Raw genomic sequence first — 64,771 nt, 5'->3', positions numbered from 1 at the left:
CAACACTGTCTAATATATCAATTCAAAGTTCGTTGGTCACGTACACACTTTAGCAGATGTTATAGGGGATGCAGTGAAATGCTTATGTTACTAGCTCCTAACAATGAAGTAAAATGTCAAACACAAATAGTCAACAACAAAAAAGTGAGTGCACACAGTTCATCATGCAAATACAACAGAAAGGTGCTTTCCTCTCGTATCCCTTTATCAACTCTCACTTATAATCCCATGAGTCTGCAATCCTCTCAGCTTTTAATGCATTCTTTGTTTGTTGTTTCAGTGGTACTTCTTTACCACAGTTCTCCCAAAGTGACTCCATTAAACTCAATGAAAGATAGACTCTAGAGTACTAGGAAGTGCTAAAATCACTGAGTGACTAGTATGTCTTAACTGCCTGTGAAATTCAGAGAATTTTCCAATCCGTAGGAGTAGGAATTACAGCTATTCATTAACTTATCAAATATTTAAGTCCTCACACCCTCTGAGAAAGCCTCTTAGATCTAAAAGCACTATCGGGTAAATGTTTGGTTCTCTAGAGGGGGTTTAAAGACCTGAGAATTTTCTCTGTTGCAGGCACAGACTATTCACATTTTTCAGGGAAGGATATTTCTAATAAAAAGGAGGTATTGAGTAAATTTGCTGTACAAAAATCTCTTTGTAATGGCGATTTAAAGTCCTCCACCAAAGTTAACAACGACGTGCAGAACTGTAGCTGGAAAAACATCATCAAGGCTGGAACCATCCAATTTTATATTTTTGAAGTACGGTCACGACTTTGCCCTGAGCAATTTATAAGCACACACCTTATTGAAACCTCTTGGTGGGAATGTTAAGCACAGTTATGTGAACCAAATAACTTTGTCAGACACTTTATGAAAATTGCCTGAGGTGTTTGTCTCAATGGGGTTATTCTGTGTCTTGTCAAAGAGAGTGGTGTTGTCTTACAGACAGTTACCCAGCGGCTATGGGGATGTGTATCTGAACAGGATGAGAGCGGTGTTGTCTTACAGACAGTTACCCAGCGGCTATGGGGATGTGTATCTGAACAGGGGATGAGAGTGGTGTTGTCTTACAGACAGTTACCCAGCGGCTATGGGGATGTGTATCTGAACAGGATGAGAGCGGTGTTGTCTTACAGACAGTTACCCAGCGGCTATGGGGATGTGTATCTGAACAGGGGATGAGAGTGGTGTTGTCTTACAGACAGTTACGCAGCGGCTATGGGGATGTGTATCTGAACAGGATGAGAGAGGTGTTGTCTTACAGACAGTTACCCAGCGGCTATGGGGATGTGTATCTGAACAGGATGAGAGCGGTGTTGTCTTACAGACAGTTACCCAGCGGCTATGGGGATGTGTATCTGAACAGGGGATGAGAGAGGTGTTGTCTTACAGACAGTTACCCAGCGGCTATGGGGATGTGTATCTGAACAGGATGAGAGCGGTGTTGTCTTACAGACAGTTACCCAGCGGCTATGGGGATGTGTATCTGAACAGGGGATGAGAGAGGTGTTGTCTTACAGACAGTTACCCAGCGGCTATGGGGATGTGTATCTGAACAGGATGAGAGCGGTGTTGTCTTACAGACAGTTACCCAGCGGCTATGGGGATGTGTATCTGAACAGGGGATAAGAGTGGTGTTGTCTTACAGACAGTTACCCAGCGGCTATGGGGATGTGTATCTGAACAGGGGATAAGAGTGGTGTTGTCTTACAGACAGTTACCCAGCGGCTATGGGGATGTGTATCTGAACAGGGGATGAGAGAGGTGTTGTCTTACAGACAGTTACCCAGCGGCTATGGGGATGTGTATCTGAACAGGATGAGAGTGGTGTTGTCTTACAGACAGTTACCCAGCGGCTATAGGGATGTGTATCTGAACAGGATGAGAGAGGTGTTGTCTTACAGACAGTTACCCAGCGGCTATGGGGATGTGTATCTGAACAGGATGAGAGAGGTGTTGTCTTACAGACAGTTACCCAGCGGCTATGGGGATGTGTATCTGAACAGGATGAGAGCGGTGTTGTCTTACAGACAGTTACCCAGCGGCTATGGGGATGTGTATCTGAACAGGGGATGAGATAGGTGTTGTCTTACAGACAGTTACCCAGCGGCTATGGGGATGTGTATCTGAACAGGGGATAAGAGTGGTGTTGTCTTACAGACAGTTACCCAGCGGCTATGGGGATGTGTATCTGAACAGGGGATGAGAGAGGTGTTGTCTTACAGACAGTTACCCAGCGGCTATGGGGATGTGTATCTGAACAGGATGAGAGTGGTGTTGTCTTACAGACAGTTACCCAGCGGCTATGGGGATGTGTATCTGAGCAGGGGATGAGAGTGGTGTTGTCTTACAGACAGTTACCCAGCGGCTATGGGGATGTGTATCTGAACAGGATGAGAGAGGTGTTGTCTTACAGACAGTTACCCAGCGGCTATGGGGATGTGTATCTGAACAGGATGAGAGAGGTGTTGTCTTACAGACAGTTACCCAGCGGCTATGGGGATGTGTATCTGAACAGGATGAGAGCGGTGTTGTCTTACAGACAGTTACCCAGCGGCTTTGGGGATGTGTATCTGAACAGGATGAGAGAGGTGTTGTCTTACAGACAGTTACCCAGCGGCTATGGGGATGTGTATCTGAACAGGATGAGAGAGGTGTTGTCTTACAGACAGTTACCCAGCGGCTATAGGGATGTGTATCTGAACAGGATGAGAGCGGTGTTGTCTTACAGACAGTTACCCAGCGGCTATAGGGATGTGTATCTGAACAGGATGAGAGTGGTGTTGTCTTACAAACAGTTACCCAGCGGCTATGGGGATGTGTATCTGAGCAGGGGATGAGAGAGGTGTTGTCTTACAGACAGTTACCCAGCGGCTATGGGGATGTGTATCTGAACAGGATGAGAGAGGTGTTGTCTTACAGACAGTTACCCAGCGGCTATGGGGATGTGTATCTGAACAGGATGAGAGCGGTGTTGTCTTACAGACAGTTACCCAGCGGCTATGGGGATGTGTATCTGAACAGGATGAGAGAGGTGTTGTCTTACAGACAGTTACGCAGCGGCTATGGGGATGTGTATCTGAACAGGGGATGAGAGAGGTGTTGTCTTACAGACAGTTACCCAGCGGCTATGGGGATGTGTATCTGAACAGGGGATGAGAGCGGTGTTGTCTTACAGACAGTTACCCAGCGGCTATGGGGATGTGTATCTGAACAGGGGATGAGAGAGGTGTTGTCTTACAGACAGTTACCCAGCGGCTATGGGGATGTGTATCTGAACAGGGGATGAGAGAGGTGTTGTCTTACAGACAGTTACCCAGCGGCTATGGGGATGTGTATCTGAACAGGATGAGAGCGGTGTTGTCTTACAGACAGTTACCCAGCGGCTATGGGGATGTGTATCTGAACAGGATGAGAGCGGTGTTGTCTTATAGACAGTTACCCAGCGGCTATGGGGATGTGTATCTGAACAGGATGAGAGCGGTGTTGTCTTACAGACAGTTACCCAGCGGCTATGGGGATGTGTATCTGAACAGGATGAGAGAGGTGTTGTCTTATAGACAGTTACCCAGCGGCTATGGGGATGTGTATCTGAACAGGATGAGAGTGTTGTTGTCTTATAGACAGTTACCCAGCGGCTATGGGGATGTGTATCTGAACAGGATGAGAGCGGTGTTGTCTTACAGACAGTTACCCAGCGGCTATGGGGATGTGTATCTGAACAGGATGAGAGCGGTGTTGTCTTACAGACAGTTACCCAGCGGCTATGGGGATGTGTATCTGAACAGGATGAGAGCGGTGTTGTCTTACAGACAGTTACCCAGCGGCTATGTGGATGTGTATCTGAACAGGGGATGAGAGCGGTGTTGTCTTACAGACAGTTAGCCAGCGGCTATGGGGATGTGTATCTGAACAGGATGAGAGTGGTGTTGTCTTACAGACAGTTACCCAGCGGCTATGGGGATGTGTATCTGAACAGGATGAGAGTGGTGTTGTCTTACAGACAGTTACCCAGCGGCTATGGGGATGTGTATCTGAACAGGGGATGAGAGTGGTGTTGTCTTACAGACAGTTACCCAGCGGCTATGGGGATGTGTATCTGAACAGGATGAGAGCGGTGTTGTCTTACAGACAGTTACCCAGCGGCTATGTGGATGTGTATCTGAACAGGGGATGAGAGGGTGTTGTCTTACAGACAGTTACCCAGCGGCTATGGGGATGTGTATCTGAACAGGGGATGAGAGTGGTGTTGTCTTACAGACAGTTACCCAGCGGCTATGGGGATGTGTATCTGAACAGGGGATAAGAGTGGTGTTGTCTTACAGACAGTTACCCAGCGGCTATGGGGATGTGTATCTGATCAGGGGATAAGAGTGGTGTTGTCTTACAGACAGTTACCCAGCGGCTATGGGGATGTGTATCTGAACAGGGGATAAGAGTGGTGTTGTCTTACAGACAGTTACCCAGCGGCTATGGGGATGTGTATCTGAACAGGGGATAAGAGTGGTGTTGTCTTACAGACAGTTACCCAGCGGCTATGGGGATGTGTATCTGAACAGGGGATGAGAGTGGTGTTGTCTTACAGACAGTTACCCAGCGGCTATGGGGATGTGTATCTGAACAGGGGATAAGAGTGGTGTTGTCTTACAGACAGTTACCCAGCGGCTATGGGGATGTGTATCTGAACAGGGATAAGAGTGGTGTTGTCTTACAGACAGTTACCCAGCGGCTATGGGGATGTGTATCTGAACAGGGGATGAGAGTGGTGTTGTCTTACAGACAGTTACCCAGCGGCTATGGGGATGTGTATCTGAACAGGGGATGAGAGTGGTGTTGTCTTACAGACAGTTACCCAGCGGCTTTGGGGATGTGTATCTGAGCAGGGGATGAGAGTGGTGTTGTCTTATAGACAGTTACCCAGCGGCTATGGGGATGTGTATCTGAACAGGATGAGAGTGGTGTTGTCTTACAGACAGTTACCCAGCGGCTATGGGGATGTGTATCTGAGCAGGGGATGAGAGTGGTGTTGTCTTATAGACAGTTACCCAGCGGCTATGGGGATGTGTATCTGAACAGGATGAGAGTGGTGTTGTCTTACAGACAGTTACCCAGCGGCTATGGGGATGTGTATCTGAACAGGATGAGAGTGGTGTTGTCTTACAGACAGTTACCCAGCGGCTATGGGGATGTGTATCTGAGCAGGGGATGAGAGTGGTGTTGTCTTATAGACAGTTACCCAGCGGCTATGGGGATGTGTATCTGAACAGGATGAGAGTGGTGTTGTCTTACAGACAGTTACCCAGCGGCTATGGGGATGTGTATCTGAACAGGATGAGAGTGGTGTTGTCTTACAGACAGTTACCCAGCGGCTATGGGGATGTGTATCTGAGCAAGGGATGAGAGAGGTGTTGTCTTACAGACAGTTACCCAGCGGCTATGGGGATGTGTATCTGAACAGGATGAGAGAGGTGTTGTCTTACAGACAGTTACCCAGCGGCTATGGGGATGTGTATCTGAGCAGGGGATGAGAGCGGTGTTGTCTTACAGACAGTTACCCAGCGGCTATGGGGATGTGTATCTGAGCAGGGGATGAGAGCGGTGTTGTCTTACAGACAGTTACCCAGCGGCTATGTGGATGTGTATCTGAACAGGGGATGAGAGCGGTGTTGTCTTACAGACAGTTACCCAGCGGCTATGGGGATGTGTATCTGAACAGGATGAGAGTGGTGTTGTCTTACAGACAGTTACCCAGCGGCTATGGGGATGTGTATCTGAACAGGATGAGAGTGGTGTTGTCTTACAGACAGTTACCCAGCGGCTATGGGGATGTGTATCTGAACAGGGGATGAGAGTGGTGTTGTCTTACAGACAGTTACCCAGCGGCTATGGGGATGTGTATCTGAACAGGATGAGAGCGGTGTTGTCTTACAGACAGTTACCCAGCGGCTATGTGGATGTGTATCTGAACAGGGGATGAGAGAGGTGTTGTCTTACAGACAGTTACCCAGCGGCTATGGGGATGTGTATCTGAACAGGGGATGAGAGTGGTGTTGTCTTACAGACAGTTACCCAGCGGCTATGGGGATGTGTATCTGAACAGGGGATAAGAGTGGTGTTGTCTTACAGACAGTTACCCAGCGGCTATGGGGATGTGTATCTGATCAGGGGATAAGAGTGGTGTTGTCTTACAGACAGTTACCCAGCGGCTATGGGGATGTGTATCTGAACAGGGGATAAGAGTGGTGTTGTCTTACAGACAGTTACCCAGCGGCTATGGGGATGTGTATCTGAACAGGGGATAAGAGTGGTGTTGTCTTACAGACAGTTACCCAGCGGCTATGGGGATGTGTATCTGAACAGGGGATGAGAGTGGTGTTGTCTTACAGACAGTTACCCAGCGGCTATGGGGATGTGTATCTGAACAGGGGATAAGAGTGGTGTTGTCTTACAGACAGTTACCCAGCGGCTATGGGGATGTGTATCTGAACAGGGGATAAGAGTGGTGTTGTCTTACAGACAGTTACCCAGCGGCTATGGGGATGTGTATCTGAACAGGGGATGAGAGTGGTGTTGTCTTACAGACAGTTACCCAGCGGCTATGGGGATGTGTATCTGAACAGGGGATGAGAGTGGTGTTGTCTTACAGACAGTTACCCAGCGGCTTTGGGGATGTGTATCTGAGCAGGGGATGAGAGTGGTGTTGTCTTATAGACAGTTACCCAGCGGCTATGGGGATGTGTATCTGAACAGGATGAGAGTGGTGTTGTCTTACAGACAGTTACCCAGCGGCTATGGGGATGTGTATCTGAGCAGGGGATGAGAGTGGTGTTGTCTTATAGACAGTTACCCAGCGGCTATGGGGATGTGTATCTGAACAGGATGAGAGTGGTGTTGTCTTACAGACAGTTACCCAGCGGCTATGGGGATGTGTATCTGAACAGGATGAGAGTGGTGTTGTCTTACAGACAGTTACCCAGCGGCTATGGGGATGTGTATCTGAGCAGGGGATGAGAGTGGTGTTGTCTTATAGACAGTTACCCAGCGGCTATGGGGATGTGTATCTGAACAGGATGAGAGTGGTGTTGTCTTACAGACAGTTACCCAGCGGCTATGGGGATGTGTATCTGAACAGGATGAGAGTGGTGTTGTCTTACAGACAGTTACCCAGCGGCTATGGGGATGTGTATCTGAGCAAGGGATGAGAGAGGTGTTGTCTTACAGACAGTTACCCAGCGGCTATGGGGATGTGTATCTGAACAGGATGAGAGAGGTGTTGTCTTACAGACAGTTACCCAGCGGCTATGGGGATGTGTATCTGAGCAGGGGATGAGAGCGGTGTTGTCTTACAGACAGTTACCCAGCGGCTATGGGGATGTGTATCTGAGCAGGGGATGAGAGCGGTGTTGTCTTACAGACAGTTACCCAGCGGCTATGGGGATGTGTATCTGAACAGGATGAGAGTGGTTCCGGACGTAGACGCATAAGTTCTCTATTTTATTCTTGTCATGTTCCAGACTCTGTGTGATAGCAGCCCTCCAGAACCACCAGAGTGGGAGAGATGGAGATCCACCATGCAATGCTGGGAGACCAAGAGCAAGCTGGCTTGCATCGCAAGTGGATACAAACCTGGTGGGCTAACACACTTACACACACAACAAGATGTGCAAGACACACACACACAACTACTGGACCAAGTTACATGGAGAAACCAGCCCCTCACAGTGATCCCATTTATTTATTTAAAACATTGAACACCAAGAAATATGAGACAGCAGCCACATATATGAGACAGCAGCCACATATATGAGACAGCAGCCACATATATGAGACAGCAGCCACATATATGAGACAGCAGCCACATATATGAGACAGCAGCCACATATATGACATGGCAGCTGAATGCTGAGAACTGTGTGTGATGTCATCTTTTTATCTCAGTCTTAACTGTAAAGCTGGTTTTGAACATGCTGTTTTCAGAAAAAGAACTGTACAATTAGAACTTATACATATATTGTTCTTAATTTTAGATTCTTTATACAAAATTATAATATTTTTTATATCACTGTACAAATAAATGTGTTTTCTTTTTTTTTCTCTGTCTTGACTGGAGACACAGTTTGTGTGTACAGCATGTAGATGATTTGTTATGACCGTGGAATATCAGTCATATTGATCCTTCCTTTGAAAGCTTCTTGGCTATGCAGACCAGGCCAGGGGCATTCATCAGAGTTCATCAGCGAGAGTATGTGCTGTATCAAGGAAGGCCCCGGAGTTAACATAATCCAATAGGAAGGGCTCCGAGTCCATAATGTCAAATCGAAATGACTCTCAGTTAAAGTTGTTCAACAGGACCATGTTTCCATCTTAGAAACACAGTCTTCTTGATAAAGAATCTATACTCTAGGGTGTGACAGTGAGACATGGGGTTGTGAGGAGTTTGGAGTATCCGGTGCATCGAGAAGCATAGTTCACCATGATGTACACTAAGGTAGGAGTAGAGGGGTTAAGGGTTTAGACGGACTAATCCATGATGTTCCATCACTATTCTTTGGCACTTTGGCCGCTGGACACACACTTAGCTACAAATCCTGAGCAAAAGGTCACTATGGATTCCACTCTCATTAGAAAAGGGACCTTCAAAACCGTACAAACACACACATACTCACAGTAACACCATTCCAATGATGTCCACAAGGCCAAGGCCAGACAAGAAACAACAGTCAAGACGAACAAGGACTCCACAGTGGAGACCACTTCTTTGTTCAGCCACTTGAGGGCAGCATGGCAGCACGGTGTCCACTATTTACCTCATAGAAAAGACTCACAAAAACATTGGCAACACACTGATCCCAGTGAGTACAGTCCATACTGGCCACTGTCATTCAGGCAGTACAATCCCCATTCCCAATCCCTTCTACACAAAGTTCTTGATAACACCAACTCTGAACCTGTTGCATTAAATTGGATTTAATAACACTTGACTACTGTCAAAAGTGATTCAAATAATTATAATGAATTGACATCACACAACTTAAAACCAAAAAGGTAATCCCATCTGTTGTAAAAAATAGATGTATACTACAAATATATAATGATATGCTTAAATGAGTGCTTGACTTTTAAATAGGTACAGGTACTCAAATAGGTGCAGGTACTCATGTTGGTGTAAGAGCTCCACAATACTTTGAGCTAATATTCTATAAGAGAATCAGGAGCTCAAGCAGTAGAAAATTTGAGGTGCTGGTACTCTGCTCTGGGGAGCTCCTGCCCAAGTCAAGCACTGGATGTCTACATGAGTAGACAGTGAAGTGATCATGGTTTTGCCTGGTGGTGATGACATTATTTGCTTGCAAATTCTGTGATAATAGGAAAAGGTAGTCCCAGGATTGAGATGGAAGTAAACGTGAAACTGAACATAATGTATGATAGGTTGGTTAGAAGAGTTTAGTCCAGGTCACAGGTAAGTTCTAGTTGTTGGTGGGTGGTGAAGTTCAGAGGTCAGTGTTGAGGGGTCACCATACAGAACATTTGTCGACAGGGTGCATGGGGGAACCCTTTGGACAGTGGAACACTCGGGCAAACTCATCAAACTGGGACACGCTGCCAATCACCCTGCAGAGGTAGAGGGGATAGAGAGAGAACGGTCCAATCGGAGAGGGGAGTCATATTAGGTATGGCCTGTGATAGGCTGATGCACATCAGGGAAGTGAGGAAGTGTATGTACCTGTAATGTTCTGGTGCGTGCTTGTCAGTCAGTAGCTGCAGGTATATGGACTGAGACCGTCTCTTCATACACCAGTTCTAATAGGAGAGAGGAGACAGCAGTAAAGACCATAAAAATATTATCTTTACTCCAACTAAAAATAAAAAGATTCCCAAGACTAACAACAGTCTGTACATAGTTGTTTGTGTACCTGTGCGAAGGCGATGAAGAGTAGTTGTTCATGTGTGTATTTGAGTCCAGGGAGAGGTCTTTCTGGACCATGTTCTCTGATCCACTTCTGATATGCCTGGAGAGTGGGAGAGAGTGTAACAGAGGATTGGAGAGATGGATGGAGAGAGAGATATATGAGATTTGAGACCTGGGCTTACAAACATACTGTAGCTTGTCATTAGTCCACAGAGATAGTGATTGAGGGCTCTATTTAATCTGTAACACTGAAGAGGATTCTGCTATATAAATGCAATATATAAATGTTAAGGTCATTTCCGATCTAGCCGGCATGCAGCGTTTACCGTGAATGCAGTCTTCGCTAGAGCAGGAACATTTCTTTAAAATGTAAATCACGCTGTAAAGCTGATCTTCCGTGATGCTGATTGAATAGAGCCCTGACAGATGGTAATCAATATTGATTGACAGCTAGCACAGCCTATTGGATGATTTCACTCACAAAGTAAGACAGTTTAAGGCCTCCCATATCTGCTATATTCTCCCCCAGAGTCAGACGGCCATTCACCTACAGACACACAGGGGAAAGATACCATTGCAACTCCCATTACAGGTGTGTGTGAGTGTCTAGTAAGCAGTGTAACAAGGTATGCTATGCACCCACCCGCTGGTTGTAGACCGTGAAGTTGTCGTAGAGTTTGACGATGCACTCTGCTTTCTTCTGAAACTTCTTGTATGACTCCTCCGTCCACCACTGCTTCAGGTTGCCATAGCGATCATACTGGCCCCCTAAGAGAAAGATTACACAATTTAGCATGGTGGTCACTATTCAGCCATGCTGCAAGGTACAGTTGTTGGCTATAACCTTTTACTCTCTTAAGTCATTTGACTGATTTCATTGGTTGGGTTAAGGGGAGGCGGGACTTCCATACCTTGCAGCATGGTCTGATAGTGACGACCCACTTAGATGGGGGGCAAGAGGCTTGAGTTAGGATGACCAATGTGGACAAAAGACATGAACCCCTTATTCAGAACTGATATTACACTGACATTACAGTTTTACTACTGTTAGGCTATCACTGGTCATGCCCCATTGGATTTAACATTTTTCTAGGACACGTGTAAGACAAAGAAGCGTTCTCTCACCCCAGTCATCATATCCATGTGTCAGCTCATGACCAATGATGGCTCCTATTCCTCCATAGTTCAGAGATCTAGAGGGATAAGGGAGAGAGGGGATGAGCTACTAATCACTTAGCATATGAGGACAACAGCTTAATGTATTTATAATAACACAAACTGAAACTTTTTATCAGCCTGCAGTTCTAACCCCTGTCCTGAAGGGGACAGTAGAATGTTACATGAATCATAATCTGACCCATTGAAATCTTACCTAACTCTGTTAATAACTGAATAGAGGGAGAGTTCTGGCCACCTCTCCTTGACCTGGGTGGGTGTAGTCTGGCAGACCATGCAGATGGAGACTGATGCGATGCAGGGACTGCCAGAGGCCTGAGGCTATCCACATGACCAAGTCTGAAAATGACTTTCTGACAGGACGTCGATAACCTGCTGAGAGTTGCCCTCCAAACCTGAATAAACTAACTGGCTGAGTGAGGCTTCATTACCTGGGGCCTGATAGCAGCGCTGGACTAGCCTCAGTCTTCATGGCAGGTTAGGGCTACTGCAGTAATAACTCCAGGGAAAGGTACCACGATCACGCACACACATCTAATATCATATTCCATTCATCAGTATGCATGGGTGGATGCAGCGGTCGTTTATGTGGAGTGGTAGTGATCACTTCTAATGGAATAAGTATGTGAATAAATAATACCGTGCTGTGGGGGTTCAGGGTTGCAGTATAGCTGTGATTGTGTTGTGATCATTAAGGGAGAGGAGAATGGTTTGGAGGTAGAATACGAAAGGTAATGTAAGGGGAAAGTAATGGTGTATAGGGATTGTCCTGGACAACTACAGTACAGCGGGTGCAGACTTTTATTCCAGCGTAGTAGGCTACTAACTAACGCACTTGAAACAACCAATCAATGTCTTGATTAGCAGTTGATTAGTTGAATGACTTTGAAATGTTCAGTTGTACTCACTGTGGAAACTCGGGGTCGTACAGCGTGGGCTGAAGGATTCCAGCGGGAAATACTACAAGTAAAGAAAGAGATGAGAGCAGAAGATAAAGAGTCGGGTAGATAGAGGGAGAGAAAGGGAGGGAGGGAGAGAGGTAGGGTAAAAAATGAGCTCTTGTGGCTGATGGCTGTGTTTGTCTGGCTCTCTCTGTCCTCTGCTGCCTGCTCTGTAACTCACCATTGATTTTTCTGTGAGGTAAATTTGATCCACGAGGCAGACGCAGACACCAATAGAGGCCAACATTGGTGGACAAGTGAGGGGAGATGACAAAGTGTGTGTGGGGTGGAGGAAAGTGAGGGGGGCCGGTGTAAGTAAGTGAATGCAGAATACGTGGGTTAGGGCGTGTGGGTGCCTCATCACATGGATGGACCAGAAAGAAGAAGAGGGAGTGTGTTATCTTGAATATACTGAGAGCATTGCTGTGCATTGGGATCACACACTGACTCACCCATTTGATTCTTGTTTGGGAGATAGTAGGCATTGAGGGCCTGAGGGGGAAGGAGCCACCTGAGAGGGAAACAGTCAATCAGGGGTTTATTAATCCTACATTCACGAAACATCTTCAAACAACAAGAGACACAGACCCTTCTCAAGTGTCACAGGCAATTTATCTCAAAACGAGATATTTTAAGGTGAAATCATTCAATATTTTGTCCAATATTGAGAGTTCCTGTCTGCACAAGAAAACAGTCCCTTCATCATAATCTTTTTAAATCCAGACACATTGATTTGTGGAAATTTCCCAAATGAATAACTTTGAAATTCAGAGATGCCCCTGTTCTGGTGGGAAAGACAAATGGCCCTACGGCAGCTGAGAGATGGGGACACGGATGGAGGCACGAGGACATGTTTTCTCTGCAGAGGGAGATAAGAATCATGAAAGGAGTGTATTTGTGATAAAGGAGGAAGACATGATTTGGCAGTACAGGGTGGAGGGCTTCAGCTTGTTTGGACACAAAATCAGTTTTGAGTTCTGTCCTAGGAGCACATTTTAAACAGTCACACAAAAGACAAGCTTATGGTATCTTCAATCACTTCTATTACTCTTGTCATAAAATGTCATGTTTTGTGTCAAGAGGTACATATCATTTTGAATCTGTGTGTAGTTGTGTTTAGTTGTGTTATTGTGACACTGAACATCTGGAGCAGTTGAAAGCATCACTCACGCAGTCTTGTCCACCTGCTTGTGGATCTTCTTGACAGACATCTTGATGTTAAACTTGATGCTGTTGAGGATGTTTTTGAAATAGGTATTTTCATCCACATCAAACTGGATAACAAATAACAGGGATGGAGAGAGAGTCAATGAGAGCAATAGGGGGAGAGAGAGTACGTCTGTGAGGGAGTAAAAGTTTGACATTTTTAAACGTTTTTTTTAGGGGGTGGATCAGCTTTAATATTGCGGATAGATTGTCACTTCCATCAATGTAATTGTCTACATCATTTCCAGTCCCCCATATATTTTGGGGATAAATATATATTTATATACAGTACTGTGCAAAAGTTTTAGGCAGGTGTGAACATGCTGTAAAGTAAGAATGCTTTCAAAAATAGACATGTTAATAGATTATATTTATCAATTGAGTAAATGCAAAGTGAGTGGACAGAAGAAAAATCTAAATCAAATCCATATTTGGTGTGACCACCGTTTGCCTTCAAAACAGCATACATTCTTGTAGGTACACTTGCACAAAGTCAGGGATTTGTAGGCATATAGTCAGGTGTCTGATTAAACAATTATACCAAACAGGTGCTAATGATTATCAATTCAATATGTAGGTTGAAACAATCATTAACGTAAACAGAAACAGCTGTGTAGGAGTTATAAAACTGGGTGAGGAACAGCCAAACTCAGCTAACAAGGTGAGGATGCTGAAGACTGTTTACTGTCAAAAGTCATACACCTTGGCAAGACTGAGCACAGCAACAAGACACAAGGTAGTTATACTGCATCAGCAAGGTCTCTCCCAGGCAGAAATGTCAAGGCAGATAGGGGTTCCAGATGTGCTGTCCAAGCTCTTTTGAAGAAGCACAAAGAAACGGGCAACGTTGAGGACCGTAGACACAGTGGTCGGCCAAGGAAACTTACTGCAGCAGATGAAAGACACGTCGTGCTTACTTTCCTTTGCAATCGGGAGATGTCCAGCAGTGCCATCAGCTCAGAATTGGCAGAAAACAGTGGGACCCTGGTACACCCATCTACTGTCCAGAGAAGTCTGGTCAGAAGTGGCCTTCATGGAAGTCTTGCGGCCAAAAGGCCTTACCTCCGACGTGGAAACAAGGCCAAGTGACTCAACTATGCATGAAAACACAGGAACTGGGGTGCAGAAAATGGCAGCAGGTGCATCGGAAGGCAGTAGCAGAAGGCAGTTTGTTCGCCAAAGGGCTGGAGAGGGATACACAAATGAGTGTCTGCAGGCAACAGTGAAGCATAGTGGAAGTTCCGTGCAAGTTTGGGGCTGCATTTCTGCAAATGGAGTTGGGGATTTGGTCAGAATGAATGGTCTCCTCAATGCTGAGAAGTACAGGCAGATACTTATCCATCATGCAATACCATCAGGGAGGCATCTGATTGGCCCCTAATTTATTCTGCAGCATGACAATGACCCCAAACATACAGCGAAAGTTATTAAGAACTATCTTCAGCGTAAAGAAGAACAAGTAGTCCTGGAAGTGATGGTATGGCCCCCACAGAGCCCTGATCTCAACATCATCGAGTCTGTCTGGGATTACATGAAGAGAGAGAAGCACCTGAGGCTGCCTAAGTCCACAGAGGAAATGTGGTTAGTTCTCCAAGATGTTTGGGCCAACCTACCTGCCGAGTTCCTTCAAAAATTGTGTGCAAGTGAATATAGACGATTTGACGTTGATTTTTCTTCTGTTCAGTCACTTTGCATTTTGTTAATTGATAAATATAAACTATTAACATTTCTGTTTTTTAAAACATTCTTTCTCAGCATTTTTTCACACCTGCCTAAAACGTTTGCACAGTACTGTATATACATACATACACAAACCTACGTACATATATATATATATATAAACATGCATACATATACACATATTTTTAGAATATGCCTTCCTTTATTATTCCCCAAACCCTACCACCCCTCCCCCAACTGGAGTAAACTAATAAACAATAACACTTAGGCTTCTACTTCCTACTTACATACTATACACATTTTACAGACACAATCTATTTTACAATGGTTATATTTGGTTTGTTTATAGTTTTGGCCTTCCTCTATTTCTTATGTCCATCCAGTTTGATTTCTATTTGCCATATATTTGAAACTGTGCTATTTCACAAAAGTAAAAGTTGTCTCACCCCGTACTCCTGGTCTATGAGCTCTGGTTTGAGGAGGAAGTCTGGATAGCCTGTCATCACCATCATATGCTGCAGCTGAGAGATGGAAGGGATAAAAGGGTCAGAGAAACAAGAGGGGGAGAGAAAGAGAGAGTGAAAGAGAAGAGGGGGAGTGAAAAATAGACTGCAAATATTTAGCTGCCTTATCCTTCATAGACCACACACACATGAGCAGACTGTTATAACGGGATTATACTGGAGACGTGCTCTAAAAGGATCAAGACCTTATATTCTGAAATTATTAGACAACATTCTCAGATAGGGATTTAATAAACAGTATTAGACAACATTCTCAGATAGGGATTTAATAAACCAGTATTAGACAACATTCTCAGATAGGGATTTATTAAACAGTATCAGACAACATTCTCAGATAGGGATTTAATAAACCAGTATTAGACAACATTCTCAGATAGGGATTTAATAAACCAGTATTAGACAACATTCTCAGATAGGGATTTAATAAACAGTATCAGACAACATTCTCAGATAGGGATTTAATAAACCAGTATTAGACAACATTCTCAGATAGGGATTTAATAAACCAGTATTAGACAACATTCTCAGATAGGGATTTAATAAACCAGTATTAGACAACATTCTCAGATAGGGATTTATTAAACAGTATCAGACAACATTCTCAGATAGGGATTTAATAAAACAGTATCAGACAACATTCTCAGATAGGGATTTAATAAAACAGTATTAGACAACATTCTCAGATAGGGATTTAATAAACAGTATTAGACAACATTCTCAGATAGGGATTTAATAAACAGTATTAGACAACATTCTCAGATAGGGATTTAATAAACAGTATTAGACAACATTCTCAGATAGGGATTTAATAAACAGTATTAGACAACATTCTCAGATAGGGATTTAATAAACAGTATTAGACAACATTCTCAGATAGGGATTTAATAAACAGTATTAGACAACATTCTCAGATAGGGATTTAATAAACAGTATTAGACAACATTCTCAGATAGGGATTTAATAAACAGTATTAGACAGATAGGGATTTAATAAAACAGTATCAGACAACATTCTCAGATAGGGATTTAATAAAACAGTATTAGACAACATTCTCAGATAGGGATTTAATAAACAGTATTAGACAACATTCTCAGATAGGGATTTAATAAACCAGTATTAGACAACATTCTCAGATAGGGATTTAATAAAACAGTATCAGACAACATTCTCAGATAGGGATTTAATAAAACAGTATTAGACAACATTCTCAGATAGGGATTTAATAAACAGTATTAGACAACATTCTCAGATAGGGATTTAATAAACAGTATTAGACAACATTCTCAGATAGGGATTTAATAAATCAGTATTAGACAACATTCTCAGATAGGGATTTAATAAACCAGTATTAGACAACATTCTCAGATAGGGATTTAATAAACAGTATTAGACAACATTCTCAGATAGGGATTTAATAAACAGTATTAGACAACATTTTCAGATAGGGATTTAATAAACCAGTATTAGACAACATTCTCAGATAGGGATTTAATAAACCAGTATTAGACAACATTCTCAGATAGGGATTTAATAAACAGTATTAGACAACATTCTCAGATAGGGATTTAATAAACCAGTATTAGACAACATTCTCAGATAGGGATTTAATAAACCAGTATTAGACAACATTCTCAGATAGGGATTTAATAAACAGTATTAGACAACATTCTCATATAGGGATTTAATAAACCAGTATTAGACAACATTCTCAGATAGGGATTTAATAAACAGTATTAGACAACATTCTCAGATAGGGATTTAATAAATCAGTATTAGACAACATTCTCAGATAGGGATTTAATAAACCAGTATTAGACAACATTCTCAGATAGGGATTTAATAAACAGTATTAGACAACATTCTCAGATAGGGATTTAATAAACAGTATTAGACAACATTTTCAGATAGGGATTTAATAAACCAGTATTAGACAACATTCTCAGATAGGGATTTAATAAACCAGTATTAGACAACATTCTCAGATAGGGATTTAATAAACAGTATTAGACAACATTCTCAGATAGGGATTTAATAAACCAGTATTAGACAACATTCTCAGATAGGGATTTAATAAACCAGTATTAGACAACATTCTCAGATAGGGATTTAATAAACAGTATTAGACAACATTCTCATATAGGGATTTAATAAACCAGTATTAGACAACATTCTCAGATAGGGATTTAATAAACAGTATTAGACAACATTCTCAGATAGGGATTTAATAAACCAGTATTAGACAACATTCTCAGATAGGGATTTAATAAACAGTATTAGACAACATTCTCAGATAGGGATTTAATAAACCAGTATTAGACAACATTCTCAGATAGGGATTTAATAAACCAGTATTAGACAACATTCTCAGATAGGGATTTAATAAACAGTATTAGACAACATTCTCAGATAGGGATTTATTAAACCAGTATTAGACTGATCCAGAATAAAATAACCCCTGCTTTCATCCTAAATGGTAATACAGCAGGCCTACAGTATATTTTTGGTTATATATAAGGCAGTGTGGAATCCTGACCTTGGCCCTGGCTGCCTCCTTGGTCACCTCATCCATCCAGTCCAGCTCCTGCAGCCGGAGGTCCAGTGAGTGCTTTATGTCCTCTACCAGCTCCTGTACCTGTGGGAAGATAATATGGGTTGGAGGTTAGAGGTGAGTTGTCAAAAGGTTCCATTGGGAGTGGGCCAGAGAGATAGCTATATTGTGTACGCCCAACGCCCAACGCCAAATAGACACTTCGCCCCTAGGCACTTTTCATAGATCTGAAACTGAAAGGATGGGTTAGCTGTCATATGTAGGAAATTCCAACATAAAATGCCTATGGCTAGGTTGTGGGGTTGAGGCTAGGTTGGCATTGAACACAACAGAGGGGGAGAGAGGGGTGAGACAGAAGGAGGAATAGAGGATGAAGAGGCTTAAATAAAGAGAAAGGTCAGAGGGGTTAGAGATGCCATTGGAAACCACATCCCCTAGAATGAAGAAGACAATATATAGAGGCAGACTAGAAAAGAGAGGGTTAAGGTGTGACGATGGAGAGAGAGAGAGACATTTTCAAATCTACTTCACCAAACAATTACAGAAAGTAACAAAGAAAGAGAGACAGTCAGAGACAGAGGGACAGAGATAGAAGCCGCCCTACGTTGGCCCTGCTGTGAGGAGAGATGAATAAATAGAGAGACAGAGATAGAAGCTGCCCTACCTTGGCCCTGCTGTGAGGAGAGATGTAGAAACAGAAGGACAGAGATAGAAGCTGCCCTACGTTGGCCCTGCTGTGAGGAGAGATGTAGAAACAGAAGGACAGCGATAGAAGCTGCCCTACCTTGGCCCTGCTGTGAAGGAGAGATGTAGAAACAGAAGGACAGAGATAGAAGCTGCCCTACCTTGGCCCTGCTGTGAAGGAGAGATGAAGAAATAGAGAGACAGAGATAGAAGCTGCCCTACCTTGGCCCTGCTTTGAGGAGAGATGTAGAAACGGAAGGACAGAGATCGAACCTGCCCTACCTTGGCCCTGCTGTGAAGGAGAGATGTAGAAACAGAAGGACAGAGATAGAAGCTGTCCTACCTTGGCCCTGCTGTGAAGGAGAGATGTAGAAACAGAAGGACAGAGATAGAAGCTGCCCTACCTTGGCCCTGCTGTGAAGGAGAGATGTAGAAACAGAAGGACAGAAATAGAAGCTGCCCTACCTTGGCCCTGCTGTGAGGAGAGATGTAGAAACAGAAGGACAGAGATAGAAGCTGTCCTACCTTGGCCCTGCTGTGAAGGAGAGATGTAGAAACAGAAGGACAGAGATAGAAGCTGTCCTACCTTGGCCCTGCTGTGAAGGAGAGATGTAGAAACAGAAGGACAGAGATAGAAGCTGCCCTACCTTGGCCCTGCTGTGAGAGGAGAAGTGTTGCTTGACGAAGAGTGCTCCCAGGGCCATGCCAAAGTGTTTGTTAGCCTGGGTGAGACACAGCATCCCCAGCTCCAGCTGACGCTCCGTACCATCAATCTCCCGGGAGAACTCATGGATGGTGCTTCGGAACGCCGTGGACAGGTGTTCACTGAGAGCTGCTACAATCCGCCACAGCATGTAGTTATGGAGAACCCTGGCAAGAGAGGGAGGAGGTAGAGAGAAGGGGGAAACGATGAGTTTTAGTTTTTAACAAGCCTTTTTTGTATAATAAAGGAGTGCCCCTACAGAGATTCAATGTAGAATCCTCTGATAAAAGAGAGAAGCAAAAAATATAGAAGGGGGAAGACAGAAAAGGTGGACAGAGAGAGGGAGGGGGGGGGGAGTAAAGCAAAGGAGATACAAGCAGGTTAGAGAAGAGGAGAGAGACCGAGAGTATCGGTGGGGGGAAGAGAGGAGAGATGGACAGCAAATGAAAAGAGTCCAAGAGTGACTCAGACGAGTAGAAGTAAAAAAATAAATAAAAAAATGTGTATATCATTCATGTATTCAAATGTTATTTTCTCTTCTCAATAAAGTAAAGTTGTATTTAATGCGTTGAGGGATCTCACAGAATGAACATACCATTCTGTCCTCAGGACAACTGGCCCTGTCTCCTACTGCGAGACTCTTTGCTCCACGTGAAACGCTTTCTGTTTTCTGTTTTCTGTTTTTACACGCTGCATATTAAATACTAATGGCTTTGGCAAGGCAGCCCCAGTGTCTCGCCAACAAAGCACTTCTGAAGTGAAATTAATTGAGAAGAGAGAGGGAGAGCGAGGAGGAGGGAGGGAGGAAGGAAGAAGAAGACTCAGTGTCCTTGTTCATTTATACCTCTTATAATCAGTACAGATCAGTATGTTGTAGGTGTGGCAGCTTCGCTTGGCTTTGTGTGTGTGTGTTTGAGTTTGTTTACATGGTTGAATAAAAACACCTGTTTATTCATTTGTTGCAGATGACTTGTTTGCAAGGGGCATAGCTAGAGTATGTGTGTGTGTGTGTCAAAATCTAATCCCAGATAGAGTTGGTGCGTGGGGTGGTGGGAAGATTTAGGAGACCTGTGAGATTAGATGGAAATAGCTTTAGGAAAATGTATTCTAATGATCAAACAATAGCCCTGAATCACAATGGGATGGGAATTAAAAATCATGAGAAGCCTGGATTGTAATGGAGCCCATTATTAAGACAGAATACAATGTCCATCCAGAATACCTGCAGACATTACCTTCTGTAATAATGGTCGTACAGCTTCTACCCACAGTCTAACATCACTATTCACACAAACGCACACAACCACATTCATACACACTTCTCATTGAGGTGAGGGTGAGTGATAGAGTGACAGACGGATGAGCAGAGAGAAAGGAGGGAATGATAGGGAGAGGAGGAGAGGTTGTAAAGAGACACTGGTGTTGTCATTAATGTTTCAGCCTCATTGGACATCAGCTCATCTGGTTAATGGGATTGGAGGCAGTTGTCTGGGTCTTGTCAATAGAACCCAGCAACATGGGGGGAGAGAAGGGAGGGAGGAGGAGGGTGGGGGAGAGAAGGGAGGGAGGAGGAGGGTGGGGGAGAGAAGTGAGGGAGAAGTGAGGGTGGAGGAGAGAGAGTGAGGAAGGGAGAAGAAGGAGGGTGGAGGAGAGAAGGGAGGGAGGGTGGGGAGGGAGAAGGGAGGGTGGAGGGAGAAGGGAGGGTGGGGGAGAGAAGGAGGGAGAAGGAGGGTGGGGAGAGAAGGGAGGGAGAAGGAGGGTGGGGAGAAGGAGGGAGAAGGAGGGTGAGGGAAGTGAGGGAGGGAGGGTGGGGGAGAGAAGGGAGGGAGAAGGAGGGTGGGGGAAAGAAGGGAGGGAGAAGGAGGGAGGGGAGAGAAGGAGGGAGAAGGAGGGTGGGGAGAGAAGGGAGGGAGAAGGAGGGTGGGGGAGAGAAGGGAGGGAGAAGGAGGGTGGGGGAGAGAAGGGAGGGAGAAGGAGGGTGGGGGAAAGAAGGGAGGGAGAAGGAGGGAGGGGAGAGAAGGGAGGGAGAAGGAGGGTGGGGAGAGAAGGGAGGGAGAAGGAGGGTGGGGGAGAGAAGGGAGGGAGAAGGAGGGTGGGGGAAAGAAGGGAGGAGAAGGAGGGGGGGGGGAGAAGGGAGGGAGAAGGAGGGTGGGGAGAGAAGGGAGGGAGAAGGAGGGTGGGGGAGAGAAGGGAGGGAGAAGGAGGGGGGGGAGAGAAGGGAGGGAGAAGGAGGGTGGGAAGAGAAGGGAGGGTGGAGGAGAGAAGGGAGGGTGGAGGAGAGAAGGGAGGGAGAAGGAGGGTGGGGAGAGAAGGAGGTAGAAGGAGGGTGGGGGAGAGAAGGGAGGGAGAAGGAGGGTGGGGGAGAGGGAGAAGGAGGGAAGAGAAGGAGAGTGGGGGAGAGAAGGGAGGGTGGGGGAGAGAAGGAGGGAGAAGGAGGGTGGGGGAGAGAAGGAGGTAGAAGGGAGGGTGGGGGGGGGAGAAGGGAGGGAGAAGGAGGGTGGGGAAGAAGGGAGGGAGGGAGGGTGGGGGAGGAGAGGAGAAGGAGGGTGGGGGAGAGAAGGGAGGGAGAAGGAGGGTGGGGGAGAGAGGAGAAGAGGTAGAAGGAGGGAGGGGGGTGAGAAGGGAGGGAGAAGGAGGGTGGAGGAGAGAAGGGAGGGAGAAGGAGGGTGGGGGAGAGAAGGAGTGAGAAGGAGGGTGGGGAGAGAAGGGAGGGAAGGAGGGTGGGGGAGAGAAGGGAGGGAGAAGGAGGGTGGGGGAGAGAAGGGAGGTAGAAGGAGGGTGGGGAGAAGTGAGGTAGAAGGGAGGGTGGAGGAGAGAAGGAGGGGGGAGAAGGAGGGGGGGGAGGGGAGGGAGAAGGAGGGTGGGGAGGGAGAAGGAGGGGTGGGGGGAGAGAAGGGAGGGAGAAGGAGGGTGGGGAGAGAAGGGAGGGAGAAGGAGGGTGGGGAGAAAAGGGAGGAGAAGGAGGGTGGAGGAGAGAAGGAGGAGAAGGAGGGTGGAGGAGAGAAGAAGGAGGGTGGTGGAGAGAAGGAGGGTGGGGGAGAAAAGGGAGGGAGAAGGAGGGAAGGAGGGTGGAGGAGAGAGGGAGGGAGGGAGAAGGAGGGAAGGAGGGGAGGAGAGAAGGAGGAAAAGGAGGGTGGAGGAGAGAAGGAGGGAGAAGGAGGGTGGGGAGAGAAGGGAGGGAAAAGGAGGGTGGAGGAGAGAAGGGAGGGAGAAGGAGGGTGGAGGAGAGAAGGGAGGGAGAAGGAGGGTGGGGGAGAGAAGGGAGGGAAAAGGAGGGTGGGGAGGAGGAGAAAGGAGGGAGAATAGGGAGAAGGAGGAGAGAAGGGAGGGAGAATGAGGGTGGGGAGAGAAGGGAGGGAGAAGGAGGGTGGGGGGGAGAAGGGAGGGTGGGGGAGAGAAGGAGGGTGGGGGAGAAAAGGAGGGAGAAGGAGGGTGGAGGAGAGAAGGAGGAGAAGGAGGGTGGAGAAGGGAGAGAAGGAGGAAGAAAGGAGGGTGGAGGAGAGAAGTGAGGAGAAGGAGGGTGGAGGAGAGAAGGGAGGGAGAAGGAGGGTGGGGGAGAGAAGGGAGGGAGGGAGAATGAGGGTGGAGGAGAGAAGGGAGGAGAATAGGGAGAAGGAGGGTGGAGGAGAGAGAGGGGGTGGGGGAGGAGAAGGAGGGTGGGGAGAAGAAGGGAGGGAGAATGAGGGTGGAGAGAAGAGAGGGAGGGTGGGGAAAATGAGGTTGGAGGAGAGAGGGAGGAGGAGGAAAAGGAGGGTGGAGGAGAGAAGGGAGGGGGAAGGAGGGTGGAGGAGAGAAGGGAGGGAGAAGGAGGGTGGGGGAGAGAAGGGAGGGAGAAGGAGGGTGGGAAGAGAAGGGAGGGTGGAGGAAGGGTGGGGGAGAGAAGGGAGGGAGAAGGAGGGTGGGGAGAGAAGGGAGGGAGAAGGAGGGTGGGGAAGAGAAGGGAGGGTGGAGGAGAGAAGGGAGGGAGGAGGAGAGAAGGGAGGGAGAAGGAGGGTGGGGGAGAGAAGGGAGGGAGAAGGAGGGTGGGGGAGAGAAGGGAGGGAGAAGGAGGGTGGGGGAGAGAAGGAGGGAGAAGGAGGGTGGGGGAGAGAAGGGAGGGAGAAGGAGGGTGGGGGAGAAGAGAGGAGAAGGAGGGTGAGGGAGAAGGAGGGTGGGGAGAGAAGGGAGGGAAAAGGAGGGTAGAAGGAGGGTGGGGGAGAGAAGGGAGGGAGAAGGAGGGTGGAGAAGAGGGAAGGGAGGGTGGAGGAGAGAAGGGAGGGTGGGGGAGAGAAGGGAGGGAGAAGGAGGGTGGGGAGAGAAGGAGGGAGAAGGAGGGTGGGGGAGAGAAGGGAGGAGAAGGAGGGTGGAGGAGAGAAGGGAGGGAGAAGGAGGGTGGGGGAGAGAAGTGAGGAGAAGGAGGGTGGGGAGAGAAGGAGGGTGGGGTGGAGAGAGAAGGAGAGGGAGAAGGAGGGTGGGGAGAGAAGGAGGTAGAAGGAGGGTGGGGAGAGGGAGTGAGGGAGAAGGAGGGTGGAGGAGAGAAGGGAGGGAGAAGGAGGGTGGAGGAGAGAAGGGAGGGAGAAGGAGGGTGGGGGAGAGAAGGGAGGGAGAAGGAGGGTGGGGGGGAGAAGGGAGGGAGAAGGAGGGTGGGGGAGAAAAGGGAGGGAGAAGGAGGGTGGAGGAGAGAAGGGATGGAGAAGGAGGGTGGAGGAGAGGGAAGGAGGGGAGGAGAGAGAAGGGAGGGGGAGGGGAGAAGGGAGGGAGAAGGAGGGTGGAGGAGAGAAGGAGGGTGGGGGAGAAAAGGGAGGGAGAAGGAGGGTGGAGGAGAGAAGGGAGGGAGAAGGAGGGTGGAGGAGAGAAGGGAGGGAGAAGGAGGGTGGAGGAGAGAAGGAGGGAGAAGGAGGGTGGAGGAGGAGAGAAGGAGGGTGGGGAAGGGGGAAAAGGAGGGTGGAGGAGAGAAGGGAGGGAGAAGGAGGGTGGAGGAGAGAAGGGAGGGAGAAGGAGGGTGGAGGAGAGAAGGGAGGAAAAGGAGGGTGGAGGAGAGAAGGGAGGGAGAATAAGGGTGGAGGAGAGAAGGGAGGGAGAAGGAGGGTGGAGGAGAGAAGGGAGGGAGAATGAGGGTGGGGGAGAGAAGGGAGGGTGGGGGAGAGAAGGAGGGTGGGGGAGAAGGGAGGGAGAAGGAGGGTGGAGGAGAGAAGGGAGGGAGAAGGAGGGTGGAGGAGAGAAGGGAGGGAGAAGGAGGGTGGAGGAGAGAAGGGAGGGAGAAGGAGGGTGGAGGAGAGAAGGGAGGGAGAAGGAGGGTGGGGGAGAGAGAAGGGAGGGAGAAGGAGGGTGGAGGAGAGAAGGGAGGGAGAAGGAGGGTGGAGGAGAGAAGGGAGGGAGAAGGAGGGTGGGGAGAGAAGGGAGGGAGAATGAGGGTGGAGGAGAGAAGGGAGGGAAAATGAGGGTGGAGGAGAGAAGGGAGGGAAAAGGAGGGTGGAGGAGAGAAGGGAGGGGGAAGGAGGGTGGAGGAGAGAAGGGAGGGAGAAGGAGGGTGGGGGAGAGAAGGGAGGGAGAAGGAGGGTGGAGGAGAGAAGGGAGGGAGAAGGAGGGTGGAGGGAGAGAAGGGAGGGAAAATGGGGGGGAGGAGAGAAGGGAGGGAGAAGGAGGGTGGAGGAGAGAAGGGTGAGGAGAAGGAGGGTGGAGGAGAGAAGGGAGGGAGAAGGAGGGTGGAGGAGAGAAGGGACGAAAGGGTGAGGGTGGAGGAGAGAGAAGGAGGAAAAGGAGGGTGGAGGGAGAGAAGGGAGGGAGAAGGAGGGTGGAGGAGAGAGAGGGAGGGAGAAGGAGGGTGGAGGAGAAGGGAGGGAAGGGGTGGAGAAAAAGGAGGGTGGAGGAGAGAAGGGTGGGAGAAGGAGGGTGGAGGAGAGAAGGGAGGGAGAAGGAGGGTGGAGGAGAGAAGGGAGGGAGAAGGAGGGTGGAGGAGAGAAGGGAGGGAGAAGGAGGGTGGAGGAGAGAAGGGAGGGTGGGGAGAGAAGGGAGGGAGAAGGAGGGTGGGGGAGAGAAAGGAGTGAGAGAGAAAGCGAAAGAGAGAGAGATGGGACGGGACTACACAGGGTTTACAAATGAATATGTGCAAGCAAATAACTAGAGAATTAAACTGAGGGTGACAGAAAGAAGAAGCCCACACATAAAGGAGGCCTTGCAAAAGGTGTAAGTGTGTGTGGAATTGCTTCTCCACTCTCCCTCTGACTGTGGGGCTCTGCCACATGGATCTGAACTGTCTGAATGACAGGAGGGGAACACATTTTTTAAAAACATTTTTATTTTACCTTTACTAGGCAAGTCAATTAGAACAAATTCATATTTTCAATGACGGCCTAGGAACAGTGGGTTAATAACTGCCTTGTTCAGGGGTAGAACAACAGATTTTCACCTTGTCAGCTCAGGGATTCGATCTTGCAACCTTTCGGTTACTAGTCCAACTCTCTAACCACATACTGTTCTTGTGTTCTAGTTCTAGTGTCTGTGTGTTTTCTTTTCTTTCACTGTCTGTCACTCTTTTGCCACTCAGCAGGTTGAGAAGCTCAGTGAGTTCTCACTGCGAGAACAGACTAAGACTGTATGCATTCCTGCAAGTGTGTCTATGAGTGAGTGTGTGTGTCCGCCCGCCCCCCTCTCTCCAGGCAGTATGTGGTGTGAGTGACAGTAACCCACGGTGGAGGCCACAGCCCAGCGTGTCCAGAGCCCAGACAAAGACCTGTTTCTGGGCTGCATTAGTGGCCTCTCAGCTCTGCTGCTCCATAAAGCAGACAGATGTACGGCTGGCCTCCGTCAAACACCTCTGTCACAGCCTCACCCCCTGCCTGGCCCAAATGTGACTGTGTGTGTCCTAAAGAGGTGTGTGTGTCCTAAAGAGGTGTGTGTGTGTCCTAAAGAGGTGTGTGTGTGTGTGTCCTAAAGAGGTGTGTGTGTGTCCTAAAGAGGTGTGTGTGTGTCTGTTAGAGGAAATTATGGTTGAAATGACTAATTATGTATACATTCCAATCAGAACTGACTAGTCCAAATGCTATAATGTACTGTACATGTGAATGTGCTCTCTTGCTCCCATTCCCAATTGTATATAATGTAGTCAGGAGTTTAGTAACAATGAAGGTCTGTTCCTTAGTTCATACTTTTGTACAATCTCCAGGTGGTAGGAACGGCCCATCTCCAGGCTGTCTAGAATGTTGATTCATACTGACTGGCCTTGACTTCGTGCTGATAACGCGAAGGCTCGAGAGCGAGAGGGCCACTCTACTTGTGAAATAGATAGAAACGTTTAGAAAACGCTGATGTCATTTTCAGTTTATAACCTGTGGAAATATGTGTTTGTGGTTAGTACTCACTTGAATTAAACACTGTTTACCTGGCTTTTAAGACTGGTCTCGATCTACTTCATGCATAATTAATGAACTTACACCTCATTAATGAACTAGAAACGAGTGCGAATTTGGTTTTGGCTACAAAATACATAGGAATTTAGAATTCCTCTATCAATTGGTCCTTCGATGTCGGATCTAAATACCTCTCCCTGTTGTCTGGAGGTAGTACGCTGAAAATCGTACACGGACTCGTTTTTGACTCGTTTTACTAAAGACCTGACCTCTGAATTGAGGATAAAATTAAAACAGGCCTGCGTATTATCACGGAGTACAGGGAGGGTGACTAGAACGAACAGTGCTTATCCCAGTCGGCAGCAGGTAAAGTAGCCTTTATTCTCGAATTTGGGAGGGATTATTTAGGATATTTCTTGATTAAAATGTTATTTGATCAATAATAGGTGCTTGAATATTCTGAACAAATCAAATGGGTTTCTACTGGGGGTATTAACCAAAATCGATTGAAAGGAAGCAGGTCCGAAAGTGACCTGTGGTAAGGTGCGCTACCATCAAATAAACTAGAGCTTAATAAAGCCTGGTCTTGCAAGCCAGAAGGTTATTAAGGAGTGATATAGTTCGCATTGGAGAATTAGGACGCTTGTTCCGTACAAATAGGATGGCCAATATTTCAAAAGACATACCTAAATAAAGATACATTAGGCTTGGTGAGAAGGCTGGGTAATTCTAGGCGAACAGAATAATTGAACCTGTACAATGCTGAAAGAAATTCATATCAAATGATAAGTGATTAGTCTAGAGTAGTGAGATTTGAGAAATTAACGTTGAAAGTCCCAAAAGGAATATCCTATGGGTGAAATGTGATGTCCGATCAAAAGTCTTCTATGGACGCGGTTCACAGGCTGGAAAATACATACGGATTATTTTTAAAGGAACACACATAGTCAGACAGAATAATAACTAGAAGTAACTAAGTAACGGTAAATTACAAATTTATAGAACTGCATGCACATAGAATTTAAAAATTATATAGAAAGGCATAGATAAGTGATTAGATACCATAGCTACAAGGGAACGGCAAGGATTTAGAATGGGTGGGAATGCTTCAAAGAAAGCCCCGGAACTAACGGGAGACGAGCGTTACATGGAACAGAGAGACAGGAGAAACATCGATTTCGGTCTAAGATGGAGAAAAAAATACGATTTTGATGGCCGTCTAAATGTAGAAAAGCTGGAATCCCTTATAAAACAGATACATAAGGAATGTGGTAATAATGTGAAAAAGCAGAATAAACAGGGGTTATACACAGCAAAAAAGAGAATGGGACGCGCTGAAAAAGAGGTTAAATCTAACAAGGTTCGAGAGGCACTACCCACCGCTCCCGCAGATAGAGAAGTTAACCAATTGGGTGGGCGTGAGGGTAACAAACTATATCTTCCTCGATTATACCAACAATGCAGAGATGATCCAGTCGACGAATTGGTGATTATAAGAATACGGCTGCTGGAGCAACCTGTGAAATTACCACCCAAGTATGTGGATCCCGCTGAAGCCGAGAGAGGTATAATGGAGTTAGAGAAGGAAATAAAGTCGAGAAAAATGAATAAGGTGAGTCAAAAGAAAAATACAAGATGTTTTAATTGTAACAAAATTGGACATTTCGCCTGGGAGTGTAACACTCGTCAACAGGTTGAAAAAAATCGTCAACAGGTTGTAATTTAACTGTGGGGAAGTCAGAGGCGACAATTGAGTAAAGAAAGAGAAGGTTCAGATACAAAGGGAGCGAGATTAACGAGAATTCTAACTGAGGGAAAACTTTGGGCGTTTAAATTTGGGCTATTTTCTGTTGTCTAGATGTCAGAGTAACAAATACAGATAACTGTAAAAATGGGTATATTTGCGGAGAGTCTCAGTCCAATTCATAGCGCTGGTAGTATAGTGGCGAGCGCAACAGTCTCACCAACGGTAATCCACGGTTCGGTTCCCGGCCGAGGCGTTTAACTAAAATTGATTTTAGATCGTAATTGACCTATTTGCATGTTTTGCCTGAAGAATACGGTCGCCAGTGTTTGCAAAAGATATAACTGAACGGATATTATGTGTTCTAGATAGAATTGAAAAAATAAGTCATTAAAAATAATGGCGAGACAATTTCGATGTAAAACACTATTTCGCCCAAAATGATCTGGTGGAAGAATGTATTGAGATGGGAGTCGTATTTAAATAAATGTATCATAGAAGAGAGAGTTACCTAAAGTTAAATGGAGGGGATAACGGAGAGATACGATACAATTTCGGGCTATCCGGACGTTATAGCTATTTATGAATCGATTGACATATGAGAAGTTTAACACAAAACATGGTACGTTTAAATGTTAGGGTATATATAGTAAGTTGAGAAGTTTGGTTGGGTTTACTCTGATGATTAGAATTTAAAACTGAACTCAATCTGAATAGGGAATATATATTTTACAAAGGCAGGCAGATTTGTGGCTATAGCCAGCAACGGAATTGCTAGACACTCAATGGGGCTATATAGTGCAACGCTTTGGACTATAAATTAGGTAAGAATAGTTTAATCGTAAAAAGTTGTGATTGTTTTTCCGAGTATTGATTTTTGGTGAAGGTAACGCCAGTGAATTTGAACAAAAACTAACGTATTCTAAAAATTATCTGTTTTCCATTCTCATTGCGGGGAACAAATAAAATGTCTTATCTTAAAGGGACAGTGCACGTCAATCACAGTGGTTTGAGTGTATGACAGTGGAAAAATATTGTGGGACGACAATTCGAAGATAGAAAAATAAGTTACATGATACATCAAGAGATTTAAAACAAACGATGTGAAGGGATTATCAGAATTATTGGTTGTCGTTGTAGGAGTAAAAGTTTGGGTTATGGGGATTTCCCTGTTCCCAGAGACAAGGTATTTTAAAGGTGTACACTCACTAATGCTAGTATGAGTTTTTAATTAGACAAGTGAATAACGTATTGGAAATAGAGTTGTAATTAAAATACTAAGTCAAAGACGAGACAGTTACTTAGAGCAAAATGGATTCTAAATGATAACAAAGAGACACTTACGATTTATGCCCATCGAAAGGTTTTTATAAAATTAGCGAATTTAGAGATGTTGGTTGGGGTGGTAAATTATAATTCAGGATTTGAACAGATGTGATAAATTAGGTTTGGTTAATCGAACAAGAATTATTTACAATTCATTTGAAGTCGCTACGAATTGGCAGGTTGAGCGCTTGATGATGACACTAGCGAGGCACTTTTGTCACCAGGGACAACGGAGCAAATCGTATGTCTGTTAGTGTGTGTATCGATGTTTCGAGTAACTTTTCAGAAGTTGATATAAAAGTGTTTTGTTTATTTGTTTACTGGTTATGGTCAATTTTAGGGTTTGATTTAACTTAGTTGAACCCTGTGTTCTGGCGTGTTTAGGTAGAATTCTTTGTTCCGGGACGGATGGGAGTTACCCAAAATAAGTCAATAAAAGGAGCCATGGGAGAAAGCGAATGCATATTTATTAAATATCGGGGATTAAATTACGGATTTCTTACACTGAGAAATGTATCGGGTTAATTGTATCTAAGGGTAACATGTTCATTTAAGTAAACATATACATTGACGGTGTTGGAAACTTATGATTAATGATTTTAGTTAAAGGGGAATCATCATTAGGTTTTAGTTATAGTTCACTTATTGAGTTTCTGAATCGAAGTAGCATAGTGAATGCTAGTTATTTGTGTGGTGTCTCACTTTTAGAAACCTCCTGGGATTATAATTTTGGGGAGAGTGGGGGAGAGAGCAGCCATAAACGACCAAATTGAAAAAGGTCTGCAAATATATACACATAAAACAATTGTTAGAACTATTTGTTTTAGTGCAAAGGTATTTTAAAGAGGCACGCTCACATATGGAACCTTATGAGTTTTTATTTTTATGGGTTTTAATTACACAGGTGACTATTTCTATTGTAAGGATAAAGGGTTCTTTATGTCTAATATGGTATGACCATTTGACCTTATCGTGACTGTCTTCTGAGGTCTGATCAGCCTCGGGGGACAGTCATTTGTATAATGAATGTGGTCATATTGAGTTACTAGTTTTAAGGTAAATTCATTAGAAATTAAGCAGTTTTGGTTGAGGGGTTAGAATTACTGTTTGAACCGCAAATGAGAAAGTGGTTCAGGATTCTGTTTTTACAACATTAGCTGTGAAGTTGTTGAATGGGCTATTAGGGATTTGGATATTGTGACAGAGAGAAAGTCATATTTATCATTGAGAATAAATAGGGGAAGATAACATATTTTGAGCCAACAGGGCAGGGAAGAAATTGAGATATTTTTGTTTGGTTTTAACACCTGTGTACGGGAGTGCCAAAAGACGGGAGACATTACCTGTGTAATGGGGGAGGGTGTCTGTATGGGGATTACATGATAACCAACATGGGACAGTTCTGGGATTGGAGAAGAGGATATCCTTATAGCATAGGGGATCCCACAAAGGTGGATAGGTTTTCCATGATATGGGGGAAACCTGGGAGCACTGTTGAACTTTGTAAAGGTGATGAAATCCTACTAACCATCAAAACTATTAAGCTCTCTGATGCAGGCACTTACACCCTCGGACTACAAAGGACCGGGACAGACACGATGGGTGTGTTTTCTATTAAGGTACTGCCAAAACCAGAGGTCCCAGACGAACCAGGGCCAGACACACTCCTCTACCACCCCTGGACCAAACCTGCCACCACTGTGTTAAACATCCCATTCAGGTAATTAATGTTAGACTATTCAGCTATTGATCAATTAGGCACTGAGACTGGTTTTGATGGTAGGGACAATTTGTGGCTGTTTTATACAGAATAGACTTGCTTTGGATATGCTTCTTGCCAGTCAGGGGGGCGTCTGCAAGATGTTCGGTGAACAGTGTTGCACGTATATTCCTAATCCAGTCCCGATGGTAGTATATCTAAGGCCCTTAATGGGCTTGATGCACTATCTGCTGAGATGAGGACCATGGCGGGGGTGGAGGAGTCTGGACTGTTCTCTTGGTTGGGAGCCTGGTTAGGTAAGTACACTGGTATGGTGGTTACTGGATTTCTGACCCTAATTCTTGTATTTTTGTTATTGATGTGTTGTGCTGCTTGCATCATACCGTGTTTTAAGAAGTCTGTTACAGATGTGGTGAAGGCTTCAGGCATGATGCCTTTGCTTGATGCTCCAGTTGGAGATGCTGATACTGAATCATGCTTTCAGGGGAGGATGAGACTGACTGAGGATGACCCATGTATGTTTGTTCTCCCTGTTGTGAAGGGTGGCATGGTGCCCACCTGGTGCAGGATAGGAGTAGCTGAGAGGACCAGATGGGTTATAATAATGCTTCGCTCTGCTTTACTCTGTTTTCCATGACCAAAGTTTTATTCCACACTTTGCAACACATATTAAATCCATGTTATTGTCAGATAGAATACTGAGGGTCCCCAAGGAGAGGGCTTGGTAGTGTAGGAAGGATTTGTAATATGGTTAGCATTTATGTGAATTTGTTTGATTATTATAAGTTTTAAATAGTATTAAATTTAACAGGAATATAGGACATCTGTGATGATTTAGGATTATTGTTAGGATTAAGATAGATTGGACATGTGGAAAATGAAAGGGGCGCTCATACATGATAATGTCAGAAGAGAAGGATAATATACTAATCTTACCTAAGTCATTATTTAGAGTAGGTAAGGTTGTTACCTGGGCAGAGCCAGGTAACAAAGGGGGGATGAGTAAATAGTGTTCTCGGATAGGATGTGACCTACGGGATAATTAACTAATAATCTTATTTTTTTTAGCTAATAAACAGAACAAATGAGAAACTGTTTATTAACCAAACCGTATGTCAAAAGTGTTATGCCCAGCAGGAGAACTACAGAAGGAGGTGGCACACGAGATTCAACCAGGAGACTGGGTCTGGGTCCAATCACTAAAGAAAAAACTGGAAGCAGCCTCGGTGGGAGGGACCATTCCAAGTACTACTGGTGACTGCCTTCGCTGTGAGATTAGCCGAAAGAGCTACCTGGGTGCATATCACACATTGTAAGAGGGTAAGGCACACAAACACTGTCGAACAATCACAGGAGTAAGAGAGGAACCGTGACCCATATGGAACGGGGGTCAAACTCCTTCTGAAGATTCCCTATACCCGACCTTTCCCCAGCTGTGAGCGTTCATAGAAGTGAAGTGATGGCTTGGCCTCTGGCTGTTGATATGTTCTCGGGGAGAGGGTGGGGCTTCACGTGTGCGCTGACCGTCCTGAGCTGTTTTATTGTGGTGGCCATATTCCTGATTCCCCATGATCCCCCGGAGAATGCCAAAGAGGATAACTTGACTCAAGTGCTAGATGAGGGAAATGGGATGTTACCAAAGCTTCTCAAAAGGTCACTGAAGCAAAACAGTAAGGAAGTGAGGGTGGAATTGGGCAAGGACCTCTCAGTAGAATTTTGTGTAGACCAATTGGGGTCATTCACTCCTTGGCAGTCTAGAACCATGGGACTCTATGGGAAGTATTTGTGTAAATCACCGTGTAATTCGTGGAGCCAGGTCATAGCTCACACTGAAAGGGATGGCTACGTAAACCCATACACCCAATTTGGGACCAGAGGGAGTATAGTAAGGGTTGGTGTTTTGGACTGTGTTCCCGAGCAGAGGAAGTATTGTATAAAGGTGTGAATTAACATTAAGGCGGTCAATACTCAGGACCTCGGGTTATGGTATGTGGGCTTCGACCAGTTTTCAACTGATACTATGGTACCGTTCCAGGTGGCAGAAGTTAGAGTCGATAAGGAAAATATGATTGGCCGAAGTGGCGGAAGTGGGAAATACGTGGGGGAAGTTAGTACTTGCAATAGGACAGAGAATATGACCACTGACGAGACCATGTCTGAATTGACAGGCTGGTTGAACTCTGGGGATTTCAATAAGGTAAAGTGGGCCAGTGTTGACACCTAGTGGTTGTGTGGGGTCATGTGCGTTGGATGTCTTTTACACTCATTCAGACAGCAGGACATGAAGTTATCTAAAAGGGAAAAGAGAAGCACTCCATCTGGGTCATTTGATGACAAGGTATACATTGATAACATTGGGATTCCAGGGGAGGTGCCAGATGAGTCAAAGCAAGAAATCAGATCCTAGCAGGATTAGAGTTAAGCATTTCCGGGGCTCTACTCTCACAAGAACGTGGACTGGATTAAGTATATTTATGATAATCAACAGCGCTTTAACAGGTATACCAGAGGTGTTATTAAAGGTTTTGTAGAACAGACTGAAGCAACCAACTGGAAGGCCTGACAGAATAGAATTGCATTAGATAAAAGGGGGAAGTGGGCGTGATAATCAGGACCATGTCTTACATCCCAAGTGACACAGCTCCGGACGAATCAGTGACCGAAGCCTCAGCTGGTTTGACCACCCTGGCTCACGGGTTGGCAGAAACTCTGGGGTGGATAATTCTCTGAACTAAATTGGGTTGACAGTGTGTATGGAAAAAAAAATGTTGTCTAATTCCCTGTGTGCGAGGCCTTGTTTCCAGGACTCTGGAGAGATCAATGACACTACAGATGGTGCGTTATGGGCCGATTCCAGGTTCTGACCCATGGAGGACTGAAGGCATGTCTACAGAGGAAGTGGACGAATCTGGATCTTTCATTTGTGGGGAATTTATGTTTGATGAGAATAGTGTTGAGATGAAGGGGAATTAGATTGTAATTTGTTTCAATGATTAAACTGTTTTTTTAATGAAGGTTGTAACGAAAATCCTAACCTGAAGAGTTATGATCCTGATGTAGGTTTAAAAACAGTTGGAGTTAAGGTTAGATTTGATTAATGATGGGTGAAGAGTCGGATAAACATTTATAATAATGTTGGTTATGTGTCTATTCATATGATAATCTGATAAACCTTTATAATAAGGTTAGTATGAGTAGGTTAATATTTTTATTTTGTAGATTTGAATGTATAATACTTGATCAAAGGGAGGATTGTTAGAGGAAATTATGGTTGAAATGACTAATTATGTATACATTCCAATCAGAACTGACTAGTCCAAATGCTATAATGTACTGTACATGTGAATGTGCTCTCTTGCTCCCATTCCCAATTGTATATAATGTAGTCAGGAGTTTAGTAACAATGAAGGTCTGTTCCTTAGTTCATACTTTTGTACAATCTCCAGGTGGTAGGAACGGCCCATCTCCAGGCTGTCTAGAATGTTGATTCATACTGACTGGCCTTGACTTCGTGCTGATAACGCGAAGGCTCGAGAGCTAGAGGGTCCCTCTACTTGTGAAATAGATAGAAACGTTTAGAAAACACTGACGTCATTTTCAGTTTATAACCTGTGGAAATATGTGTATGTGGTTAGTACTCACTTGAATTAAACGCTGTTTACCTGTCTTTTAAGACTGGTCTCGATCTACTTCATGCATAATTAATGAACTTACACCTCATTAATGAACTAGAAACGAGTGCGAATTTGGTTTTGGCAACAAAATACATAGGAATTTAGAATTCCTCTATCAGTGTCCTAAAGAGGTGTGTGTGTGTGTCCTAAAGAGGTGTGTGTGTGTCCTAAAGAGGTGTGTGTGTGTCCTAAAGAGGTGTGTGTGTGTCCTAAAGAGATGTGTGTGTGTCCTAAAGAGGTGTGTCTGTGTCCTAAAGAGGTGTGTGTGTGTCCTAAAGAGGTGTAGGTGTGTGTCCTAACGAGGTGTGTGTGTGTCCTAAAGAGGTGTGTGTGTGTCCTAAAGAGGTGTATATGTGTGTCCTAACGAGGTGTGTGTGTGTCCTAAAGAGGTGTGTGTGTGTTCTAAAGAGGTGTATGTGTGTCCTAAAGAGGTGCGTGTGTGTCCTAAAGAGGTGTGTGTGTGTCCTAAAGAGGTGTGTGTGTGTCCTAAAGAGGTGTGTGTGTGTGTGTGTCCCAAAGAGGTGTATGTGTGTCCTAAAGAGGTGTGTGTGTGTCCTAAAGAGGTGTGTGTGTGTCCTAAAGAGGTGTATATGTGTGTCCTAACGAGGTGTGTGTGTGTCCTAAAGAGGTGTGTGTGTGTCCTAAAGAGGTGTATGTGTGTCCTAAAGAGGTGTGTGTGTGTCCTAAAGAGGTGTTTGTGTGTCCTAAAGAGGTGTATGTGTGTCCTAAAGAGGTGTGTGTGTGTCCTAAAGAGGTGTGTGTGTGTCCTAAAGAGGTGTGTGTGTGTGTGTCCTAAAGAGGTGTGTGTGTGTCCTAAAGAGGTATGTGTGTGTCCTAAAGAGGTGTGTGTGTCCTAAAGAGGTGTGTGTGTGTCCTAAAGAAGTGTGTGTGTGTCCTAAAGAGGTGTATATGTGTGTCCTAACGAGGTGTGTTTGTGTCCTAAAGAGGTGTGTGTGTGTCCTAAAGAGGTGTATGTGTGTCCTAAAGGGGTGTATGTGTGTCCTAAAGAGGTGTGTGTGTGTCCTAAAGAGGTGTATGTGTGTCCTAAAGAGGTGTGTGTGTGTCCTAAAGAAGTGTGTGTGTGTCCTAAAGAGGTGTGTGTGTGTCCTAAAGAGGTGTGTGTCCTAAAGAGGTGTGTGTGTGTCCTAAAGAGGTGTGTGTCCTAAAGAGGTGCATGTGTGTCCTAAAGAGGTGTGTGTCCTAAAGAGGTGTGTGTGTGTGTCCTAAAGAGGTGTGTGTGTGTCCTAAAGAGGTGTGTGTGTGTGTCCTAAAGAGGTGTGTGTGTGTCCTAAAGAGGTATGTGTGTGTCCTAAAGAGGTGTGTGTGTCCTAAAGAGGTGTGTGTGTGTCCTAAAGAAGTGTGTGTGTGTCCTAAAGAGGTGTATATGTGTGTCCTAACGAGGTGTGTTTGTGTCCTAAAGAGGTGTGTGTGTGTCCTAAAGAGGTGTATGTGTGTCCTAAAGGGGTGTATGTGTGTCCTAAAGAGGTGTGTGTGTGTCCTAAAGAGGTGTATGTGTGTCCTAAAGAGGTGTGTGTGTGTCCTAAAGAAGTGTGTGTGTGTCCTAAAGAGGTGTGTGTGTGTCCTAAAGAGGTGTGTGTCCTAAAGAGGTGTGTGTGTGTCCTAAAGAGGTGTGTGTCCTAAAGAGGTGCATGTGTGTCCTAAAGAGGTGTGTGTCCTAAAGAGGTGTGTGTGTGTGTCCTAAAGAGGTGTGTGTGTGTCCTAAAGAGGTGTGTGTGTGTGTCCTAAAGAGGTGTGTGTGTCCTAAAGAGGTGTATGTGTGTCCTAAAGAGGTGTGTGTGTGTCCTAAAGAGGTGTGTGTGTGTCCTAAAGAGGTGTGTGTGTGTCCTAAAGAGGTGTGTGTCCTAAAGAGGTATGTGTGTGTCCTAAAGAGGTGTGTGTGTCCTAAAGAGGTGTGTGTGTGTCCTAAAGAGGTGTGTGTGTGTCCTAAAGAGGTGTGTGTGTGTCCTAAAGAGGTGTGTGTGTGTCCTAAAGAGGTGTGTGTGTGTCCTAAAGAGGTGTATATGTGTGTCCTAAAGAGGTGTGTGTGTGTCCTAAATAAGTGTATGTGTGTCCTAAAGAGGTGTTGTCCTCTGTCTGTGTATGTGTTCCTCTGTCTGTGTATGTGTTCCTCTGTCTGTGTATGTGTTGCTCTGTCTGTGTGTGTTCCTCTGTCTGTGTGTGTGTCCCTCTGTCTGTGTGTGTGTTCCCAAAGAGGTGTGTGTGTGTCCTAAAGAGGTGTGTGTGTGTCCTAAAGAGGTGTGTGTGTGTCCTAAAGAGGTATGGGTGTGTCCTAAAGAGGTGTGTGTGTCCTAAAGAGGTGTGTGTGTGTCCTAAAGAGGTGTGTGTGTGTCCTAAAGAGGTGTATGTGTGTCCTAAAGAGGTGTGTGTGTGTCCTAAAGAGGTGTGTGTGTGTGTCCTAAAGAGGTGTGTGTGTGTCCTAAAGAGGTGTGTGTGTGTCCTAAAGAGGTGTGTGTGTGTGTCCTAAAGAGGTGTGTGTGTGTCCTAAAGAGGTGTGTGTGTGTCCTAAAGAGGTGTGTGTGTGTCCTAAAGAGGTGTGTGTGTGTCCTAAAGAGGTGTGTTTGTGTCCTAAAGGGGTGTGTTTGTGTCCTAAAGAGGTGTGTGTGTTCCCAAAGAGGTGTGTGTGTGTCCCTCTGTCTGTCTGTGTGTGTTTATAAGAAAGAGAAAGAGTGCTTGTGAGCGGATGTGTGTGTCTGGGCGTGAGTGTGTGGTTGTTTATATCAATGGGATCGCTCACGTGTAGGTGTGAATGTTCGATGGTATCTCTCTTTCTCCGTGTGTGTGTGTGTGTGTGTGCGTGTGTGCGTGCGTGTGTGCGTCCGTGTCTGTGTGTGTGTGTGTGTGTGTTCGTGTATGTGTGGGTAGCTGTGTAATTGGAGACTCATAAAGAGCAGTGGAGATACCCCACACTGAGAAGCACAGGGGCATTTCTCATCACTTATGCAAATGAACAAAGGGGTGCACAGTGGGTAGTGGTAGGAACAGGAGTCCGCCTGTGTGTGTGAGGAAACAGCGACGCTAACCTTTGATTAAAAACAGATAATGGAGAGAGAGAGAGAGAGAGAGAGAGAGAGAACAGATGAGCAGATGAGCTCCCGCATTTTTCAGCATTTTTTTTTAGAGTTAGATAAACTTGGATTTTTCACCAAGGACATATACAGGATACTACCCTCCACAACATAACCTTCACTCCAAATCCAAACTCCAAACCTACAACGTGATTTTGGACAAGATGACCTGGAACCATTCTTACTTCCAAAGATTCTTATTTCCAAGCTATACAGCAAATGCTCTGACAAACGAACAACAAAAACCTGAAAACACCATCCAACCTGGAACTGAGTGAGTCATGTTAAGCCTGAAGCTACTTTTAAAACCATGAAGAAAAACACATTACAATGATATATTTTACTTTATAAGGACTGAATGCTAAGTTACGGCTACCAAGCTTGCTAGGACAGAACATATCTGACTGTAACTTCAATTAGCACTGAGGTGTGAAGCGAGAGGTGTCAAATCCCTTGAGCCCAACAATGGCAGGAGAGTTGCACAGCCTACCCCACCCAAATGCAGAGGCCTTTGAAGCCCCCTCTCGCTGTTCAGAGGTCATTACAATACAGTACCCTCTGGAAGTAAAAAATGAGAAGGCACAAAAAAAGTACAAAAAGAAGCTCTTTATGGAAAATCAAGAGACACTTTTTGCTGACTGCCATAAAATGGGAACATAAGCAACTTAATCTTCCACACAGATCATCCCCTGGCATGGCACCGTGCTATATTAACACACTACCTCTCTGGTAAAGAGGGGGGTTGTTAGTGATGGGTGGAAACTCAGCATATTAGATAATGAGGACTCTGAGTCAGCCAATGTCAACCTGTACAAGTCTGGAACAGTAATGGTACAGGGCAACCCCAAACAGTTTCAGCTGGATGTTCACATAATTAAAGAGAGAGCTCAGCAGGATAAGATTTCTTTTGAGAAAGATACCCCCAACCCGAGCGTGTTCAGACCAGACCTCTTATTTATTCAACCCCACAGACAAGCAACCCCAAGCGGTAAGTCAACCTCCCAGCACAGAGTACTACTCCCTCATTGAAAGGAAGAATCATTTCACCCACCTGGAGGTAAGTTCCCCAACGCACAAGTGGTTATCTCCACCCTGCTACCACGAAAAGACTTCCCCCCTGCCACCATACAGCGGCTAAATGCAACTATTTCCTGTGACTGTGCCTCAAAACCAAATGTCTACCTGGCCCCCCACTCCACCCTGGACTTGAACAGCCTTTTTGACCAGGTCCACCTATACAAGGCAGCAGTGCCCACCTTCGCCCGGACCCTAAAGGATCTCACCCTCAACCACAGCTTCAACACTTCACACAGGAGCAACAGATCAACAGACACTCCACCCAGACCAGCGAGACAATATCCCAGACTTGCCGGACACCTCCCCCCAGACCTACACATAGAGGACCTACATCCAGACCACAGCACTACCAGAGACATCCACACCTCCACCCCAACCAATCAACACCCCAAGTCAACCATGCCCACACCCCATTTAGGTCCCATCAGATCAGACCTATGCCCCTCCTGCCCACCCCATGCCCAGGCCGTGAGCAGGCAAACAGGCCCAAACCCCACTCTTACACTAGCCCAAGCCAATGGCATGTACCAGATGCTCAGCAGGCTCTGCTCACACTTACTGGTCTGAGGCCAAACCACATGAATAACAACACTGGACACTTTATGGAACACAAAGCCTTCACTATCTCATTCTGGAATATCCAAGGCCTGAGGTCATCTGCCTTTGGCCTAAAAGAAGTACAGACATTGTCATCCTACAAGAAACATGGTATAGAGGCGATGGACCCATTGGTTTCCCTCTACTGTAGTTTACAAAGAGCTGGCAGTCCCCTGGAGGGGGAAATCAATCATTTCCAGTCCCAGGGACATGTACTAGTCTGTGGCTAAATGTCAGAACTGGACAAGAATCGGACACCTTCGGCACACAGGTGGACAACCACCTACCTGGAGGTGACAGCATTCCCTCCCTCATATGCCCCCCTAGGCACAACTAAGACAACATAACCAACAAAAACGGGTCACAACTCCTGCAGCTCTGTTGCACGCTGGGTATATACATAGTCAATGGTAGGCTTCGAGGGGACTCCTATGGTAGGTACACCTATAGCTCATCTCTTGGCAGTAGTACTGTAGACTACTTTATCACTGACCTCAACCCAGAGTCTCTCAAAGCGTTCACAGTCAGCCCACTGACACACCTATCAGACCACAGCAAAATCTCAGTCTACTTGAACAGAGCAATACTCAATCATGAGGCATCAAAGCCAAAGGAACTGAATAATATTAAGAAATGCTATAGATGGAAGGAAATTAGTGTGGAAACCTACCAAAAAACAATTAGGAAACAACAAATACAATCCCTTTTAGACAACTTCCTGGACAAAACATTTCACTGTAATAGTGAAGGTGTAAACTTGGCAGTAGAAAACCTAAACAATATATTTGACCTCTCAGCTTCCCTACCAAATCTAAAAATGTCAAATGGAAAATCGAAGAAAATTAACAGCAATGACAAATGGTTTGATGAAGAATGCAAAAACCTATGAATGAAATTGAGAAACCTATCCAACCAAAAACATAAAGTCCGGGAAAAACCTGGGCCTATGCCTTCACTATGGTGAATCACTAAAACAATACAGAAATACACTACGGAAAAAGAAGGAACAGCATGTCAGAAATCAGCTCAATGTAATTGAGGAATCCATAGAATCTAACCACTTCAGGGAAAATTAGAAAACACTAAACTAACAACAACATGAAAGGTTATCTATCCAAAACGGAGATGTATGGGTAAACCACTTCTCCAATCTTTTTTGCCCCATAACAAAGAACAAACAGCAAAAATATATACATGATCAAACAAAAATCTTAGAATCAACTATTAAAGACTACCAGAACCCACTGAATTCTCCAATTACATTGAATGAGCTACAGGACAAAATACAAACCCTCCAACCCAAAAAGGCCTGTGAAGTTGGTGGTATCCTTAAATATACAGACCACAAATTCCAATTGGCTATACTTAAACTCTTTAACATCATCCTTAGCTCTGGCATCTTCCCCAATATTGGGAAAATCATCTGCATTATCATTAACAACAGACTCATACATTTCCTCAGTGAAAACAATGTATTGAGTAAATGTTAAATTCTCTTTTTACCAAATTACAACAGACCACATATTCACCCTGCACACCCTAAATGATAAACAACCAAAACAAAGGCAAAGTCTTCTCATGCTTTGTTGATTTCAAAAAAGCTTTTGACTCAATTTGGCATGATGATCTGCTATGCAAATTGATGGAAAGTGGTGTTGGGGGGGAAGAACATACAACACTATAAAGTCAATTTACACAAACAACAAGTATGCAGTTAAAATTTAATTAGAATACAATCCCAATTTCGATAAACTCCCATATCTATTGGGTGAAATACCACAGCGTGCCATCACAGCAGCAATATTTGTGACCTGTTGCCAAAAGAGAAGAGCAAACACCATTGTAAATACAACCCATATTTATGTTTATTTATCTTCCCTTTTGTACTTTAACTATTTGCACATAATGACATTTGAAATGTCTTTATTATTTTGGAACTTTTGGGAGTGTAATGTTTACTGTACATTTTTATTGTTTATTCCACTTTTGTTTATTATCTACTTCACTTGCTTTGGCAACGTTAACATATGTTTCCCATTGAGGGAGGGAGGGAGGAGGGAGGAGGAGAGGGGAAGGGAGGGGGAGGGGGGAGAAAACAGAGAGAGGAGGGAACATGAAGTGAGGGGTTTATCACTGAAATCACCAGGATGGAGAGAAACATGGAGGAAGGGGAGAAACAAAAGAAAAGACACAACATCTCCAGAGCCTCCAGCGACTTGAGGATCAAAGTGGATTGGCTGTAATGCCGGTCGTCACCACAGTGACGGTAATAAGGGTGATTATAGTAAAGAGGATTATGATAAGATTAACATTACATTATCTGATATTAAGTGACGTGACATTTTATGAGAGCACTCACCCCACTGTGTTTCTCTTTTCTCATTTCAAAGAACATCTTACTCAAGAACTGATATAACTACGTACAAGAACTGAGAAAAAAGAGGAAAGGAGATAAGAGCAGGAATACAGCTGGAGGGAGAGAGGGAGTTGTTATGAAGGATGAGGGAGGGAAGGGGTATAAAGGATGAGGGAGGGAGGGGGTATGAATGATGAGGGAAGGAGAGAGGGAGTTGTTATGAAGGATGAGGGAGGGGAGGGGTATAAAGGATGAGGGAGGGAGGGGGTATGAATGATGAGGGAAGGAGAGAGGGAGTTGGTATGAAATATGAGGGAGGGAGTTACTATGAAGGATGAGGGAGGGGTATGAGGGATTAGGGAGGGGTATGAGGGATGGGGTATGAATGATGAGGGAGGGGGGAGGGGCTATGAAAGATGAGGGAGGGAGTTAGTATGAAGGATGAGGGAGGGGTATGAAGGATGAGGGAGGGGGGAGGGGGTATGAATGATGAGGGAGGGAGTTAGTATGAAGGATGAGGGAGGGGGAAGAGGGATTAGGGAGGGGTATGAATGATGAGGGAGGGGGTATGAAAGATGAGGGAGGGAGTTAGTATGAAGGATGAGGGAGGGGGGAGGGGGTATGAATGATGAGGGAGGGAGTTAGTATGAAGGATGAGGGAGGGAGTTAGTATGAATGATGAGGGAGGGAGTTAGTATGAATGATGAGGGAGGGGGTATGAATGATGAGGGAGGGGGGAGCGGGTATGAAAGATGAGGGAGGGAGTTAGTATGAATGATGAGGGAGGGGGGAGGGGGTATGAAAGATGAGGGAGGGAGTTAGTATGAATGATGAGGTATGAAAGATGAGGGAGGGAGTTAGTATGAATGATGAGGGAATTGGGAGGGGGTATGAAAGATGAGGGAGGGAGTTAGTATGAAGGATGAGGGAGGGGGGAGGGTGTATGAATGATGAGGGAGGGAGTTAGTATGAACGGTGAGGGAGGAGGTATGAAAGATGAGGGAGGAGGGGGTATGAATGATGAGGGAGGAGGGGGTATGAATGATGAGGGAGGGAGTTAGTATGAATGATGAGGGAGGGGGTATGAAAGATGAGGGAGGGAGTTAGTATGAATGATGAGGGAGGGGGTATGAATGATGATGGAGGGTATTTTAATTTTACCTTTATTTAACGACAGATTTGTACCTTGTCAGCTCGGGGGTTTGAACTCGCAAACTTCTGGTTACTAGTCCAACGCTCTAACCACTAGGCTACGCTGCCGCCCCAATGAAGAATGAAGAATGAGTGAGGGGGTATGAAGGATGAGGGAGGGCGAGGGGGATGGCGTATGAAGAATGAGGGGGGGTATGAAGGATGAGGGAGGGGGTATGAAGAATGAGGGAGGGGGTATGAAGGATGAGGGAGGGGGAGGGGGGGAGGGGGTATGAAGGATGAGGGGGAGAGGGGGGTATGAAGGATGAGGGAGGGAGGTTGGAGGTATAGAGTATTGAAAGATAAAAAAGCTATACAGACAGACCATCAATTGAAATGTACTGTAATTGTAACTAATTATATGAACAAAAATTAACTGAGAGATAGTAGGCTACAGACAGACTACTACAGACTGGCAGACAGACAGGTGTGAAGTGCAGTGTAGTGTAGAGTAGAGTATAACGCCAGTCAGTATTGGAGAGCTGTCAGCAGTAGTAACTGGCAACCTGACTCCCACTAGCCCTCACAGCCACCTCTGGAGTCTGGCAAGAGCAGCACAACACCCCCACATACACACACACTCAAAAACAAATGTATACACACTGTGACACTTCAACATGACACAACGTATAGTAACAGCCCTAGTAAAACATGTGTATACACACTATGCCACAACAAAATGACACACGGTATAGTAACAGCCCTAGTAAAACATGTGTATACACACTATGACACAACAAAATGACACACGGTATAGTAACAGCCCTAGTAAAACATGTGTATACACACTATGACACTACAAAATGACACAATGTATAGTAACAGCCCTAGTAAAACATGTGTATACACACTATGACACTACAACATGACACAATGTATAGTAACAGCCCTAGTAAAACATGTGTATACACACTATGACACTACAAAATGACACAATGTATAGTAACAGCCATAGTAAAGGCCACACACACTAATTCAGCAACTCCTACAAAAATTCTTACACATCCTCAAAACTCATGTATCTTATGCCATTGATGTTCCATGTACTGTAACTCTCTAACCTTTGCATTCTTCCTCTGCCTCCCATCCTCCCACCCTTCACCTCCTCCCCTCCTCCCACCCTTAACCTCCTCCCCTCCTCCCACCCTTCACCTCCTCCCCTCCTCCCACCCCCCTCCCCTCCTCCCACCCTTCCCTCCTCCCATCCTCCCACCTCCTCCCCCCTCCTCCCACCCTCCCCTCCCCTCCTCCCACCCTTCCCCTCCTCCCCTCCTCCCACCCTTCACCTCCTCCCCTCCTCCCACCCTTCCCCTCCTCCCTCCTCCCCTCCTCCCACCCTTCACCTCCTCCCCTCCTCCCACCCCTCCCACCCTTCACCTCCTCCCCTCCTCCCACCCTTCACCTCCTCCCCTCCTCCCACCCTCCCCTCCCCTCCTCCCACCCTTCACCTCCTCCCCTCCTCCCACCCTCCCCTCCCATCCTCCCACCCTTCACCTCCTCCCCTCCTCCCACCCTCCCCTCCCACCCTTCCCCTCCTCCCACACTTCCCTCCTCCCATCCTCCCACCCTTCCCCTCCTCCCCTCCTCCCACCCTCCCCTCCCCTCCTCCCACCCTTCCCCTCCTCCCACTCTCCCTTCCCACCCTCCCCTCCTCCCACCCTTCCCCTCCTCCCCTCCTCCCACTCTCCCTATCTCTCTCACCTTTTGGAGGTGGTATTGATGATCTCTGAGACTTTCTCCATGTAGTCAGTAGCCAACACCACAATCTCTTCATCCTCAGAGAAGTTATCATGGAAGATTCTGTCCAACAAACGTTTCCAGTGCAGCTGTAAAGACAGGTTAGAGGAGAGGAGAGGAGAGGAGAGGAGAGGAGAGGAGAGGAGAGGAGAGGAGAGGAGAGGAGAGGAGAGGAGAGGAGAGGAGAGGAGAGGAGAGGAGGTTTGAGTTTTAGCAAGATAAGAAAAAAAGATTGTTAGAAACCCCTGCTCACAGTTTAGGTCATCCACAACACAAAGTTCCTCCTTAACTTCAGAGCATACAGCATCCCTGTAATCCCAAATGGTCTCATAATCTCCCACTATTATTAACAGGCAATAGTGGGATAGTAGATAAGAGTGAAAGAGAGTGAAAGAGGGAAAGGTGGAGAGGGATAAATCAACATAATTTGACCATGTCTGTCTGTCTGAACGTGGACTGATAATCCTGAGCAGGAAAATAATCCTTCAGCAACAGGAAATGTGAATTATAATGTGGATTATAATGAATGTACATTTTTGTTAGGGTAAATCAAGTCAGACATTTCAAAGTGGAAATTACAAACCTTAGAAGTCGTTTTAAAATCCAAATACACTACAAATTTGCATTTTGTGATGTGCAATAAAATTCTCAGCAACAAAAGAGTGATCAATTAAGATCCTACATCTGTATATCTAATTGTCCATCTGTCTTACCAACAGTTACAGCTACTGTCTATTACTCCTCCCCTGGGTTTTGCTGTCTGTCTCTACATCCATCTGTCTGTCTCTCTGTATGTCAATTCCACTCACCATTTGCATATTTTTAGTAATCTCTTTCACATTTCTTGTATTCTTTCTTTCTTTCTTTCTTTCTTTCTTGTATTCTTTCTTTCTTTCTTTCTTTCTTTCTTTCTTTCTTTCTTTCTTTCTTTTTCTCTCATGTTTCTTTCTCTCGTTTTATGAGTGATGCTAGTGAAGCTCACATCATCCATCTCTCTCTCCTTTCATGTTCACTCCCCCCTTCTCTCCCCTCCCCTCCCCACCTTTCTTCTCCAATCAGAAGTGATGGAGCAGCTCTGAATTCTCCATCAGTTTTCTGCGGCTCTCCAACGCACCTTATGGCTCTCCCCTCCTATCTTCCCCCCTCTACTCCCTCTTTCTCTACCCGCCCAGTCCCTCTCTTCCCCAGATTCATTCCATATGCTCCTACATCGGTTCCCCTCTGTCTCCTTCCCCCCTCCCCTCCCTCCATCCTCCTTCTGTAGTCCCCCGTCGACCACCAATTTATCCCGTCCTCTCCCGTTCTCTACCCTCTCTCTCCCTCTCTTCCTCCCACCTCCCTCGTTCCGTAGCCCCCCCGTTGGTCTCCTTCTATCCCTGCAGGGCGGACAGCTTCGCTGAGCCACAGAGGCGTGAGTATGAACGGTTTACAGGGCGTAGAATGTCCCCCCGCCTTGCACGCACACACACTCTTCACAATGCTCTGCTGGAGTTCAGCTTTTAATCCATCATACTTCTGCCCACACACACACACACACACACACACACACACACACACACACACACACACACACACACACACACACACACACACACACACACACACACACACACACACACATACACACACACAATACATGTGTGTGTGGTGTGTGTGGTGTGTGTGGTACTCACACTGGGAGCGATGTGCTGTAGTTTTCTCAGGGTGATGCGGTTGTACATAATGCTGATGTCCTTTCTCTGTTCATCATACTCAGACACAGTGATCTGAAACAGAGGGGAAGAAACATTAGAACTGAACACACACACACACACACACACACACACACACACACACACACACACACACACACACACACACACACACACACACACACACACACACACACACACACACACACAGACATAGACTTACGCTGGCCAGGCGTGTTTCCAGCTGTAGGATCTCTTTGGACTTCTGAGTGGCATTGTGAGCTCCCAGCATGCTTAGCAGACGCTCCATCAGGGCCTTGTAAGCTGCCAGGATCTGTCCATGACATCATCATTAATGGACATTGGACAACAACATGACATCATTATTGATGGTCAATGGACAGCAGTGTGACATGTGGCAGAGCAGACAGGATAACAAAGGGAACAGCGATGACAGGAACAAACAGGTGGATAGATGGAAAAGAAAGGAGTGGGTCGATAAGTGAACAGATGGAGAGATGGAGTGGTGGATAGAAAGAGGGAGGGGGTAATCCTTTACCTTCACACTGTCCTCATCCTGCCCCAGGTACAGAGTCCTCTCAGGCAGTGTGAGCCCCTCCTGATCAATCTATCAATACACACACAGTCAAGAGAACACATATGAACACGTGTAAACAACACCGACATGTAAGTAAACAGATGGTACATCTGGCAGATGATAAACAGTAGGTGTTCACAGACAGACAGACACATACATACACACATTCTTACCCTGATAGCGTTGCGTGAGGAGTTCTTATCGTCTACGTTGACAGTGAGAGAGAAGAAGACAGCTGTGCTGTACACCCCCTGGGTCCTATAGAGTAGCTCATCAAAGTCTGGTCTGGCTGGTGCAGTACTGCTCTCCCACCCCGCACCACCAGAGGGCACTCCAACCAGGTCCCACCCGCCACAGCTGTCAATCACCTCTGTCATGGGCCCCGACCCCAGCTTGTCAATCTCCTGGATGTTCACACAGGAGCGGTAGAACTCTTTCACCTTGCGTTCAGCCGAGTCCACGGTGTGCCGGCGCACGGGCTCCAGCAGGAGGCGTCGTAGCTTCTCCTCATTGTGCTCTCCGATGGCGGTGATGATGCCGTAGCTCAGCTTGTCCTCTGGGATGCCATGGCGTCGTAGCCAGCCGCCGCAGGCAAAGCTGTAGAAGTCCTGGCAGGGCTGGATGGTGGGGTCGATGTTGGCCTGGACGAAGCGTGCAGCTCGGACTAACGAGCGTTTCTTCTGGCAGTCCTGTCTGCAGTGCGCCTCCTGCTGGAAGTCGAGGGAGATGTATTTGAGTGCCAGCATGCTGCCCAGGATGACACACATCCCCGCAGCGAACACCAGAGCAGAGAGCAGGCAGATCTCCCTGCGGCTCCATCGAGGAAGTCCCTGTCCGCTGTTGATGCCACTCAGGTCCCGACTCCGATCACTAGCCCCACCCCCTTTGCCTCGGCCCCGCCCAACATTACGGTCCAGGCTCCCACCCAAGTGCAGGCTCATGCCGTTGCTAAGGGTGCCACTGCTATAGCGACCACCATACTTGACCTCCTGGAACTCATCGTAGTGGGCCGTGAGGGAGTATGTCTTCTCCATGGCAACGAGGGTTGATTAGCGTTACGTTGTTGAAAAGAGAGACTGATAGAGGGAGTGGTGGAAGGTGGTCGAGAGAGAGGAGTCTTTCAGATGGCCATGTCCCTCCAGGCCTGATATGAGAGAGGAGGGCGCCCACTAGAGGGCTAAAGGGGTAACGCAGCCCAAATGGCCTTGGCTCTCCTGAACACACGGCCTCTTGTATGTCTCCTCTGCTACCCTTACCGTTAGAGAGTTAGGGACCACTGAGGCTATCTCTCTTCTTGTCTGTCAGTGTATCTCTTGGGTCTTGGTCTCTTTCCTTTCCCCCCAGTGGAGCCTCAGCCTGTCTTTCAATAGAAAAGGAGGAGATGGAATTATTATTTTTTAACCTTTACTTAACTAGGCAAGTCAGTTAAGAACAAGTTCTTATTTACAATGATGGTCTACCCCGGCCAAACCCTAACCTGGACGAGCCTGGGCCAATTGTACGCCGCCCTATGGGACTCTCAATCACAGCCGACTGTGATACAGCCTGGAATCAAACCAGGGTCTGTAGGGACGCCTCTTGCAATGAAATGCAGTGCCTTAGACCGCTGCGCCACTCGGGAGGTAAAGGGAGGGAGGGGCGATGAGACAGAAGATGGAATACATGATTACAACACAGAGATGACTAAGGGTACTGTCTGTTGAGATGCTCTTTTTTTTCTTTCTTTCATTCTGTCATTCTTTCCTAAAGTTATTTCGGATTGATTTCTGACACCCATCAATCAGGGAGAAAATGTTGCTCTGTGACTCATGACTTTGGATGGATCGATAGGGAGTAGGGGAGGAGAGAGGGAGGGTTAGGAAGATGGAGAGAGAGGATGAGAGGAGGAGAAGAGAGAGGAGAGGAGAGAGAGAGGGAGAGGAGGGGCAGACAGAGATGGAAGGATGGGAATGGTGTGGGGGAGTTATTTAGACAGGCAGGAATGGACATTCTGCAGAACTGGTTGTGAGGACACACACACACACACACACACACACACACACACACACACACACACACACACACACACACACACACACACACACACACACACACACACACACACACACACACACACACACACACACACACACACACACACACACACATACATACACATACCAGCCAGGTCACCTGTGATACAAGTCAGTATTCAATGTCCATCCATGTCTGATGATGTGGAAACTGGCCACTAGGGGCAACAGTGAGCGTGGTTACCTTCAAGGATGTTTTGGTTTTGCTAAGGTGTTGTGGACAGAGATGGAATGATTCAAGCTCAAATCCAGTGTTAGAAATGTATTTTTGTTTTAAGCCTATCCCAAACCTTAACCAGTTGTAGTTAACGCCTAACCTTACATTTCTGAGTTAAAGCCTAAACTTCACCTTAAACACTTTGAAATTTGACGTTTGGGATAACTTTGAAATTTGACGTTTAAGAAACATGGATGAACATCTAATTCTGACATGAGATGGTGAGAGTTAGTAGCACACACACACACACACGTAAAAAAGTATAAATTAACAGAGATCGCTATCTCAGGTTTCAGAAGTTCGATAAGTCTGAGAATGGCTTTTCATTATTGTGGATTGTGACAAACAGCAATACACACCCATCATCATAACACATATACACACAGACACAAACACACACACATGTTTTGCCTCAGGAAAGTGAGCAGAGAGATCAAAGATTTGGAAAGTGGGCAGACTGCTCCAGATCCTCAATACATCACATGTGTAGTATGCCAGGGTGTGTGTTGAGGCCCAGGGTGTGTGTTGAGGCCTAGGGTGTGTGTTGAGGCCCAGGGTGTGTGTTGAGGCCCAGGATGTGTGCTGAGGCCCAGGATGTGTGCTGAGTCCCAGGGTGTGTGTTGAGGCCCAGGATGTGTGCTGAGGCCCAGGGTGTGTGTTGAGGCCCAGGATGTGTGCTGAGGCCCAGGGTGTGTGTTGAGGCCCAGGATGTGTGCTGAGGCCCAGGGTGTGTGTTGAGTCCCAGGGTGTGTGTTGAGGCCCAGGGTGTGTGTTGAGGCCCAGGATGTGTGTTGAGGCCCAGGGTGTGTGTTGAGTCCCAGGGTGTGTGTTGAGGCCCAGGGTGTGTGTTGAGGCCCAGGATGTGTGTTGAGGCAACAGTGTGTGAGCATCTGGCTCTGTGTTTGTTTGGCTGTTACTAGTCTACCAAATCAAGCCAGTTGTATTTCCCTTTCATTTACACTTGGCAGCCATTGTAATTGTGATTATCTTTCTCTACAATTCATTATTGAAGAGTTTAATTCCAAAACGATGTATCCACCAATTTTGTACATTTGTGTTTTTTCATCAGAAAGGATTTCTTATGGGTGTCTTCGTTTGTGTGTAAAGTATTATTGTTCTCAGATTTCAGATGTGTATGAAAATGTATTTTTAGCAAAAAGCTATATATCCGTTGTTTAGCTGGAATAGAATGTTCGTATCCTGTATATTTGATTGTGATATGTGGTGGCCTCAACTAGCTACAGTATCTTCAGATGACTACATTTACTGTAAGTCACTCTGGATAAGAACATCTACTAAATGACTAAAATGTCAAATGTAAATGTTTTACATACAAATCTCACATTACTTGTTTGAATTATTATTTCTAATTATTTTACAAATATTGATGTTACAAATGTATAATTTGTCAATTTCATTATTAAAAGTGTAGTTATTTGCTACATTTAACTCAGTAAAACCAGGCAGTACTTCTTATTTCTCTGAGTGATGTGAAAATACAGCTTTTTGCCAAAAAACATTATTACGTGTCTCTCTGAAATGAAACCATCAAGTGATAGATTTTAAACAAATACATCTCCGTCATTGAACAAACCCATGCCATGATTAGATATTGAAAAAAACATACCATTCTCTTTCATAAGTTCTTTAAACAATGTAAGCTAATTTAACAACATTTCAGAAAATGGATATATGGCGTTTTGGAATGAAACTTTTCAATATGTACTCTATGATGACCTGACATCTAGTATATTCCAGTACACCAAATATTGGTTTTGTGTGTAAAACATTTAGATACACCCTGTGCACAGCAGTGGATCTAGGTCCAGTGCTGGTTTTGCCAGGAACAATTAGTATTCATAAACAAGAGTATAAACCGCACACTGAAAAAATAATAAAAATAAGTACACACCAAAGTCATTGTTTTTGAGTCTGAGAAAGAACAACACACAAACAGTCTGCATTATATCAGCGTATGTGTGTCCAGAATCTGAATTTCACCATGTCTGTGTATAACTAGATCTAACTATAATTGTGGTTTGCATAATCTGTAACAGGATAAGAGGGGAGGAAGAGAGGAGGGGAGGAAGATGATGTTTGTTCGGAGGGAGAGACATTGGGGACAGAGACACAATCACATCAATGACCTGCCTCCCACTGTTGAGATGCCAGACTGCAAATCAACATTGCTATTCACACCTGCTCAACTTTAGCCAGTACAGGAACTATAGAGAGGAGGAAGAGAGGAAGAGAGGAGAGGGGGAGAAAGAGTGGTGGAGGCAGAGTTGTTTCTCTGTGTGTGAGGAGAGAACACACTGGGCACAGATGTCAATTCAATGTCTAGTTTTGATTTCAATTTGATTGAGTTGTCAACTATTGTAATTTCATTGTGAAATCAACAAAAAATCTCACCATGTCATTGGATGTAGGTTAAAAGTTGCGTGAAAAATACCCGTTTTTGCCCAGTGGGAATGGGGTAAAGGGGGAAGAGAGAAAGTGCAATCAAGGGAGAGATGGAGTGAGGTAGAAAATATTTGTTGCCCTCTTTATGGAAGAAAAAAGAGTGACAGAAAAAGGGTTGACTGTGAATAGAGCCCCACAGTGGAGGTGTCATAATACCCATAAAACCTTGCGGTCAAACAGGGAAATGGTTCCAATTGTTTATCCACTATTCATTTTTCCCGTATGGGATTTTTATAAACACTTAAAACAAGGGCAGTGTTTCATGTAGGCTTACCCTGGAGTGATATTTTGATAACCATGTACATCTCTCTTGGACAAGGTGACTTTTATTAATATGTTCGGCTCTATTTACACTCCGATTCAAAAATGCTAATTAGCATCAAAGTAGACATCAAGCAAAACTACACATCCCTGCAAGCTCCTGCATGGCATCTCTAGCTGACACATTTGCTAACAAGTGGGGGGGTGAGGGGGTACTGCGGTGAAGGGGGAATGGTGTTTCTTCACAAGATGTCATTATCTATCCTCTCTATCATCCATCACGAGTCACAACTCTCCCCCTCTTTCACACACACACATTACAAACATACTTACTCACACTCCCCAGACACCCACCTTATGCTGTATCTCTTATCAACATACACACAAAGACACAAATTGGTAGGATAGCCTCGAGCATGGAGAGGGACACACACACTTACATCCAATCTGTCCTTAAAACAATTACAGAATCAAAGCACACACTAACTGAGTCCTCTTGCAGTGGGCAGACATTAACTTGTGTTGCCCACACTGCGTGGCTAATGGATTGGATCTGAGTGGCATCACTATGAGAGGAGAGGTTGATGAATGGCTCTATACCAGACATGATAGGTCTAATGTCTGAGAGTGATATTAATGCTGCTCTCTGTCCTGCACAGTCCATACACACATTCTTATACGCGGATTCACACACACAAATACTCTCTCTCTCTCTCTCTCTGTCTCTCTCTCTCTCTCTTTCTCTCTCTCTCTCTGTCTCTGTCTCGCTCTCTTTCTCGCTCTCGCTGTCTCTCTGTCTCTCTGTATCTCTCTCTCTCTCTCTTTCTCTCTCTCTCTCTCTCTCTCTCTCTGTCTCTCTCTCTGTCTCGCTCTCTTTCTCGCTGTCTCTCTTTCTCTTTCTCTTTCTCTTTTCTCTTTCTCTTTCTCTCTCTCTCTCTCTCTCTCTCTCTCTCTCTCTCTCTCTCTCTCTCTCTCTCTCTCTCTCTCTCTCTCTCTCTCTCTCTCTCTCTCTCTCTCTCTCTCTCTCTCTCTCTCTCTCACTCTCTCACACACTCACACTCACACACACACACACACACACACACACACACACACACACACACACACACACACACACACACACACACACACACACACACACACACACACACACACACACACACACACACACACACACACACATAGTCTAAATGCATCATAAATACACTCAGGATGATGCATAGTACCCAACCAGTTGTCAAGCTCTTGTAATATATAACCTATCTGGAGGAGCACATAGATAGCAGCAGGCCAAAGTCCAGTTCAAACAACTCTAGGCACATACACACGCACGAAAACACACATAAATATAAACATTATTATACATAAACATTGCACACAAGAAAACCTCTGTTATGCACAAAAGCCCACCACACCCATCTTGGCCAGAGTATGGCCTAGGTCCCTAACCACCCTCCATAAATCCTAGATACGATCAATGGACCGAAGGGCACCACGCCCGAGGGATCAGGTTCAGATCAATGCTATTATTATCCAATTCATTTCAGCGCAAAATGGGTTATCGTATAGAATGGGAGCAGGGGAGGGCGCACGCGTCTCTGGCTTTCCTGCCGCCTGCCCTGCACGCGCAACCACACAGACCGGGCGTGGAGACCCGGGTCAGCGCCATACTGTAAAAATGTTTATTTTCTTCTAATCAAGGTGGTCATGGACCCTGACGGATCACATTCAGCGGTACTGGAGTTTCTGAGCAGGCCGGTTCCCACTAACTCTTATCGCCGCCTGCCAGATTCTGCACACACAACAGAGTGCCGTAGTGATGGTGTGTAGGGGCTAAAGACAGCTATAGTGTGACATCGTTTTCGAGAACACTGTTGCAAAAGGACCAAAGGGAACCTGAAACATAACTACTTCTCACAAGAATTTACACTTTCCGTGTCTCTCTTACACACAGTCACTGGTACTCATGTGTGACATAACCACACACACGCACACACACGCGTTCCCGGGGATCGTTCAACCACTAGCTGGACCGCTATTGCACAAATAATTGAGCGTCCCAGACCCACCAGGGCATCCCGGGTCCCTTCCTTTCTCCCCTGTCACACAGCCACCAGGCGCGGGCTGCTAACTCAATTAACCCGGCTAGGGTGACCCCATCGAGCCCCTACACACAGTCAATACGCTCGCTACCGCCACTCGATATTATTGGAGTCACTGAAATTGATACGAGGATAAGCCGCGGAGCTACGAGAGTGAGAACGAGTCGGGGCTCCCGAGTGGCGCAGCGGTCTGAGCACATAATCTCAGTGCTAGAGGCGTCACTACAGACCCTGGTTCGATTCCAGGCTGTATCACAACCGGCCGTCATTGGGAGTCTCATAGGGCGGCACACAATTGGCCCAGCGTCGTCCGGGTTTGGCCGGTGTAGGCCGTCACAGTAAATAAGAATTTGTTCTTAACTGACTTGTCTAGTTAAACATTTAAAAAAGGGGTTGCAGATGATCGGAGAGCTCTCTGTTTCTTTGTACCCCGTGGAAAACTCATGGCGCACGAAATAGCCTCATAATCTTATTCTGACATCATTTTGTTTTCAGTTGTCAAAGTCAATAATATTCATCTTTATAACTTTTATATTAAACGTTCTCACCATCACTCATATGGGATGTGGTGGTTGCATTGGTCCCACTGGAGAAACCAGAGCACTGCTCCCCGTTTAGCATACATGGGCTTTAGAACACATTCATCAAGCAGGGGATCGTGAAATAACACATTAACATTCTACTGTCTGTCAGTGGCTATGAATGTGATAGAAAACAGTATTAACTTGACGTCAGTGCTGTTGCAAACAGATCTAACTGCTGGGAATTAGACAGACATGCCACGATAGAAATGTAGAATGGGTACACACACACTTACCGGCACAAATGCAGTGTTCAGAGTCTTTCCGTGCGCTTTTGATGCAAGTGTGGTCTGCGATAGTGGTTCAGATCGTGTCCTGTCCATGCATGTACATACAGAAGCTGGTCAGAGAACTGGACGCTCTGAAACATGCCACTCACTGCAAATCCAAAGACCCTGAATAGGAGCAGCGCTCATTTGCTCAACAGGACTGTGTGTGAGAGAGAGAGTGAGAGAGAGCGTGTGTGACAGACAGGGAGATAGAGGAGTTGGGAAGGGGAGAGAGAGACAAAGATGGACGATGTAGCCTACCACCACCACGGTAGCGAATAAGTGAGTAGCCTGTCATTCAATGTTACTACTATAATAAGTGAGTAGACTGTCGTTCAATGTTGCCAGTTGAATCATCTCATCAAATATGAACAACACAAGCACTAGGCTATAGCCTAAACATAACGAAATAGTCCAAATGATTATCAAAAGTCAGTTGTACAGGTTATTAAACTGCTGAGAAATCTCATCCAAGCCCAGAGAGCCACACTGAATGCAAACATTCTTGTTACTATGCAAATCAGTTCAATAACTGCCCATTTCATTAAACCTTAGCCTATCTCATAGTGCATTTGCCAGAATGATAGGTGGCGGGAAACCATGCTGTTGCGCGCGATCTTGACGTTCAAGACTGATGATCAAGTTGTAAATATGTCAACAGATGGGCAAAATAAATCAAACACAGTTACGTTGCTTTCCATGTCTTCCCGGTGCCTGGATAAACTAACCATTTGCTGATCCTCAGCCCTCACCCACCCAAAGAGGTGTCGTATGTGTCAAATTACTTCGAGTCCAGAATGTCTATAGCCATGTATCGACAGTTTTCACTTTAAACCCGGTCAGTGTGTAGAACTCATTAGTGTCGTGTATAACCAAGCTACTGTCTAGCCTCGCCTAGCTCTGATGGAAATTGAAAGGTGATAAAGAGTAGACACTGAGCCGGTCCACAGTAGACCTGTCGAATCTGCTCGTTCTGGTGTAACGTCCACGGGACGGAGCACTCGGCGAAATTACACTGCGAGTGAGACACCTAGCCTACAGTCATATAATTTTAACAAGCCCCTGTACGGTAGGGAGGGGCGGGGTATCGGTTAGGACACCGACTGTGAACAGATGAGCCACGATCGATGAGGGTTTTGATGAGGGGCTTTCAGGTGAGTGACGCGCGCGGATACCATGGGACTTTTATTTATTCGAGTTTAATGAAGGTGTTATTTACTACGCACCTGCCGCCAGTGACACGAAGGAGGAAACCCACACCATGTTAACCTCACCCATACAACCACTTCAGGACAAATATCGAAGAGTTTATAAACCATAACTCTTGAGTCTATTTTTGAGAATCTAAAAATATAAATTAAGTAGGCTACTGGTTCATTCAGCGCCAGGGCCCCTTGCAATAGGCCTACATTTCATAAATCTAAATAGAACATAATGTAATAATACAAAAAAAAAATGGCACATTACATTCAAAGTGAAGTTTTTGATATTTCAAAGCTAAAGTCTGTTTCCAGTTTAGAATGATGTGAATATCCACTCTAAACCCCCTTAAAATTAGAAAACAATCTTAATGGTTTGGGGAGAGGGGTGATAGTGTGATTAAAGGCAGGTGACTTAACATGAGAAAGATAGCCAAAAGGGTGTTTTCTGTGTCTGTTCACTCAGCAGCACCTGACCATACCGCCGCCCTGCTGCCCCCTGACTCAGCCAGACTAATGGGAAGTGAAGCAGGCCATTTATATTCCTGACTTCCCACCAACCAACAGGACTTGCCTCTCAGTTGGAGACTGTAGGAAAGACCTCCCCTGTGCGTGTGTGTGTGTTTGAAAGAGAGAGAGAGAGAAAGAGAGAGAGAGAGTACAGTCGTGGCCAAAAGTTTTGAGAATGACACAAATATACATTTTCACCAAGTCTGCTGCCTCAGTTTGTATGATGGCAATTTGCATATACTCCAGAATATTATGAAGAGTGATCAGATGAATTGCAATTAATTGCAAAGTGTCTCTTTGCCATGCAGATGAACTGAATCCCCCAAAAACATTTCCACTGCATTTCAGCCCTTCCACAAAAGGACCAGCTGACATCATGTCAGTGATTCTCTCGTTAACACAGGTGTGAGTGTTGACGAGGACAAAGCTGGAGATCACTCTGTCATGCTGATTGAGTTTGAATAACAGACTATAAACTTCAAAAGGAGGGTGGTGCTTGGAATCATTGTTCTTCCTCTGTCAACCATGGTTACCTGCAAGCAAACACGTGCCGTCACCATTGCTATGCACAAAAAGGGCTTGTTACGAACCCCTTTGGCCCTGCAGTCTAGGGGGGATGGAAACGAGACCCGTAACATATCTCATGCAAATCATAACAGTGAAAAGGAACAGTGAGAACTAATAACAACAGACAGCATAAATCTAATGTCAAATACTTATGGTTTATTTGTTTGTTAAACACACGGTAAGATGGGGGGGGGCTGAGCTGGACCCAAAGAAAGAAATAATAAAGATCCAAAAAACCCTAAGCTAGTCTTACTTGCTTCAATAACCGCTAGCTAACTAACCAATAAAATACAGTGGGTGGTCCGCACAGTTCTAACTAGGGTTCTTAGACAATGTATTTCTACGGGTAGTGTATGCCCATGGGCGACTTGTCTTGGTATCCCCTTTTCCCACCAACAAACAAACATTCATACACCACAACAATACATACTCACATAATAACGGACAAATGTGACATGTAAGTGCACAAACAAAAGAGAGATCACTGCAGAGACAACCAAGGGAAAGGGGATGTGGTTGGGTAAGGGAAAGGAGCAGGTATGTCTTCTGATTGGCGACTGATTAGCGACTGATGAGTGACACCTGTGACTGGGGCAGAAGGAAAGAAAGCAAATACACACACAGGATACTTGTATCCGTAACAGGGCTTCACAGGCAAGGATATTGCTGCCAGTAAGATGGCACCTAAATCAACCATTTATCGGACCATCAAGAACTTCAAGGAGAGCGGTTTGATTGTTGTGAAGAAGGCTTCTGTGCGCCCAAGAAAGTCCAGCAAGCACCAGGGCCGTCTCCTAAAGTTGATTCAGCTGCGGGATCGTACAGAGCTTGCTCAGGAATGGCAGCAGGCAGGTGTGAGTGCATCTGCACGCACAGTGAGGTGAAGAATTTTGGAGGATGGCCTGGAGTCAAGAAGGGCAGCAAAGAAGCCACTTCTCTCCAGGAAAAACATCAAGGACAGACTGATATTCTGCAAAAGGTTCAGGGATTGGACTACTGAGGACTGGGGTACAGTAATTTTCTCGGATGAATTCCTTTTCCGATTGTTTGGGGCATCTGGAAAAAAGCTTGTCCGGAGAAGACAAGGTGAGCGCTACCATCAGTCTTGTGTCATGCCAACAGTAAAGCATCCTGAGACCATTCATGTGTGGGGTTGCTGCTCAGCCAAGGGAGTGGGCTCACTCACAATTTTGCCTAAGAACACAGCCATGAATAAAGAATGGTACCAACACATCCTCAGAAAGCAACTTCTCCCAACCATCCAGGAACAGTTTGGTGACGAACAATGCCTTTTCCAGCATGATGGAGCACCTTGCCATAAGGCACCTTGCCATAAGGTAAAAGTGATAACTTAGTGGCTCGGGGAACAAAACATCGATATTTTGGGTCCATGGGAAGGAAACTCCCCAGACCTAAATCCTATTGAGAACTTGTGGTCAATCCTCAGTGAAGTAAAATTACATGAAGTTGATGCAGAGTCAATATTTGCAGTGTTGCAGAGGTCTTGAAAAAGGAGGGTCAACACTGCAAATATTGACTCTGCATCAACTTCATGTAATTGTCAATAAAAGCCTTTGACACGTATGAAATGCTTGTAATTTTACTTCACTATTCCATACTAACATCTGACAAAAATATCTAAAGACACTGAGGCAGCAGACTTTGTGAAAATTAATATTTGTGTCATTCTCAAAACTTTTGGCCATGACTGTACAGTTTGCGCCTGCATGTGTCTATGTGCCAGTCTGCCTCTCATTTTCCTCCTCCAACCAGACATCTGAGACATGGATGTGATTGATAAACATTGAAAGGAACTGATGGTGATGTACAGAACTTGGCAAATTACTCTGGCAGGCTTTCTTCCTCTCCCCTCTTTAAGGCTGCAGTGGCAGTCTGTTCCCCAGGCCCAGCTCTGGCCCAGCTTGGTTCTTACTCCCTGCCGAGCCATAACAGAGAACTGCAGACTTCTGAAGAACGTTTCCCCTCCCGCAAACAACGACAAACAAGCTGAGGATCCTAAAAAAAAACTGTGGGACCACTCAAATTATTCAGCGTTCATTAGATGCTTAATTAACACTTTCACTAAGAGTTTCTCAAGCCTCTAAACACACAAACGCAAACACACACACGCTCACACAATAATGAAGGGAGTAATGAAAAGAGCCCCAAATTGCTGCTGTGGTGCTCTGGAAAGAATGGCTTCTCTAAGGACCAATGGAATACATTTGTTTGCTTGAAGACAGAGGCTCTTATATAAAACCAATAACCTCCCTCCCTCCCCAGTCGGAAGTGTCAGAAACCCCATTACAGTAATTAAGTCTGTAGACCCTCAAAGAGCCCTCCCCTGGGTCTGGAGTTAGACCGCCAGGGAGGGAGGGGGTGGGGGGGTGGGAGGGTGAGACGGGGGAAAGTATAGATAATGAAAGATGAGGCAAACAGGGTGGTAGAGAGAGGAAGAGAGAGAGTGTGTGGATGGTGAGAGGGAGGGAGGGGAAGACAGGGGTGGAGACATGAGTAGGAGATGGTATAGAGCTCATGAGAGAGCAACATAAATCAGGGAGATGGATAACAGTGTGAGGCATCTGGACCAGTTAGGAAGAAGTAGAAACAAGTGATAAAGAGAAAGAGAAAAGATGGTAAATAAATATACAGTGCTTTCAGAAAGTATTCATACCCCTTGACTTATTTCACATTTTGTTGTGTTACAGCCTGAATTCAAAATGGATTAACTATACATTTTTTCTCAACAATCTACACACAATACCCAACAAGATTCCACAGTCTCATGTCACAATTAGACATTCATCCATGTTTCTCAAACTTCAAATTTCAAAGTTGTTCCATATGTCAAATGTCAAAGTGTTTGGTTACTTCTCAGTACAACATGTTTTTAGAATTTTGATCAAATATATTCAAAATGAAATACTGAAATGTCTCATTTACATAAGTATTCACACCTCTGAGACAATACTTTGTAGAAGCACCTTTGGTGGAAATTACAGCTTTGAGTTGTCTTGGGTATATCTCCATCAGCTTTGCACATCTAGATTTGGGTATTTCTCCCATTCTTCCTGGCAGATTTTCTCCAGCTCTGTTAAGTTAGATGGGGAGCAGCGGTGAACAGCCATCTTCAGGTCTTTCCACAGATTTTCAATGGGATTCAAGTCTGGGCTTTGGCTGGATCACTCAAGGACTTTCACTTTCTTGTTCTGAAGCCATTCCAACATTGATTTGGTTGCATGCTTGGGGTCATTGTCCTGTTGGAAAGTAAATCTTCACCCCCAAGTCCAAGGTTGCTTGCACTCTGAAGCAGGTTTTCATCATTTACCTATATTTGTCTCCATTCATTGTTCCCTCTATCCTTACAAGTCTATCAGTCCCTGCCACTGAAAAGCATCCCAATAGCATGATGCTGCTACCATGCTGCTTCACGGTAGGAATAGTGTTAGATGGGTGATGGGCTGTGCCTGGTTTTCTCCAGATATAGCAATTTGCAATCATGACAAAAAGTAAAATTTTTGTCTCATCAGACCACATAATCTTTTTCCTTATGCTCTTAGAGTCTTTCACATGCCTTTTTGCAAACTCCAGGTGTGCTGTCATGTGCCTTTTTCTCAGGAGTGGCTTCCGTCTGGCCACTCTCCCATAAAGACCAGATTGGAGAGATCCTGTAGAGACTGTTGTCCTCTGGCAGGCTCTCCTATCTCAGCCAAAGAACTCTGTAGTTCTGTCAGAGTGGTCAATGGGTTCTTGGTCACCTCCCTGACCAAGGTCCTTCTTGCCCGGTTGCGCAAGTTTGGTCGGATGGCCAGCTCTAGGCAGAGACTGGGTAGTTCCATATTTTTACATTTCCCATTGATAGAGACCACTGTGCTCTTGGAAACATTCACCACTAGAAATGGTTTTATATCCTTCCCCAGATATATGCTTCATTGCAATTCTATCTCAGAGATCTATGGAAGTTCCTTGGACTTCATGTTATAGTTTCTGCTCTGACATGAACTTTCAACTGTTGGACCTTATATAGGCACGTGTGTTTTTTTTATAAATCATGTCCAAACAATTGAATTGGCCACAGGTGGAATCCAATCAAGTTGTAGTGACATTTCAAGGATGGTCAATGGAAATTGGATGCACCTGAGCTCAATTTGGAGTGTCATAGCAAAGGGGTGTGAATACTTATGTAAATGAGATATTTCTGTATTACATGTTCAATGAATTAGCAACATTTTCTAAAAACATGTTTCACTTTGTCATTATGTGGTATTTTGTAAAAATAAACAATTTAATTCATTTTAAATTCAGGCTGTAACAGAAAACATTTTGAAATAAGTCAAGGGGTATGAATACTTTTTGAAGCCACTGTGAATACGCCATCTACCAGCAATATCAGGGGCGGTGAGTATGTGAGAGACAAAGAGAACTGGTTACACCATCAGAGGCAGATTCTGAGAGAGGGAGAGCAGGAGAGAGGGAAGAGAAAATGACAGGTGTCAGGCCTGTTGATAAAAGCCAGCGAGGAGAGGAGTTATAGATTGGGAGGGAGGGAGGGAGGGAGTGAAGGAAGGAAGGAAGGAGAGGGCGGGGATTGGGACTGGGAGAGACGGGTGAGATTCAGTGCCTGCGAGTTAGTGCTGTCCTCTCTCATTGATATTCTGAGCTCATGCCTCGCTGACAACTGCCCTCATCTCTCTCCTCCCCCACTCTCTCAAACACGCCCTAAAAGTGTGATGTCATCCTATATGGAGCACTTGGTCAGATGCCACTGTCAGAATCACTGCACCTCACCACCACTTACCCTCTCTCCAACCCTGATCCACATTTACCATTTAGCACAAAGAACATAAATACATATGAAACATTAGCGGAGAGAGCAGGAGTGGCCTCAACAATGGATGTGTTTCGGTTAGGAAAAGAGGTTCAGATATACTATCACCAAGGAATCGCCAACCATCAGGGCATGATTAGTGCTTGTATTTACCATTCTTGTTTGGATGATGGTAACTTTTTAGTGCTGTTATTTTGGCATCTCCTCTCTTAGCAGTCTAGATTTGAAAGTGGGCGGTGGCAGGGCCTCCATTTTAATATCTCTGAGTGTTTACAGTAGTGACCCTGGCTGTGGGAGGATCTATAAATCATGCTCATTATAAATGCACAGAAGGAAGCGGGAGAGAGCGAGGTTGGGGGATGTTCTCTTTATTTCTCCCCCAGGTGGCTGCCAAGGGTCAGGGGGGTAATGTGCTAATGTTGTAAATGACTAATGTAGCTGGAAACAGAAGATTTTTTATGGAATATCTACATGGGCGTACAGAGGCCCATTATCAGCAACCATCACTCCTGTGTTCCAATGGCACGTTGTGTTAGCTAATCCAAGTTGATAATTTTAAAAGGCTAATTGATCAAATAGAAAACTCTTCTGCAAATGATGTTAGCAGAGCTGAAAACTGTTGTTCTGATTAAAGAAGCAATAAAACTGGCCTTCTTCAGACTAGTTGAGTATCTGGAGCATCAGCATTTGTGGGTTCGATTACAGGCTCAAAATGGCCAGAAGCAAAGAACTTTCTTCTGAAACTCATCAGTCTATTCTTGTTCTGAGAAATGAAGGCTATTCCCTGCGAGAAATTGCCAAGAACCTGAAGATCTCATTCAACGCTATGTACTACTCCCTTCAGAGAACAGCATAAACTGGCTCTAACCAGAATAGAAAGAGTAGTGGGAGGCCCCGGTGCACAACTGAGCATGAGGACAACTACATTAGAGTGTCTAGTTTGAGAAACAGATGCCTCAAGTCTTCATCTGGCAGCTTCATTAAATAGTACCCGCAAAACACCAGTCTCAACGTCAACAGTGAAGAGGCGACTCCAGGATGCTGGCCTTCAAGACAGAGTTCGTCTGTCCAGTGTCTGTGTTCTTTTTCCCATCTTAATCTTTTATTTTTATTGGCCAGTCTTAGATATGTCTTTTTCTTTGCAACTCTGCGTAGAAGGCCAGCATCCCGGAGTCGCCTACTCAGTGTGACCCCAAAGTTTTGAACGGTAGTGTACATCTTTGTAATGTAGCTAGGGTTAGGGAATGGATTTATTCACTAATACTGGGAATTCCACACCCAGTCTTCAGTTGTCATATACCCGAGCAACAACAGCATCCACAGTGTACACAAACAGAGATGGGTGAACATTTGTGGGATGGAGAGAGGTGTGGGATGGGTGGAGTGGAAGAGTGGAGGAGGCGTTATGTGTGCAGGAGGAATGGAAAACGCAGTCTCATGCTATTGGTTGTCGACTGATAAGGAGGTCATCTGAAAGTCACACTCTCGCTCTCTCCCTCCCCTCTTATCCCTTTCTTCCTCTCTCTCTCTCTCTTATGAAACTCTCTCCGCAGACTGGAATTAAAACCAAGGCAATTAAAGCCAACCTGCTTGCGACTTGGTGTTCCGGCTCGTAATTTTTATTCAGCGTAATTAAAGTGTTATGGCGGCGACGGAAGCGAGATGGGGGGGGTGAGTTAGAAGGGTATGGATGATTGATTGACGGCAAGAGCAAGAGTGAGAGTGAGGGAGAAGGGGATATATACAGAATTCACAGAGGCCAAAAGTCATTGCTTTGAGTTTGATTGGAAAGAGACAGAGAGAGAGAGGAATGGGCCAGAAAATGTTTAGTGGCACAGTTAGAGAGTGAGAGAGAAAGAGAGAGAGAAACGAAAGAGAGAAACGAGAGAGAAAGAGAGATAGAAAAGAGAACGAGAGAGAGAGGACAGGGAAAAGAAAGGGTGAAAAGGAGTAAAGCGAAGAGAGGTGTGGAGAAGTGAGAGGTAATGTGTAGACTTTAGGAGGGGTTATCTGATTGGGAGGGGGAGGGGGGTGGCATGGGGCCTACTGGGATGACTAACGAGATGACCAGGTGAAGTAATTGCTTCTGTTGTGTCCTCATGTCCAATCAATTAAGACAGCCCTTAGTGCACCAGAGGGCCACAAACATAATTGTGTGTGGGTGTGCGCGTTTGTATGCTTGCATGGTTGTGAGCATGTGCAG

The 64,771-nt window shown here is 45.4% G+C and overlaps 1 protein-coding gene across 2 annotated transcripts; it reads right to left on the bottom strand.

Annotated features, from left to right (window-relative positions):
- Window positions 1-7,578: 7,578 nt before the first annotated feature.
- Window positions 7,579-56,498, bottom strand: LOC118394572 (endothelin-converting enzyme-like 1). Of its 2 annotated transcripts, none has more exons than XM_052518266.1 (18): window positions 55,432-56,498; window positions 47,673-48,859; window positions 47,461-47,529; window positions 47,125-47,235; window positions 46,884-46,976; window positions 45,175-45,299; window positions 19,319-19,541; window positions 17,973-18,071; window positions 15,362-15,436; window positions 13,200-13,303; window positions 12,482-12,540; window positions 11,997-12,048; window positions 11,038-11,105; window positions 10,556-10,680; window positions 10,394-10,459; window positions 9,917-10,012; window positions 9,727-9,803; window positions 7,579-9,614 (listed from the first exon to the last, which is right to left on the bottom strand). In XM_052518266.1, exons 2-18 carry the CDS (start codon window positions 48,531-48,533, stop codon window positions 9,515-9,517), a joined length of 2,403 nt encoding a protein of 800 aa, XP_052374226.1. In that variant the 5' UTR covers window positions 48,534-48,859; window positions 55,432-56,498; the 3' UTR covers window positions 7,579-9,514. The 2 variants fall into 2 exon arrangements, with proteins under 2 accessions (XP_052374226.1, XP_052374232.1); XM_052518272.1 differs by having other exon boundaries at window positions 47,673-48,855.
- Window positions 56,499-64,771: the final 8,273 nt, after the last annotated feature.

Source organism: Oncorhynchus keta, chromosome 1 (genome assembly GCF_023373465.1).
Source record: "Oncorhynchus keta strain PuntledgeMale-10-30-2019 chromosome 1, Oket_V2, whole genome shotgun sequence".
In the NCBI taxonomy this organism is placed as follows: domain Eukaryota; kingdom Metazoa; phylum Chordata; class Actinopteri; order Salmoniformes; family Salmonidae; genus Oncorhynchus; species Oncorhynchus keta.
Note: the sequence above shows the minus strand (reverse complement) of the source record. Positions and strands in the feature narration are given on the sequence as shown.

What these genes read in the sequence shown, in the direction of transcription:
- LOC118394572 (XM_052518266.1), bottom strand. Translation starts at nt 48,533, where the DNA reads ATGGAGAAGACATACTCCCTCACGGCCCACTACGATGAGTTCCAGGAG. An exon ending in TCATAGACCAGGAGTACGGG is followed by an intron (nt 13,304 to 15,361) that starts GTGAGACAACTT and finishes TTTGTTATCCAG; the next exon opens with TTTGATGTGGATGAAAATAC. An exon ending in TACGACCCCGAGTTTCCACA is followed by an intron (nt 11,106 to 11,996) that starts GTGAGTACAACT and finishes TTATCCCTCTAG; the next exon opens with ATCTCTGAACTATGGAGGAA.